Raw genomic sequence first — 72089 nt, 5'->3', positions numbered from 1 at the left:
TGATGTTCTGACCTTCAGAACATTCTTCATGGAGTCTAGGTTCTGCCCCATGCTTGGCCTGGCTTGACAGATATTGGGCAAGTTGTCCTCACTGGCACGCTGCCTCATGTGTTTAAGACCCAGCAGTGACATCTTTCAGCTTAGAAAACTCAGCATGAACAACTGTGCTCAAAATTCTACACAGTGACATTCAAGAAAAGTTTACTTTTTGGGAAAATAACCATTTACCCCAGCCAAGTCAATGAGGGTAGTTCCAAACCACATATATTTCTAAAAGAGAAAGCCCTATTTACTTAGCATTTTCAGGAAAAATAATATTCAAGATGAAAAATGTTTAGATCTCTAAACATAGTCAGGATTTTATTTATTTAAAGGCAAATTTCAAGCACTCAAATAAATGTCAATTCTGCATTCTTTCGTAATTTTCATTCAGGAACTCTAATGTAAGAAAACAGTTTTATGTTGAACTGTTTATGCATTTGTTTTTTAAAAGTCTAAAATAGAAATAAAATCTTTATAAGTCTATAGCTTAAAATATTCAAAAAATCATATTTATACATTCAACTAGAGAAAGTTCCTTATACCTACATAAAATGTTACTTAAAATTTGTTTCATTAAATTAAGTATTAAAAATAACTGAATATGTTTAAAAATAATCAAATACATTATCTACTAATGCCAAAAATGTTGGGAAAGTAAACATGAGTTTCACTAAAATACTGGAACTGTTCTCTTTATTGATATGGGAGAAGATGGTTCTTGCAATAATTCATGCCAGACCTAATTATACAGTCTATTCAGAAGACGAAATACATCTGGCTTCACTGTGTCCTGATTGTATGATGCTACCCTCTGAGGCCACAGGCTGTGATGTGTTTTAAAATGCCTGAATCAGAGTGTTGGAAATGCAAGAGGTAGCAAGCATCTGAGAGACAATAAGGTGTTCCTGGCTCCAACAATCTGTATTTAAGAGTAACAGATTCCATGTAACTATACCTTTTATTACTAAGCCTAGAAAGCAAAGTGTTCCTTCTAGGTCTGAGCAAAGAGCATATGTGCTCATTCACAGAGATCATGTTTAACTCTGCTGAAACTATCTGCATATGACAGTTATGTTAATAGGGTACAGCACAATGATTAAAATCTAGCAGCTCAATCCAAACCATGTACTTAAGATAAAATGTCACTGTTATTCAGCAATTAAAAAAAAAAACACGAAATCTTGCCATTTGCGACAACATGGATGTACCTAAAAGGTATTAAGCTAAGTGAAACAAATCAGTCCGAGAACAAACACCACATGATTTCACTTACACGTGGAATACATAAGAAACAAAGAAATGAATAAACAAAACAAAACAGAAACAGACCCACAGATACAGAAAACAAGGTGATGGTTGCCATATCGGAGGGGTGAGGGAGAAGCGAAAACGATTTATTCTGTTATAATTTTATATATTTTGAAGCTATCTTTATGGTATGTGAAATATGTATTCAGATTGTATCCTGTGTTTACCATTTTTTTTTAAACCTTCTTTGTTAATCACTTATATCATTGACATTTATTCTGATATTTTTCTACATGTTCATGTTCAATAGAAAATGCATGTTCTCTCACAGACATGTCACATCTGTCCTGCCTCTGCACTGTCACTGCATTTGAAGTTGAATGTGTCCGTGTGACTCATCTTGGACAATAAAATGTGAGCAAGAGAGGCCTGTGTCACTTCTAGGTTGACGTTTTGAAAAAACACCATATGCGTCCCACACTCTCTTTCTCAGACTGAGGATGGAAAAGAGCAGCGCCCCCTGCTGGCCCTCAATGACAGGCAACAGAGAACACAAGCCATTGGTTTTCACTACTGCATTAACTGGAGTCCTAACTGATGAACTTGGAAAGAAAAAGTCTTCAAATAACATGAATAAAGTTTCACCAGACACAATCTCACTGTTTTTTACTTCTCCCTCTCTTCCATAATACAAAATTCAAATTTTCAGAATGTTTTAAGATTTTCAATGTAAAAAGGATGTTACTTTCTTAATTTTTGTTACAACTTTTTTAAGAATATGATTTGCTTTTAATACAGACTGTTTTCACAAAAATGTTATTTGCATAAAAAGGATCCCACAACTACCTGGACCTCTTATTTATATTCTTGAATACCTTATTTACATGAAAATGTTGGGAATAACAGCATAGCAATTCTAAAGGATGTTCAAAAATCATGAAACTGGTAAAATCATAATCTAAAGCAATTTTTAATCTCTTTCTTCTTAAAATTAATCTTATTCAACTAATGAATATAATAAAAATATAAAGAACAATACAAACAAATGTCACCAAATAAAGGAATCATAAGGCCTTGTGTGGCACTTTATGTATTTTTTTTTATGGCAAATTGCTTTCAAGGATCCCCCCACCCCAATAGGAACACTTTAAGCTATATTCCTAAAAGAACACACACTGTTTGATAATCTTCAAACTGCTTGACTCTTTTGTAGCTAAATGGCTTTATTTCAGAAAAGCAGATAACATTTAAGCTGGTTAGAGTTATAAATAAGTCAAGAATTGTCTAAATCCATCATTAAATAACACACTACAATTTGAGATATTCTTAAAAACGTTGACAAAATATCAACTTTGAAGATTAAAAAAAAAAACACTTTAAACTAGCAACAGGCATCGAGAAATAAGAAATTAGCATTCAAATATATGCGTAACTATGCAATTGCTTGGTGTTTGGGATTATATCACATGAAGCATCAAGTTTTTCTTTATAAAAGTTCAATTTAAAGAATTCAAATGGCTTTCATTTATTAAAATGCTCTATAAATATAAATATATAATACCTTTGATTAAATTGGTATATGTTAAAAAAATTTTTAAATGTTAAAAAATATTCAAGGAGATACCTTTTTTAGCTCATAATCTAGTTTGACCTAGTTTATCAAGGTAAAGAATCATGTATGTTAGAAAATTTAAATTGTATTTATCTATTTATCACATTAAATCTAATTGTCACATTAAAATAATAGTTAATTCTCAAATAGAAAAAATAGGAATATATTACAGTGGAATGCATTTAAATGCACTCTGAGTTATCTAAAACATTACCTTCTTAGTGTTTTTATTTTCTATTTCTTCTTTGAAATTCACATTCCGGCACAAAGGGTAGCAGAATATGTCACTTCAAAATAAGCCACTTTGGGATTCTTTTGAGCTGCAGACTAGTGAGAAGAAGCAGATATAGGAGAAGTTCTTATCTTCCCACTATTTGCCTAAAAACAGGACATAAATATGCAAAAGTGTCCCTTCTCCCCTCCCTACCAGGAAAAACAACAATGAATCACTGGAGACAACTGGAGACTCTATCAGCCTGGAGAAGGCACCAGAAAAATCAACGTAACAGACCTTCCTAACTAGCTTTTATCTACCATTTGTTACCCACACATATTTACCCCCCTATAGTGTGCCACTCTCAGAAGCCTGGGAGATCTTCCTTTGTCATGTTATTTCTCAGCCAATGCACTGTGATACTGTGATTTGCTGCTGTGTTGAAGATGCTGTATAAGCCAGAGTTCTGAGCTGTTGCTTGGAGTTCCTCATTCTTCCCTGGCACCTCCCACTTATACCTGAGGAATACACACAACTAGTCTTTTGTTATAGAGGAGGACAGAGAGAAATCTGAAAGACAGAGTGCAATTATTACTCTTTGCCTGCAAATATTTAGTAAGAAGAATCAAGAATGTGCATTCTAAAAGTAATTAGGATGTAATTTTCAGTTGCATCAGATGGAACCTGTATCTTATATCATTTCAAGTAAAAAATGAAACAACAAACAGTTTCTTCTCAAGGTCTAATCTCCCACTCCAGTGGCCATGTAGGTGAGTCTATTTCAAACAATGGCCAAACCCGCCCTTTACAAGAACTTCAGTAAAAATTATTAATTTATTTTATTAAATGTTCATGCATTAATTGAGTCATTCAATAAACGTGGAACAATGCACACTATGGTGAATCCAGGAGTAGGTGTAGAGACCAACAAATCAAGATTCTCATACCAGGTTATGTATAATAGAATTGTATACTTCAAACCTATATAGTCTTATTTACCAATGTCAGCTCAATACATTCATTTAAAAAAAAAAAAAAAAAAGCCCTAGCCAGGTGGCTCAGGTGGGGTGTGTCATCTTGAGCACCAAAACGTTACAGTTTTAATTCCCAGTTGGGGAACATACCTAGATTACAAATTCAATCCCCAGCTGGGGCATTTACAGGAGGCAACAGATCGATGTTTCTCTCTCTCTCTCTCTCTCTTTCTCTCTCTTTTTTTAAAATATGTTTTTATTGATTTTTTTTTTTTTAGAGAGAAAGGAAGGGAGAGAGAGCTAGAAACACCAGTGTAAGAAAGAAACATCAATCAGCTGCCTCTTGCACACCCCCTACTAGGAGCTGAGCCCACAACCTGGGCATGTGCCCTGACTGGGAATCAAACCAGGACCTCTCAGTTCATGGGACATCACTAAATCCACTGAGCCACACCAGCTGGGCTCCCTTCCTCTTTCTCTAAAAAAAAATCAATAAATTAATTTTAAAAATGTATCCTTGGGTAAGGATTAAAAAAAAAAAAAAAAAGATTTCCACTCTCAAGCCCCTACAGCACTGTTATCAAATCACCTAGAGCAATATGATAAGACTTAACATGCAAATTAGATATATATCACCTTTTGAATATATTTCTGTTATCAGAGCAAGAAGTCTTAGATTTTATTCAATGGGAAATTGGAAGCCACTTATAAAACGGACTTTTCCAGTCAATGAATGAATCCTTATTTGAAATCTGTAATCCCTCCAAGAATCATTTCTTTCTAGTCTTCTTTTTTTTTTTGATCCTCACCCGAGGACATTTTTCCTTTTTTTTTTTTTTTTTTATCCTCACCCGAGGACATTTTTCCATTTTTTGTTCAGGTAGAGTCTGGGGGGATGGGGGAGAGAGGAACAGAGAGAGAGAGAGAGAGAGAGAGAGAGAGAGAGAGAGAAACATTGACGTGAAAGGGACCCATCGAGTGGCTGCTACCCGCACGACCAACCAGGGCCGGGGACAGACTGCAACCAAGTTACGTGCCCTTAGCGGGAACCGAACCCAGGTCTCTCTAGACGGCAGTCTGATGCTCTAACCGCTGAGCAAAACCGGCCAGGGCTCCAGTCTTCTTTAATGGAGATCTCTAACTCTCCCCCTCTCCCCACAAACTTCAAATAAGCAGAAAGGAGGATGGAGGTGCATGTGTAATACATTTCCCAGCTCCCAACCAGTATTTCCCACGGTCTGCTAAAACTAGCACATTGAACCACAAAACAGAAATTAGTTAACCAAGTTCCTCTTATTCAAACGGCAATCTCATAAGATTCACACATTATTTGGCAGCTCTCAGTACTGTCTTTTATCCACTGATATTTATTATCATTTCGCAGTGTTAATAATATTGTTACTTAGATCATAAGCTATTTATCCACTAAACTATTACCATTAAACAACAATAATTTTATTATGTAAACACTACTACGAACGCACTAATTTCATAGCCTTTTGTTCTCACATCGAGTCATCATCCCCTCTAGGGTCCTTCACCAACCACTCTTATACCCATGGCCTAAACCTTGTTGACTTGATGGCAGTACCAGATGCATGGTCTCCAACCTCTGATGGATCCTCAAAGTTGGTTGGGAACTGATCTTTGAGTTCACATCTTCATTCTCAAGCGCATGTTTAAGACCTTCCTCATTTCCCTCAAATAATGTACACCACTACCTCACTGCCTCTCCAGCCAAATACAGACAATCTTATATTCCACCTTGCACAGAACATAAAGAGGAAATCCTCTCCATTACTTGCCCCTCACCCAAGAGGCCAAAATGGTAGGCACTGAACTGTGATAGAGTGCATTAGTGATTCTACTCTTTCCTCTGGCCTTGTTGCAGTCAAGAAATCCACACCTTTTGATATGGGTACGGGTTTGCTGTGCCTCCCTGAGGAGTGTAAGGAATAACACCCCCTAAAACATGACTTTGGGCTCAGGTGTGTGACTTGTTCGGGTAACGTGATTTATAGAACCCGTGTAAGCAGTGGTCTCAAGCTTCTACAGTGTTTTACTTTGACTCTTGCACTTCAGATGTTCCATTCTGTGTGACATGCATTTTTCTAAATAGCTGGTAAGAAACAATTAGAGAAGACCTGAACCCAAAACACCTTAGCAGCAGTTTTCAACCTGTGGGTCGCGACCCCTTTGGGGGGGGAAAGACCCTTTCACAGGGGTCACCTAAGACCATCGGAAAGCACGTATTTCCGATGGCGATTTGTAACAGTAGCAAAATTACAGTTATGAAGCAGCAACAAAAATAATTTTATGTTTGGGGGTCACCACAAAGTGAGAACCCCTGCCTTAGAGTAAAGTGCAGCCAGTCCTGGGGGAGCCCAGCACAGACACAACTTCCCCACGGACCTGGGAGTCAGAAATAAATGTGGATACTACAGTAAGCTGCCATAGGGTAGTGTGCTACACATGATCATTAAATAATTGCATCATTCTAGAAATTCTGTAACACTGGGTACAAAGTGCAAAGTGTTGTCTGTTCTGTCCAAGGGCCATCCTCTCTATGTTCTGGATTTTACCTTCTTGGGAGTCTTGTTTCAACCCGCCCAAGCTGACTTCTGCTGGGCACGTCCCACTGTAAGTCACCTCCCCCCCGCTGCCGTACACTCTCTCATTACCACATGGACACCCTCCCTCCGCAGCCTGCTCGGGCTCCCACTGTCTCCCTGCACAACCAGGGCTCCTGCCCTCCCGGATTAGGCACAGAGTGGCTTTTGGACTGAATCGTTTACCAAATTTTGGAGAAGAGGAATAGGAAAAGTAGAATTTTCTTACAGATTCTGAGTACGAAACCTCTTCTCACTCTATGCATCATAGATATTTTATCCCAGATTAATCATTGCTTTTTACATTTATTTAATATATCCTTCTCCTTTCTCCCAGAAAATATGTATTCTAGTGAAGTCACATGTACCATTATTGATATGACTTGTACCTCTTTGGAACTTGTGTAAAAAAATGTTTTTCTTGCCCTGGCCAGTTTGGCTCAGCGGTTAGAGCATCGGCCTGCGGTCCGGAGAGACCCGGGTTCGGTTCCCGCTAAGGGCATGTGCTTTGGTTGCAGTTTGTCCCCGGCCCTGGTTGGTCGTGCGGGTGGTAGCCACTCGATGTGTCCCTTCACGTCGATGTTTCTCTCTCTCTTCCCTTCCTCTCTCTCCCTCCCACTCTATCTGTACAAAAAATGGAAGAATATCCTCGGGTAAGGATTAAAAAAAAAAAATGTTTTTCTTTAGCCCTGGTCATTGCTCAGTGGTTAGAGCATCAGCCCGCAGACCAGATAAACCCGGGTTCGGTTCCCGCCAAGGGCACGTACCTCGGTTGCAGTTTGTCCCTGGCCCCGGTTGGGGTTGTGTGGGTGGCGACCCCTCGATGTGTCTCTCTCACATTGATGTTTCTCTCTCTTTCCCTCCCGCTCTCCCTCCCACTCTATCTGAAGATAAATGCAAAAATGTCCTCGGGTGAGGATTAAAAAAAAAGTTTTTCTTTAACTATGCCGTAACTATATCTAGCATTTTCTTCTTATGACTTAACACTTTTCCATTTCAGGTTTAGGTGTTTTAATACAAAATATATTTGTACATGTGATAAACTAAGCTTCTATTTTACTTTTTCCATGTGGCTGACCAGTTTCCCCCTTGTAATTTATTAACTAGTTAACGTTTTCTCCATGACTTGGACTTCCTTCTTCCGTGTTATAAAAACATCCATAAATTCTTGGGTCTATCTATGGGTTAGCTGTTCTGTTCCACTGGTCAATGTCAAATTGTGGACAGTTCCAGACATAGGTTAAGGAGAGACTTTATTTGAAAGGATTATTCCAAGATGGGGAAAAGGAACTGCAATAGAGTAAAAATCTATTGTAATAGAGAAAATACTCAGAGTGTAAGATCTGCATCATTTCAGAGATTAGGCAGAAAGGGTAGGGAGGAGTACATAGGATTAGACAGACACAGGTGTGGCAAAGTGGAAGGAGTTTAAGTGGTGTAATCAGAGAGTAAATCAGAGATAGTTCACCCTGAGCTGGCCTAGTCTCACAAGGCTGTGTTAACGATAGGTTGTCTGCTGGCCTGAGAGTGGGTCACAGTTCAGGGCCTGGGGGACACAGACCTACTTAACCAAAGTTCAGTTAACAAATATTTTGTTCCAACTAACTGATGAGGGTGCAACAGCTCAGCTGATGTATACGGCCAAGGACGGAGATGTAGAGGTTCTGGTGTTTGACCTTTCATGGGTAAACAAGGGTACATTGGGAGGCTGGGGAAAGATGTTTCTTTGTAATTCAAAGTGGTGGGTGACTTATTTAGCCATGGCTGTTTAGCAGGATTACAGGACGACTGTAAATATCAACACGAAGATCGATTTGCACAGGTATCCCAGTGTCATGCTCTATAGCTCTGTAAATACTGGTACCTCCTACAGCAGATCTGGCTTCCATAATTTGTTTTCAAAATGGTCCTAGGTACTATTGATCTTTTTGCCAATTCAAGAATAACTGGACACTCAATATAAAAAATCCATTTTTAAAAACTGGAATTGCATTATGTTAGATTAATACGAAATGAAATGACATTTAATTTTCCACTCTTTATATATGGTATATATCTTCACATATGTAGATTTCTGTTCCCTTCAGTAAAAAGTTATGTGGTTCCCTATAGGTCTACTACCATTTTATCTTAACGATATTCTTAGGTACGTTATTGTTTTCTATTACTCCTAAAATGGAAATATTTTTTAAAAGACTGAAATATTTATATTATTTTATGTCTAATTTTAATAACTAATACAAAGGAAACATAAAATATATGTATATTGGTTTTAGGTACAACAAACTTGTTTAATTTATTTATTGTCTGTAGATTTTCTTAAATTTTCTATACATTTATAAACATCGTGGATCAAAAAGGGATGTGTACAAGTTCAGTGACTCAAAGTAACCTGACAGGGTGATCTGATTATAAACTCTTAACTGGGCAAGTCATAGTGGGTAGTCAAGCCCCAAACATTATAATTTATTCACTGAAGGTTTTGAAGCAAGCCCTGTCCATGGTTCTTGTGCATCTAGGTTAACACACCCTGGAAATGCCAAAAAGGAATCCTCTTTCCCAGAACTCTGTGAGGCATAACCACCCTCAGGGGAGCACCATCTTGTTCACTATCCCGTACCTGGCTTTCTCCTACTTTCATGTAATCTTCTTTATATTCCTTCCTTAATTCCAAATGTGTGTGTGTGTGTGTGTGTGTGTGTGTGTGTGTGTGTGTGTATACCAAAAACTATAAAACTGTCATCTCCAGAGCATTTGAGATCTTGCTTCCTAGCATGTCATCCATTTGGCTCAATACACTCATAAAAATTCTCCACAGGTCAGAAAGTTTTTATGTTGACAATGTCCTCTGCAAATAACAATGTTCTTTCTTTCCATTCTTCATAACTCTAAATTCTTCTTTTGGTGCTGATTTGTAACTCCAGCATACATTACTAAATATAATCAGTGACAGAAGACACCTTGTCTAGTTCATGAATTTGAGGGAATACTCACTTCTTTGAAAATCACAAATTTTAAATACTGGGCAGGTTTTTGTTTATTTTTTTAACCAGAGGGGGGGAAAAATACATGATCTGTACCCACTGAAGATATTAGCCATGTTTGTGTAGCGTCGATGATCACTTAAGGAACAAAAGGACTTATCAGATGCATTTTAAACCTGATCAGGTCTCAAGGCCAGTTGCTACCTGTGTTGAAACTTTAAAGGCATTAAATTCAGTTCGTAAGAATGAATGGAATATGTCATGCTTGAGTTCCTTTGATATGATGTGCTGTTCAGCCCAACACCTCTGCATTTATAACACAGACCTTCTTAACCAACCCAATACCAAGACAAAGAGGAAATTACCTAAAATCTAGGGAACAAAATACATACATAAATTTAAAAAAAAACAACTTGTGAGTGGAAACTCTGTAAAGTCCTAACAAGCTTCAAGAAGAGCCTAAACAGAAATATATATAAATATACACATACAAAATTAAGACAAAGCTTAATTTTGACAACCGTAAGCTTCTGAGAATATTGAAAATCCACAGCATGTGAATTCTTGAAGAGTGTAAATGCTCGACTTTAAAGGAAAAATCAAATGAACAGAAACATTCAATGAACAGGGCCAGAACACCGGGAGCGGGAAGGTAAGATTCGGACATGGGACAGCAGTAGAGCTCACAGCAAGATGGTCACACCAGCAAATACAGTGTGTGACATGGAGAGAGCCCGCTTTGAAGGCAGACCCTGTGAAGCCGGACAACTGGGGCCCGGGGCGGGGCTGGAGAATGCTCCTGAGTCCAGAGGGAGTGTCTACAGGCCAGGACATCCTACACCCTTAGGCAGGGGAGGGCTCCCTCAGAGCAGGAAGATGAGGAAATTACCTCTTATTCCTCTTAACTGCCTGGAGATCCGCACCTCATTTAAACATGGGAAACAAAAAAGGGTTTTTGTTTAATCCTCATCTATTTAAGAAATGTCCAAACCTCTAGAGAACTTTTTTTTAATCCTCACCCGAGGATATTTTTCCATTTTTTGTACAGATAGAGTGGGAGGGAGAGAGAGGAAGGGAGAGAGAGAGAGAAACATCGACGTGAAGGGACACATCGAGTGGCTGCCACCCGCTCGACCAACCAGGGCCGGGGACAAACTGCAACCAAAGTATGTGCCCTCAGCGGGAACCGAACCCGGGTCTCTCCGGACCGCAGGCCGACGCTCTAACCGCTGAGCCAAACTGGCCAGGGCTCTAGAGAACTTTTAAAGATGTTTTTATTGATTTGATAGAGAAAGAGAAAGGGAGAGAAAGATAGAAATATGGATAAGAAAGAGAAACATCGATTGGCTGCCTCCTGCACACCCCTCACTGGGGAGCAAGCCCACAACCCAGGCATGTGCCCTGACAGGGAATTGAACAGGGACCTCTCAGTCCAAGGGACGATGCTCAGTCCACTAAGTCACATGGGTCTGGCACAGAGAATTTTTATGAGTGTACTGGAGCCATATTGATGACATACCTGTCAACAAGATCTCAACTGCTCAGGTGAATGACAGTTTTGCAATTATGTTTATACATTTGGAATTAGAAGAAAGGTAAGAAGGATTACATATTACATGAAGATGGCAGAATGTAAGGCAGGGGAAATCTCTAAGTTTGGGTTACAGGATAATTAACAATATCATGTGCTCTCTTGAGTGTGGTTATGCTTCCCGGGGTCTGTGAAAGAGGGTTACTCCTGGCATTTCAAAGGTGCCTTAAGCTACATACACAAGAACAATGGACAGGGCTTGTTTGAGGCAAAGATAAATGCTTTAGGGTCTGGGGCATGACTACCCATGATGAACTGCCCAGCTAGGAATTTATGATCAGTTCACCTTGTGAGGTTACTTTGGTCATTTGTCGGATTTACAATAGACCCCCTTTGCATTCACATCCTATACAAATTATGAGATGAAAAGTTATGAAACTAAAATTATGGCTCAAGAGAAAAGGGGGACACCATTAAAATTTATCAACAGCCCAGCCGGTGTGGCTCAGCGGATGAGCGGTATCAGTGGACTGAGAGCCCAGCTCCATTCCTGGTCAGGGAACAAGCCCAGGTTACGGGCTCGATCTAAGCGGGGGGCGTGCAGGAGGCAGCCAATCGATGTTTCTCTCTCACATCGATGTGTCTACTTCTCTCTCCCTTCCTGTCTCTCTAAGAAAAATCAATAAAAACATATTAAAAATAATCAATAAAATTTAGCAACAAAACAGGAGAATGTGCAATAACCTAATTTTTCAAAGTAAACTAAAGGTTTATCTAAATGTTCAAAGCTTTGAAAGAACAGCAAAAATGAAAAATAAAATACAAACTAATAGAAGTAGAAAATAAACATAAATTATACCTGTTAGTGTAAATAAATTTGAATTTGATATTGTTAGGATGTGAAAAAATTTAGATAAATTTTATTTTCATGGAAGACCAGAAAAACAAGGTCATGATAATACAAAAATCATGCTTATCTATAGAAGTATCATAGTAGATACAAAAAAAAAAAAAAAAACCCTCACTTTCCTAAGAGTAGAACTCTTTGTGGTGAACAGTAAGACATACTGATTTCTGAGAGTAAACAGAAAGTGTGAACAGGACGGATGGACTAGAGAGTTGGCTAAAGGGACTTCACCAGATTAGAAAGGCAGTTGAGATATTAGTGACAGGGGGTGGACAAGTGTTACCCACTCAAGTCAAAATTTCAACTGCCAGATTAATTTACTTGGGAAATGTTCCTTCTCAACCTTACCTCTTAAAATACTTCACGTTGTGTTTTAGTTGTTTAATAAAACATGATGACTAATCCATCAACATTTTTTGAAAAAGAAATATATCACCAATTGCCTTCAACATGTATAAATATCTTCCTATCACCGGGTATTAAGAATAAGTATAATATTGCAGAAATTAATACATTCTTGTTGTATATATATGATTATATATGTGATATTAGATATATAGAGAGATATATAGAGATATATAGATGTATATGATATCAGTTATAAATATTACCAACTATTTGGCCTTATTGTTTTATCAGGAAACAGTACCCCAAATTACTCCATTGAAAATGACTTTGAAAAAGCAAAAATATGCTTGGTCAAATTTTATTTTTCTCTTCACACATCAGTTGGGAAAATGTGTCCCCACCATGTGCCAACACCAGTGCCAGGAAAGCAAGATGAACAGTCATGACCTTTCTCTTCGAAGGCCCGCAGTCAGAGGGCACCGGCTCGGGGACCGCGGTGCTACCGTCCGGCCGGCGCAGCGACGACAGCGCACTGAGTCTACAGACCGAGGAGCGGTTTTGTCTGTCATCTTCTCAGTGATAAATGTCCTAACACGGTTAAGGAAAGCTTTCCAGATTACAGAACACCCTCTGACTCTCACAGTACAGGGAGGATGAGTCACGCGAGAACTCCTGGCGGAGGGACAGCGAGGACAGGTCTGCGGGGGGTGGAAGCAGGACCGGCTCAGAGAAACTGGTCCGCGTCTCCCGCCCAGCGTGGCGGGGGGGGGGCGCTGTGCCAGGGGGTGCGCTGTGCCAGGGGGTGCGCTGGCCAGAGGGTGCGCTGTGCCAGGGGGTGCGTGGCCAGGGGGTGCGCTGTGCCAGGGGGTGCGCTGTGCCAGGGGGTGCGCTGTGCCAGGGGGTGCGCTGGCCAGAGGGTGCGCTGGCCAGAGGGTGCGCTGTGCCAGGGGGTGCGCTGTGCCAGGGGGTGCGCTGGCCAGAGGGTGCGCTGTGCCAGGGGGTGCGTGGCCAGGGGGTGCGTGGCCAGGGGGTGCGCTGTGCCAGGGGGTGCGCTGTGCCAGGGGGTACACGGGCCAGGGGGTGCGCTGGGCCAGGGGGTGCGTGCGCTGTGCCAGGGGGTGCGCTGTGCCAGGGGGTGCGCGGCCAGGGGGTGTGCTGTGCGCTGAACCGGAGGGTTCAAAGACCAAATCACAGAGGGAAATATGTGCACCAATTGGAAGCCATGGAATTGCGTACTGTACACAGCAGCCTGAACCAAATCCGATATGTTTATTGATTACCCATCTCCCCCTCTTCCTGATAAACGAATTCCATGTCCAGAAACTACACAACATAAAGGTCAGTAATAATGTCTTGAGTTACCAAATGACTACCCAAATGGCACATGAACAGACCGTTTATAAATCCACTGCCCTAGAACAGGTGTAATAGCGGGATTTGAGGAATACACAACTAAAAGCACAGAAAGGAGTGACAAGATTTTGACATTAATGCAAATTAGACTTGCTGAGAATTTATTCTCGAATTCTCTCCAGGGGTGCCCTGAAGGTGGAGAGGTAATGGCAAATGTAAGGCTAATAATCGGGAACTGGGGTTGAGAGAGAAGACTCCAGGACAAATCCCAGTTTGAAATTTAGGGGCTGACAGATTGGTTGCAGAAAGTAAATAAACTATTCAAATGTGAACATTAAACAATGCAACATTCTAGAAAGTGATGCTGGAATGGAGCTAATCGTGTTTGACAGTTTTCTGTAAACAGTGTTTAGGGGAAGTATTAAGCATTTTGTCAATGTTGTTTGCTTTGACAACACCAAGTGACACATTTCTAAAAGATTAACTTTATTATCAGTATTCTATTATTCTCAGGTAATGGTAGGTAGAAAAGACTAATTTTTAAGCAATCATTATCACCACAGATACATTCCCTGGGAAATTGACTCAACATTTCGAATGAAACGTTTAGTGTTCACTGTGTACAATACAGTTTAGATTGTGCAGCAGTGACAGAGAAGGATATCAGATACAAATGGAAACACAGTCAACTTAGAATCCCTGGCCCAAAGTCAAAATTACCTCCTCCATGTGTGTTTGCCACACACCTGGTTTTCTCCTTCCACGGTTTGCCAGGGCTCCGTGGCTGTGCAGTGTGGCATGAAGCTATGCTTTAAGGGATCCTTAGGCATGCCTGCAGCCTGATTACCTAGAGTTAACCACCTCAGTTTGCTGAAAAGGGGGCTCCAGTACCTAGGGTATCGTCATAGAGATTGGAGAAGGGCACAAGAGACACAGTCTTCAGGAGGCAGAGATGGAAATGTTGGCACTAGAGGGGCACTGAGCACAATACCAAACTTGCTGCCTTATTTCTCTCTAGCGGCCAATCAGGTTGCATCCAGTTGGATGTGTGAAGACACAGTCCTCAAATGCTTCCCCTGACAGAGGGCATCTGGGTAGCGAAATGAAGCTTACCGTTTTGAGGAATAATGTGGATGGGTTCAAACTTTTTCTTTAGCTCAGAAGTTAGACTTAGGCTTTTCCTGAAAAAGATGAACCAAAGAGACAATCATTACACTATCACTTTAAAATAAATGTGAAAATAGCAACCCACCAACCAACAAAAGCACATCAAATAAATACATCTGGGGGCTAGTTCTGGCTCTCACCAGTCACTCCCATCTTTACATGATAAGGAAATTAAATTGGCACCCTTTACACATGAAGGTATTAAAAAGTTTTTTCTTTATTGATTTTAGAGAGAGAGGAAGGAAGAGGGAGAGAGAGAGAGAAACATCAATGAGAGAGAACATTGACTGGCCGCCTCCTGCATGCCCCCCACTGGGGATCAGGCCCACAACCTGGGCTGTGCCCTGACCGGAATCAAACCAGTGACCTCTTGGTGCAGGGGTCGACGCTCAACCACTGAGCCACACTGGTCGAGCAAATATTTTTTTAATTTCTATTTTAAAGAGATGTAAATTCAATGACCCAGGTTTATCTTCAACTTACACTATTTAAAAATAGATTCTGAACATTAATTGCTATACTCTTGGTTTAATGCTCCTCCAGTAATTAAAACTAATTTATTTATTCTCAAGAATGTCAAGGTGCTTGACCAACAGAGCACAGTGCTTGTGTAAAGGCAACACAATAAAATTCTCCACGAACGCCCTGGCCGGTTTGGCTCAGTGGTTGGAGCGTCGGCCTGTGGTCCAGAGAGACCCGGGTTCGGTTCCCGCTAAGGGCACGTACCTCGGTTGCAGTTTGTCCCCGGCCCTGGTCGGTTGTGCGGGTGGCAGCCACTCGATGTGTCCCTTCACGTCGATGTTTCTCTCTCTCTCTCTTCCTCTCTCTCCCTCCCGCTCTATCTGAACAAAAAATGGAAAAATGTCCTCGGGTGAGGATAAAAAAAAAAAAAATTCTCCACGAAGGCATGGGGACAGGGAGAAAACAACAACTAGCAGGGAAAGAAAGGAAGACCAGTGATTGTTACACCTAAATGTGTACAGTATATTAAACGCTTTCCAATCACACATTCTGTGTTTATTTCAGAGGAATCTATGGTCAAGACCTTTTATTTATACAGAGGTCGGCAAAAGTAGATTTACAGTTATGAGTACACAAAAGAGTTTATTCTTGTGTTATTATTTACTAATTAGTGTATTACTTATTTGTATTACAACTGTAAACCTACCTCTGCCCATCCCTGTTTAATGGCCAGGAGTAAGCAACCCGTATGCTTCTGAACTAGCTCACAGCACAAAAGAGAGTTTCTAATTAATTTTAAATGCTATCACAGTGCACATAAAACTTGGCGAAACATCCCAAAATAAAAATCTATAAATCAATACTGTATAATAGTACTTACAATACTTAAATAAATAAAATTATGACAAATTAAAGATTCTTTCAGTTCGTATTTTCATTCTCAACAATTGATGCTATTTCAAAAATAATAGTCATTCTCCCTTTCAGCTCAAATATAAACACGTATTTACATAAAAATAATTGCTGTACTTAAAAGAATAAACATTGAGAGAATTTAGGACTCAAAGCAATATTATTATTACCTGCTATTAGTTGAGAAGAATATGTAGTCTAAGCTCCTAAAGAAACAAAATTTTTTCTTTTATTTCTTTTATTCTCTCTTTCTACTCTGGCTCTCTCTCCACCCCCACCCTCCCTTCCTTCGTTCTCTCTCTCTCTCTTTTTTTTTTATCAAGAGCTGTAATATTCTATTTAGAATATTTCAGACATTAAATGTACCTATTTTAACTATATCCTCAATCCAGGTTTATAGTTATATGTTAAGTACATAAAGAAAGCAAATATATCTTTCTTAATATCCATTTGATCATCTTTAGACAGCTAAAACTGTCTTACAAGAGATTCAACACAGCAAGAGACAAACACCTAATTCTTCACTCAAAGCCCACAGAAACTCAGCTCTGCTTCCCGTGACTTCCTGTTCCTTGCTTTGATTTTTTAACTCATTGTCTCTCCAACCTTTGTTACACTATCCAATTTCAAAGCTTGGCCCATGAATTGCAGCAAACCTGGGGGGTCTCCACAATGGGTGAGGGTATGGACTGCACCTTTTCCTGTAGAAGGCACAGCACGCCTTCCCCAGCGTCCAGCCGGCTGCACCTGCCACCCGGTCCCTTGCTGCCGCTGCTAATGTCTACACAGCTGTGCCCACTTCCCAAATCCCTTCTTCCTACGCTGAAAAGAGAAGCTTTCTTCCGATCAGTATACAATGGTTATTTCTGAAGAAAATATCTGTTTACTAAATAATTTGCACCTAACCAGAGCGAGGAACTTCATTACGTGTTGGTAGACATGTTGGTTAAATTAAATCACCTCTGCAGATATACTCACTGGATATTGACAAGCAAGGATCTCAGAATGTAAACTTCCTATTTTCTTTCCACGAATGTATTTAAGAATGCTAAATAATTAAAACACATTGTTCCTCAAAGGAAATAACCCCCATGTTATTTACACAAGGACAATATGCCCTTGCTCAGTGTCAAAATAAAGCTGCCTCTGATCAGGGGCGTGCTGTGATTAGAGGCACGCTGAAAAGCCTGTCAGTTGTCCAAACAGGCGCACTTCCGTGTGCAAAGATGGCTCCCCCATAGCTCGAAAATATGTTTGTTTCGCCCGCCGCTGTGGCTCAGTGGTTGAGCACTGACCCATGCACCAAGAGGTCACCAGTCGGATTCCCAGTCAGGACACATGCCCAGGTTGTGGGCCTGATCCCCAGTGAGGGGCATGCAGGAGGCGGCCAATCGATGTTCTCTCTCATAGATGTTTCTCTCTCTCTCTCTCCCTTCTTTTCTCTCTAAAAATCAATAAAGGAAAAATAAAAATAAATGTTTGTTTCCTTAAGGCTCTTATATAATGTTTATCCTACATTGATTAAATTATGATCTGAGAAGATATTCACATAGTACCAAGTGTTTTACTCCCTTTCAAGCTTGGTGCCTTGACCTTCATAATGACCTAAACTACAGCCCAACTACATCAGCTATTATTTCTCAAATAGCTATATCTGAAAATTCCTGCTTCTCTACCTATTTTTAACTGGCAAATTTTAACATTTATTTACCCATATTCAGTAAACATTCATTGAGTCACTATTATATGAAAACATTCCGTGGGTTGTCGAAAACATAGAGATAAATAAGACAGTGTCTGTCTCCATGGAGCTTAGCATCAGGTATCTAAGATTCTGCTTGTTTTTTCAACATTCACTCAAAAATCTCTGGCCCTCTCTCACAAACAGTTACCACTTTTGGATTCCAATATATTAATACTACATGTCATCATAAGGTATAAAACTCCTGGCACTTTGGATGTGATATGCTTCAGATATCACTCCATAGAGTCATTCATGTTTCTTTGGCTCTTTCTCCAGTGACTCATCTCTCCAGTGCCCGTGACTGACACCCTCACCCCAGTTCCCTTTCCCTTTATTGCACAGCTGCTGACGTTATTACTCCCCTCCTTCCAAAGAAAATGCAGAGCAGCCCTGGCCTGTTTGGCTCAGTGGTTAGAGCGTCGGCCTGCGGTCCGGACAGACCCAGGTTCGGTTCCCGCTAAGGGCACGTACTTCGGTTGCAGTTTGTCCCCGGCCCTGGTTGGTCGTGCGGGTGGCAGCCACTCGATGTGTCCCTTCACGTCGATGTTTCTCTCTCTCTCTCCCTTCCTCTCTCTCCCTCCCACTCTATCTGTACAAAAAATGGAAAAATATCCTCGGGTGAGGATAAAAAAAAAAAAAAAAAAGAAAAGAAAATGCAGAGCAAACGTGAGCTGTACAGAAGCTCTGAAGTTCGGCTTGGCTCCTGGAGGAGGGGAATGGATCTGGATGCGGGCAGACTCCTCTCAGCCAGTGGACCTAAAGGAAAGGCCTGCCGGCTGGGAGGAGGGGCTGCCAGGCACAGGGGCTGATCTGCGCTCAGCGGACCAACCCTGCAGGAAGGGACGAGACCAGAGCTGTCACCCAGCTGCGGGGGGCCAGGGTCAGGAACGAAATAAAGTGGAAAAGCAGCAGGCAGCTCCGAGCAAGCTAACCAGTTCGACCTTCCTAAGTGTGCTGCTCACTTTCTACCGGTTTCTTCACACCTGTTTCCGTCTGCACCGATAGCTGAGCGTCTCTCCCACCTCCCCTCACTGCGCATCCCACAGCCGACAGCAAGGGCGTTGGGTTGTGATTATGGAACCACACCAGGTTCAAGGCTTGGAAAGCAGACTAATGCAGAAAGGTCTACAGCCATGGAGCGCAGGGGTGCGAGCCTGCCCCGAGCGGAGGGGCTCTGGGTAGAGCTGGTCGGCTGCGTAGTTATGCAAAAGCCTGGTAGGGACTGGTTTTCATGAAATGTAAGACAAGAATTAGAGTTAGCAAGTACAGACTGCTCTTTCAAAGAGCTATTGTTATTAAGATCTAGAAATGTGAAGGTAGCTAGACAATCCCTTGGGGTCAAAGTTTTTCTTTTGTTTTGCTTTCTGCGTAATGGAGAAAATAGCATATTGGCAAGCTCATGTAAATAATATAACAGAGAAGGAAAAATTAATGATGCAAAAAGAAAATGGACAATTGAGTGATATCTTTATATGAGTCTGCGATATGCCATCCAGTGTACAATTAGATACTTAACCAAAGCCAGGACTGGAGACAGCTCTTTTGAGGTAACAGGAGAGAATGTGGAGGATTTGGACACAGATGCTTCTATACGTCGTACATCGTGGTGTGTGACTGGATTAATTGTTTTGTGATTGCAGTTATTTTAACTATCATACAAAAGCTGAATAAGAAAGAGAGCATTTGTCATGCTATTGAAATACATCATTTTCTTTTTCCCAAAAAAAATAAAATAAAATTATGAACTCCAAAACAACAACAAAAAAACTATACATTAAAGCCAAGACACTGTTTTAAAGCAAACTGAAGTAGAATGAAACAAAACAACTTTCAGACTATGAACGTCCTCCTTTGAGTGAGACTAGAGTCATGAGAATGGATGTGTAGAAACAATAACCATGATGATAATAGCAACCCTCTTCTACTGAGAAACTACTATTCACCAGGTACTGTTCTATGATCTCAAGTCGTAAATCACTTGAATACTGTCCCATGAAGCAGGTGCTATTTCGTATTCTATAGACAAGGAAACTAATGAACAGAAAGTTGATGTAATTTGTATATATCTTAGTGAGATATTTTAATGAGATATTTTAATATAGATAGGTTGGCTTTATAATTTGAGCCTTCAATTACTATGTTTTTATGTCTTCTGCAAAAAGTATAACTCCTCAGCCATTCTTATTTTTAACTGGCTAATGTTAACTTAGCTAATTTTAGTTAATGTTAACGACTGAGATAAACAATTAAAATGATGTTAATTTTAATACACAAAGCATGTTCCCGTGGTTATTTTGGAGTGGCTCCTTTTCCCCTCTCATACTAATGGCTCTCTTCTTCACCCCCGTATCCTTCTCACCCAAATCATCCATCCCTGCCTCTCTGTATTAGTCACTTACTACCCTGTTCACAGTGCAGTATATAAAGATACCTATTCCTCACGCTCTTACAATCAGATGCCAGTGTGCTAGGACATATGTTTTCATACACAAGTAAATGCCTGGAACCAGCCATAATTTTGTATGTTTGAAATTTTTCATAACGTCTGTACCTAGAAGCATGAATCAATGAAACAGGAATTTATTCTTCAGAATACTTTTTGATATAAAGGTGACTGAAATGATCATATATTCTCTGAAATTAAAGAGAAAGAGGTGGCACGAAGTAAATGCTAATGCAAAGAATTACTTAGCATTGTGGAAAAAAAAAACAAGAGAATCCAAAATATAGACATTTAAAGGTCACTGCTTCTAAGAAAGGGTAGTGAAATTGTTATTCAGAAAGGGAGGTATATATATAAAATGTTGCGAGTTTGTTTTTGTTTGTTTTTTTGCATGTTTTCTATACTATTTGACTTTCACTGACTGTAATTTTTAAATCAATAATAAAAACCATATGATAAAATTGAATAAATAAAAAAAAAACATCATTTACTATCATGAATTAAATACTATGCCTTTCTTTTCATTCTAGTATTTTCCATGAAATGTATATAGTGAATCTCTTGCTATGATTTGCTTGAAGTTTTATTGGTAGATGACAATATATTCTTCAAGGACATCAGTTCTCCAAACTCACATGAAGAAAAATAATTCACAAGTCGGTGCAACTTTCCACAGAGTATGGCCCATCATTATTGCCCACCACTGCCATTTCAATCCAGAATGTTCCCTATAGCACTATAAAGCAAATAATATAGTCTCAGGAAATCATCCCAAATATTAAAAAAAAAAACAACAACAACTTGTTTTGACTGTATATTTTTTCACATTGGATTTCAAATTCACCCAGGGATTTAAAGCACTCTGATTTATTTTATGTTTTGTCTATATAAAACACAACTTGTCTGGGTAACCTTGCTATTGCAAATCTTGTTGCAAGTATAAATAACGGGAACGGTGATCGACCCGAGGATGATTCCAGTCCCCGCCATTCCCATCGGTGCGCGGCTCCTCTGAGCACAGGGCACGGCAGCGGTGAATTGTGACTCCAACAGTGTGCTTTTCATGTTGCTCATATGGGATGCGATGCGGGAGTCACTGCGGGTGCAGGCGGCTCCCCGCCCTCACGTCTCAGCGGCTCCCCGGCTAGCTCCCTTGTTAATACGACCTCTAGCCGCGCTTTTGCTTTCGTCACTCATAGGAATGATAACGTTGTCTGGTAGGTGATAGAATTAACTTTAAAAAATATGTAAAGCACTGGTGTGAAAAATCACTTGTCCTTTAAAGCATCTGGTTTAGAAACAGTAAATCCCAATTTAAAGGGTTAAAAAAATAAATACATTATCTATAACAAATATATATGTAAATTAAATAAATTATATACATACATATATATGTATGTATGTATGTATGTATATCTGCACACAAGCAGCTATGGCAATTCAGAATGGCATTGGAGGGAACAGTTTAAATGATGTGCATGGACAAGAAAACTGGATGTTCTGTTTCAAAATGAATAACACATTTACAGAGTAAAATTTCGTATCAACGAGAACCATATCTCAATTTGAAGGAGAGGTGTCAAGCTTAGAGTACTATCTACAAATCATCAGGCTTATATTTTTCCAATAATATTATATTACTTACACTGGGTAGCTACAACAAGAAAATAGAAAGACACTGGACATAGAATCTGAATTTAGTCTGAATCTAAGTTATTAGCAGTGTGACCTTGGATGACTCATGTACTCTCTGAAATTCACTTTCCCCCTGTGTAAAATGGAGATGAGAATAGTAAACCTCATGGGGTTTCTGCAACTATCATAGGAGATAAAGTATATGAAAGTTCTTTTTAAGTTTGCTCAAAAGTGTTAGCTAATTTAATTTAATTAACTAGAATCTTATTCTAATGCACTTGACATCTACGATCTTTTTCATTCCCTTTTAGAGTTAGGAAAAGTCATTCACTAATCATAAGGTTATTATTAAAACTTGTTTATAATTCAAAGGAGGCAAATGTTAATCAGACAAATTAAGAATGCCCAAATTAGAGCAACACTTCCCTTCTGGGGTAAGTATTTATGGTATATGGGAATTTAGTGTAGATGATTATAGTAATAATGATAAACAATTAAATTCAGGTGATCAAGTGGCCCCATTATATCTGAGTGTGTGTGTTTGTATGCACATGAATACAAAACCAAAGCATTTTCAGATAAAAATACTGTTCCCTGCTTATAATTTATAAACACGAAACTATTATTAGCATAAATTACATTTGTCCAAATGCAATGTGAATATAATATCAATCCAAAATATTTCATTATGATTACATAAATTTGGAAATATAAAGAGAAATAATGTATGATCTTCTTCCCACTATAAAATAAAATTATATACATAAAGTTACCTGTGAAGTATCTTTGTAAGAAAATATGTTGCCTTAAGACACATTCCAAAATTAATTACTCCATATATTTTTTATTTAAAGAAATCACAACTATGTCATTATAAGTAGAAATTACTTAAAAATGCATTCTCCCACCGGTGCTAAAAAAAGTAAAAGAGCATTTTCCCAAAGCTTCTTTGCCACTGATCATTTGTTTAAAGTAACACATCAGACCACAAGGAGGGAAATTTATTCAACATTGTTTACAGTGCTCTTTAACTTTACCTAATTGTTAAGACTGCTCTATAAATACTTGTGTAACGGTTTTGTTTAACACTGTTTAATTTACTTCAAAGTATGTGGAAATACACTCCTTTCCTCCACAGAGAATTTAAAATTGTCTTTAGTACAAGTTAATTTAAAACTTTTACATTTGGGGGAAACAATTTCACATTTCGAATTTCTAGTTATCTCTGAAGACTTAATAAAAATAAATAAATAAAAAACTTTTCATGTGGTAACAAAACTTTTTATGCTGTGTCAATTTTGTGGATGTTAAATTGTAGCATAAAATGAGACACTGTCGACTATCTATTAAAAGACTACTTTGATTTAAAACAGAGAACTGGGGAAAAAGTAAGAAGCCATTAATTAGGATCACCTGAAAACGCCTTCGTGGAGCGCACCACCGGTTTAAGCACGTGTATTCTTAAATTGACTAAAAAGGATGTGTGAGTACCATCGAAGGGCCCTTTTACAAAGAACAGGAGATTTTAAGTGACAACTATTACAATAAAAGAGGACGAAGCTTGCGTTAATATTTTAATACCAACCCTTTTTATTTATGAGATAAATATATCGAGTAATTTTTCAATATCATTCATTAAGTTAAACAAAAGCATAGGTGGGAATGATTAAAATAATCATCTTCTGTAAGAGAGCCAGGCAGGCGCTCCAGCCACTTACTGACTCTGACCTGGTCAAGTCTTCTAACCTCCAACAAATGTATCTCACGTGTCAAATGGGAGTCATGGCAGAATCTACTTTCCACGAGAATTAAAGTTATAGGCTACACCACTGCACATAACAAGTGCTGTATACGTTTAGCTATTGTGATTGACAGTCACTTCATTGACATTAAATTATCTGCCATGCCCATCGTTGCTTTTCAGTTCCCACAGAGAAGAATCCAAAAGCAACAAGCAAGCAAGTTAATAACAAATGCACGGACTACAAATGTAGGGAGAACCATGTAGGAGACATAAATGAGAGATCCTGCATCTTTTCCCAACTCCGTTTCCCAGACCAAGTTATGGAAGTGACCTTTGTTTGGTGCCCACCATCACTGCCCAGCATACCCCCTGGTTCCCAGGGGCTGAGATCGGTGGTGCAGGGATGATGGTGGTGGTGGTGGTTATAGGCCTGGGCTGAAGGCCAGCAGGCTAGTGCGTTGAGTTCCTCTTTTGATGAGTTGAGCTAAAGTTTTTATATAAAAATACTGCCTAGATACTTAACATTTTTCATGAGAATATTTTATACCGCCCAAAGTATCTCATGTATTGTCTCTTGTTTGCTTCAGATGCAATCTTTCTCCTTGACAGCACCCTTGGTTGGGCACAGTGGTTCAGCTAACATTCTGTTTCCTCCTGCAGCTGCTCATTTGTTGGCAGAAGGTATTTCGAGAAGTCAGGTCTGGATGCCAGTCCGTTACCACTGCCTTGTCAAGAGACAGAGCTGGTCGCAGTGTATTTTAGAAACAAAACACATGAATGTCTTCATATTTCTCTCAAATTCACGACTGCAGACTTTTTATCTAACTTGTTTGACTTTAATTTGTTTTTCTTTATTGATTTTTAGAGAGAGAGGAAGGGAGAGGAAGAGAGAGAGATAGAAACATCGTTGAGAGAGAACATCGACTGGCTGCCTCTTGCATGCCCCCCACTGGGAATTGGGCCCACAACCTGGGCATGTGCCCTGACCGGGAATCGAACCAGAGACTTCTTGGTGCATGGGTCGATGCTCAACCACTGAGCCACACCGGTCGGGCTAACCTGTTTTATTTTAAACCTATGTTTATTTTCTCTTACACTGAAAATTTGGGTTCCAGATTAAAGTCAATTTTGTTACTTCTCTACTTTATCTGATCACAAATAAATTAGTTTCAGTGTAATAACACCATTATTGGTAATAAACCAGGAAAGCTTCCAGAGTGCTTTGCAGCTCAATTTTCCCTTCAAACATATTTCTTTGAGTTTCAATAGAAATATACATCATGTTTTAAATTAACCTGGACAGGAAAGACATAATATATTTTTAATAAACCGTAATACAGTTTTATTATTTTTGATTTGTAGGTACTTTTTATTTTCTGATTTATTTATTTATTTTTATTATGTAAGACTTAAAAGGTTGCAATTAGAAATTTATGTAACAAGATATTTAGGTAGAAGCTTGACTCCACTCCCTTCTCCTCTATTTTGACTCTTCCTCTCCATGCAGATAATTGGAAAAATTACATACACCATTCTATACTGTGTTTTTTCCTCATGTAAGTATATCTAGAATTCAAGTTACATCACTATATAAAGATCATATTCATTCTTTCTTATGGCTACAGTGCATTCCCTCTGTATCACATACAGGATTTAATCATTCCTTATTGAAGGGACAGTAAGTTGTTTTCAATCATTTTCTATTAAAAAGAATACCACAATGACTACGTATATTTTTGCCAATGTATGTTGGCGATAGATTAAAAGTGAAATTGGAGGGTTAATTCACTGTGTAATTTTGCTGATATTGCCAACTATCCCTTAATACCCTAATGTTTTCTCCCCCAAACCTATGAGTAATTAATGAGACTGCCCATTTCTCCATAGCTTCATTCATAAAATATTATGCCATACTTTTGGAATTTTGCCAATCTGATGCCATAAAATGCCCATTCATCTTTCTTTTATCATAAGCAATGGTGAGCATCTTTTTGTATGTTTCCTGTGGCTGCTTAGTTTATATCATTTGCTCATTATGCTACAGGTTGTTGATCTTCAGAGCTCTTGGTAGACAGGGATATAAACTCTTTGTCATATAAATTGAAAATATTATTTCCCAGTTTGCTATTCGTTTTTGACTCAGCTTATAGTGTTTTCTCCCAAATTTTCACCCATTGAAAACTTCACAGCAATTGTCTTCTAGTTCATATATCGTTCTATTTTTTATATTTTATCCTCTGGTCAATTTGGAATTTATTCTGACTGTGAAGGAGAAAGAATCCAACCTATCTAGTATCAAATAGCTATCCAGTTGTCATAACACAATTTAAGGTCTTTTATTTAAATAAATATTTAAAGCATAAAATTTGTTTTAATGCTGGCATATATCATAGAATATATATTTTCCAGTTACAGTTTCTGTAAAGTGAGAACTTAAATATAGACAGTAAAGAAACTATAATTTTTCAGAATTATTTTAGATATTAGAATTTTTTTAAAAAAATTTGAGTCTTTAAAAACAAAGACTAAAAACATAGAGAACAATTTTTAGTGACTTACTTTTATCAAATCTTTATAGATACCTTATTTTTCATAAAAATAATATTAGTGTGTTCTTTTCTTATATTGTTAACATTTTACATAGTATCTAATAATTTTTATTATAGTAATAAGTATACTGGCATTAATCATTTTAGAAACAAACAACTGATTCATGGCATCAGAAATTGGCCAATTTGTCACAAGTGGTGAGCATTCTATGAGCATGAGTTAGCCTTTTTTTCTTTTTCAGTTAAATTTATTAAGGTGACATTGGTTAATAAGATCATATCAGTTTTAAGTGTCGGGCATTTCTATGACACATGATCTGTATATTGCATTGTGTGCCCACCACCCAAAGTCAAATCTCCTCCCTGAACATAAAATTGACCCACTGTACCCTGTACTTCCTCCCCACATTCTCCTTTCCCTCTGGTAACTACCATGCTGTTATCTGTCAATGAGTTTTCTTTGTTTGCTTCGTTTGTTCATTTTGTAGCTTTCAATTTTATGTCTCACATATAAGTGAAACCATATGGATCCTGACTTTTTCTGTCTGATTTATATTGCTTAGCATGATATCCGCAAGATCCATCTATGCCGTTGCAAATGGCAATATTTTATCTTTTCTGATTGTTGAGTGATATCTCATTGCACATACATGTATCATATCTTTATCCAACTATCTATCAAAAACACCGAATTCATTAACCTAGTAGAAGTGGATAAGTTCCTAGAAATATATAACCTTCCTAGACTGAATCATGCAGAACTGAAAAATTGAAATAGATCAACAGTGAGGAAATTGAAAGAGCCATCAGAAACCAACCAGAAAGTACAAGTCCAGGACCAGTGCTATGCTTCTCAAACTCTTCCAAAAACAAACAAACAAACAAAAAACCTGAAGAAGAGGCAATACTTTCTAACATATTTTTTGAAGCCAACATAAGCCTGACACCAAAACCTATCAAGAATAACACACACACACACACACACACACACACACACACACACAAGAAAACTACAGACCAATATCTCTGATGAATACAGATGCAAAAATCCTAAACAAAATATTAGCAAATAGAATACAATAATACATTAAAAAGACAGTTCATCGCAATCGAGTGGGGTTCATTTCAGGGGCACACAGATGGCTCAACATGTGCAAATTGGTCAATGTGATACACCACACCGTCAAAATGAAGGGTAGAAATCATATGATCACGTCAATAGAGATAGGAAAGGCAGTTGACAATATATAACATCCATTTATGATTAAAACAATAAAATGGGTATAGAAGGAAAGTACCTGAACATAACACAGGCCATATATGATAAACCTTCAGCCAATATCATACTCAGTGGTGAAAACTGAAGACTTTGCCTCTACAATCAGGAACCAGACGAGGATGTCCACACTTCCTACTGTTTCTCAACATAGTACTGGAAGTTCGTGCCCAAGCAAGCAAGCAAGTTACCATTTTTAACAGAGTCAGCAGAAACTATCAGGTAAGCCAGATAGTTGTTTAAGAACTTATTTAAAATAGCTTTTATTGTACACAGATTCCGGGGATCTCAAAAGTTGTTAATTTCCTTTAGAAATAAATGAATTGCTATTATTTCCATAAATAGAAGATAACATTTGCTCTACAACTATTCAAAACATTTTTCTTTGAGTTACAAATAAATTAATTAAAACATCAGGTATGAGAAGTCTATTTTTCCAGAACTATATTTTAGAAACAGTTTTAGAATGGTTATAAAATAATATTTATAATAAAAATGGGAAAAAATTAAAGGTTATAAGCATTGAGAAAATTTTTCTATAGGTTTTGACCTCATTCCTAATGTAAGTTGAGCTTCTTAGAAAACTCAGATCTGAGTTAATGTTCATATCTAATCCTTCTTCAATCTCCCTGCTCATGGTGATGTATTTAATATGTAAATGTATTACTATTCCAATCTATTATTTCAGGCCAAACTTAATGTGATTACGTGTCCCTGAATCTACGTCATCTCAGTTTTCTGCCCAGTAATGACACCCTTTTCTGCCCTGGTTGGTCTTACCTAAGGCACATGACCACATCAATTACTGCTGATGGATGGCACACTTGACCTCAATCTGTACCATATTTACAGATTATTTTATGACTTAAAATCTCAGTTTCCCAGCAAATAATAGTCTTTTAGAGGAGGAATTATGACAAAACATCCTATTGTAACCACATACTAGTATAAATTTAAAGTGCATGATATGGAAAGGTATAAATAGTTATGAATTTCTTCCTAGTTTCTTTAGTTTCACTTTTATAAGAACCGAGATTGCAAAACCAAATACAACATCTATGGGACTATAATGAGTATTAGTGTTCTTATTAGTGTACTGAGAAAAATAACTAAAATGAAGATCAATCTTAAGCATCTTGGATGCAAAGTATAACACTTTTATTCTTTTTTTAAAACAGATATAAAATTTATGCTTTATATACAGTTTGAATAAAATGGGTAATATATATTTTGCTTGATGTATTATTGAATTTTAATAACTTAGCTTGAATCACATTCTAATATATTCATTGTAGGACTGACTTCTCTTTATTAATTTTGATGTGTTTAATACCATCTAAAATTTTATGAGACAACATGCAAACTATCATAAAATAAAGGTGGATATTTTTTAAAAATTCTTCCTATAGTTATAAATATGAGCAGAGGAATGAAAAGCTTTTATATATTGCTATTTATGAACCGTTTGTAATAGTTTTGATACTACTGAAAGAATCTTCTCCACTCTCCACACAAATCTATGCTTAAAGTCAAAGGAGCACGTGGTGTGTGATCTACACAGCAGTGTGCCTACCTACACGATCAGACTGTGAAGATCAGCGATAATGTCTGGGTTTTCCTTTTTTTACACATTGTCTATATATAAAAGACATGGGTAAAGATATATTGAAATATTCAGTATTCAAAACAAAGTATGTTATATATCACAAAGCAAAAGAAATATATTGATACTCTATAATTTAGTTTATGCAGATTACCCTTCTCACATTCAGAATTTTTTTTAAATTGTTTTTCCTTATTGATTTTAGAGAAAGAAGGGAGAGAGAGATAGAAACAATGATGAGAGAGAACATTGACTGGCCGCCTCCTGCATGCCCCTCACTGGGGATCGGGCCCACAACCTGGGCATGTGCTCTGACTGGGAATCGAACTGGCAACCTCTTGGTGCATGGGTCGATGCTCAACCACTGAGCAATACCAGCTGGGTTCACACTTAGGATTTTTAGTTATTACAAATATAATAACTAAGAATTTCCTTTAATTTGGGGCTGGACAGTACATATTTGCCACAGTACCTCAATCATGTCCCTGGTAAATTTTATAGTCATTGACATTTTACAAAATATTTAAAATTTCTTCAATAACCTGAAAACTATTTTAAGTAGAACAGACATATGATATGGAAAAGTATTTACATATTCATAAGGTGCAGGAAATAATATAGCAAGTGTGTGTGGGCAACAGTGGGTGTTTTTATGATGGTTTTGCATGTTCACACTGTTTAAAATAGCCCTTGGTAATTTTATACACCCGTGGAAACAATACCAATCCTTCTAGGACACTGAGATGTTAAAATTAATTGAGATAATGTCTTCTTTATTTACATCTGATTAACTCTGGTGAACTTCATGTCGTTTCCAAAGATGCCATTTGCAAGTGTGGAACACTAGGAAAAACAAAAGGTCACACTTAGGGACTGAAGATCACAGAGGACGAGTTCACTAGGAGCCCTACAGTCTTCCTATCATTTTCCAGAGGCAATAGCAAAGACAAACCAGTTTCAAGGTGAGCCTTAATTGGGCAAAGATAGCAAAGTTATAGCATAAAGCTGAGTCTGTGTGTTTCCGAAGAGCTTCGGTCGCCCCTCCGGAGATGTGTTTGGTTTTATTGAAGAAGAATTAGGAAATGAATATGACCAAAAACATCCTGTTGTATGTTTATTTCTCCTTTGCCTCCCCTGCTTTCTCCCTAAATAACAATATCAGACAGTTTGATTCCCAGTGAGGGCACAAGCCCAGGTTGTGGGCCGGATCCCCAGTGGGGGGCATGCAGGAGGTGGCCAATGGATGTTCTCTCTCATCGATGCTTCTCTCTCTCCCTCTCCTTTCCTCTCTCTCTAAAAAAAATCAATAAAGGAAAAATGAAATGCCCATAATATGTTTAATTTTTAAAGAAAATAAATACATGTATTTTCATATGAGTCAAATATGACTTACTACTGCTCCACAGATGACTATATGAAAAATACTAAGAACTCTTTTAGATTTATTTGATTACCATAATGACCTTGTTAATCTCATTATATACAGATGAGAAATATTAAGCAGTGGAGCTAGAATTCTAAACTTCATTGCATTTCACTATACCATTCTCCATCTCTATTCTTCCTATGTAATAGCCAAAAGCTAGAATCAAAAGCATTAAAAAAAAAAAGATAAGCTATGGTAATAGGCGTGGCCTTATTTTTGTTACAGTTCTTTGCTGAATTCCAATCAATAGCCATGATATTGAAACAATTCTTCTATGAAAATCAACCCCTTTTTAAAAATTCCACTTGACACTGGGCAATTAGATGAAAGTGTACAAAAATACCATGCCCTTTATGCAAAGTTAAAACAATAAGGTCCTCTTTCAAATGCAATTGACATATTGAGGCATCTTCTATACTATTGTGGAATATAAGTTGCCAATATACAAATACACCCATGTATAAATATGGGAAGCCCATCCATGACTGCATATTATTTTAGATGAAATGATGCCTTAAGCACGTGGGATTTAGGTTTTGCAGGTGAAGAATCTGATCACCCATGGCAGCTGTCATATTTAGAGCAGCATATGAGAGGTAGGAGAGAAGCACAGTGTCAGGGAAAGGAAAGTCCTTTTAAGTTGCAAGATTTCTCCAACAGATGGCTTGGTAATTTATTTTTTATATTCTATGCATTCTAATTTTCACCACAGCAAATATATTTTGCTAATGCCTCGTGTGTTGAATTAATTTGCTGGAGAAATCAAATGATGCAAAGTAGGTTTACAAAATTTTAAATATGGAAGTATTCTTTTGGGTTGTGTCATAATGAAAGCCAATGGTCTGGATGTATTGAATTTCTATCCTATGAGATACTGTCAACACGAGATTTGGGGAAAAGGCAGGGTGGAGATCAAGAGGAATAGAAAGAATGACTATCAAAGAAACTGAACTGATGGGGGAGCTCCCAATAGCCAAAACTAGAATAAATCTAGCTACACAATGAATAAAGTTGGGTTTTGTACTATAACCCAACTATAAAATAAATAAACACAATTCCATAGTGATATACATAAATGATTGAATAAATAAATCGCTGGACAAATATGTGCAGATGAACTGCAAATAATATATGTAGATATTCTACCACACAGGACATAGAGCTTCATTCCCACCATGAATCCACCCCCCTCCTTTTCCCAGAGGGTTCTAGACTTAGTGACTTGCTTCAGAACATAGGTTAGGAAGGAAAGAACAGACACATTACAATAAAAGAAACTGGCAAACACTACCTTAACCAGATGCTAAAAGTATTAATCTTACCAGTGGAATCACATGGATATTAATGCTGTGACGATGCCAATTTCACCTCTGTGACATTATGTCCGAAAACCCATTACCCTAGACTAATTAAAGACATAGGAAGGGCAACCCATATTGAATCACTTTAATTTTTTCATATGACAAACAATGCTGCAATGAACATTGGTGTTCATCTTATACACAGTATAAAATTTCTCGGAGATAAATCCCAAAACCACAATTCCCGTGCTCTCAAGAAGGGATGTCTCAGCAAATGTCCCTTCCTCTTCCCTGGGCTAAGGGGTTCCAAGTTTTGTTTTATTTTTTCAATTTTCTCTGTTTTAGTTACAGAGCATACTTTTGACTAACAACTTCCTGTAGATAGGTACATTGCTAAGTACAATTGAAACTACAAAGACACAAGGGACACAAGGCACAAAGTTTCATGTTACAGGACAGACTGTGACAGGTGCGCCAATAGAATTACCACCTGACCTAACAGATGGAGAGATTTTAAATTCCAACCAGAGAAATAGGGTCACTTCGTGAGTATTGTGGTTTTTGAACTTAACCTTAGAAAAGCATAATAATTTCAATAGAAAAATAGTTTTGAGCTATAATGTTTCAAGGAAAATGGGAGAAAGATTCTAAAGCGTGTTTGAGAAAAGTGAACTAACAGATTATTTTGAATGCATCATGAGAGTTGTGAAGAGTAGTTTTGGAAGATAAAATTGGAAAGGTGTGCTGAGGCCAGTTCATACAGATCCTTAAGTGCAATGCTAAGTGTGTTATCAGAGAACAATTAGAGCAATAAAGCAACTTGAGGTGCAACAGATATGCTTTTGGCTCTAAATAACAGCCCCACATAAACGAATGTATAAAGGCTTTAAAGGTACGTGGTTTGTTATATAAGAGTTACTAGTGGCAGTGTGGCTACAGGGTTAGCAAATTCAATTGCGCACTGAATTCATTCAAGACCACAGGCTCTCGGTCCATCTGCCTGTCACCCCCACAGGCTGATGATGTCTCCTTCATGACCGAGAGGTAGCTGCAGCAGTTCTGAGCTGCACATGCAGAAAGCTGATGTCCTGTTTAAAACAATGGAATTTTCAACCTGGAATCTCTTTTAATCTATAAGAAAAAGCTTTCCCAGAAGACTACAGATTTCCCATCAGGCACGATTTGCTAGAAATGAGGCAAAGGTCATGACAGAAAAAAAAAAAAAATCATGTCAAGGGAAAGAAAACAAATCTGACTAACTTGGATCGATTGGTATGAACTTGAAGGAACTATAGAGAGTTATTGTTACCGGGGACAAAGGATTGTAAATGCAAAAGCAGGGCTTTCCCAGTAGAGAAGAGGTTCATGGTTGTGGGTACACAAACAAGCATATGTGGTTCGTTTTTATATATGTATATGAATCATGGGAGGAAAGAATAGTGGCAATAAACTGGTTGTAAAGGGTCTATGTTAAGAAGTGTGATGAAGGCCTAAATTAGGACATTAACAGTGAGGAATGAAAAGATGAGATTGCTTCAAAGGACATTGGGAAAGTAAAATAAAGAGAACTTGTCAAATGGATGTGGGCATAGTTGGTGTCTGAAGTAGAAACTGTTTGAATGATGGTTCTAGAAGGTTTGGAATTAAAGACATATTTAATATAGGGATAAGGAGCATATAAGAGGTATATGGCATTAAAGATGCTGAGCAATGTTTGGGTATAGTAATTTTAAAGGGCTATTAAGGTCCCCAATAAAAATTTCCTTTAAATTCCTAGAAATGTAGCTCAGGAGAATCTATGGGCTGTAAATACAATTTTGATAATCAAGCACATAAATGCAATGATTAAAGCTGAGAAACTAGATATCTTTAAGGAAGAAATAAGATTTAAAAAAATAGATTCAAGGGGTGGGAACTGGGTGAGGGAGGGCAAGGGGGAAAGGGGGAGGCTATCTATAATACTCTCAATAATAAAGATAATAGATTCAAGTAAAGAAATCGACAAAGGTCTGTATTTAGGAAAAATCAGACAGCTAAATAGGATATTTAGAATCTGTAGACATAAAGTTAGAGGAAAGGCTAGAATAATTCTGTGTCGTAGTTTTTATACACATGCAAGTTCATATCAAGAAGGCTGAGTCCTGGTCTGTAACAAAACATGTGTTTGAAGACAGCAAAAAAAAAAAAAAAATACACAGAGGAAAACACATGAAAATAAGTAAAAATCAGTATAAATGAAGTTATGGGGTGGTCCTATAAACTGTACAGAATAGTAGGCTGCAATTAACTGTAATCTCTGCATCAGTCGAGCAGTCAATCAACCCCTAAGCCTCAGCTCTAGGTCGGCCTGCAGCACGGACAGACGTTCATCTGAAATAGAGACAAGGAGCCCCGTGGAGAGGCAGGTTTCCTCCGTTCACAGGGTGTCAGCTGCTCACACTGCGATTTTCACAGCACACCCCCGGGAGCCAGATGACAGACCACGAGAGTGTGTGGGAGGCTGTCTGTAGGGAGCCAAGTCTAACCCATATTCAAGCATTTTAATAGTTCTGAGTGGTACCCGACTGAGGGCCAGATAGAAAGGCTCAGGCCTGATGGAACTAAGGAGACAGAGGAGAGTCGGCCTCCTACCAGCCTCCTTGGAGATAGGAGGTGAGAAGAGAGGGCCTTGGGGCAGCGCCTCCTGAGACCGCGGCCTCAGGCACAGTCCCCCAGCTTTGGTGCAGAACATGCTTGTGTCTTCCCCACGGGGCACTCATCACTTCCTTTAAAACTGTTTCCCCAAAGGTCTCTTATACCATCATCTCCAAGAAGACCTATTTCTTCACAAAGGTACAAATTTCATGACTTGTTGTTTTTACTTAACAAAGACACTGACATGCCTTCATTTTCTCAGTACGATTACTTATTAAATCCCAATGGTATGACATTTCTTGTTAAAGGAATAAATGAATGTATTTTCATACCTTTGTCAACGTAAAACGATCAAACCTCTATATTAATGGCTCACATCAAAGACATTAGTCTAACCCACAAGCATAAAATGAAGAGCCACATTAAAATAAAAAGGGAAACTGTAGCAGCTGAAAATACGAACAGAAAGATGTGCGTGCAGAAAGAACCACTAATCAGAATTACCCACTCGGAATTTCTTGCAGAGGGAAATGCAGAACAGTTTAAAATGAATGAACAGCTCAATGAGCAGGCAAATGAGAATGATTAGAAAAACACATTCTCTTACATAAAAATAGAAATATGGAAAACAAAGGATATGTGCATTTTATACACATTTGGTTGGTTTTCTTTCATGGATTCTGGCCTTTCAGCTATTTTTTAGAGTTAGCCTTTTAAAATTAAGATTCTTAGGTTGACTTATTGATCCTTCAATTGCATTTACTCATTTCCATTCCCTAAACCAAAAGAAAACAAAACTACAAACCTTCCTGCGTGACTCTAGATGTATCTCTAAGGGAAAGTACAAGGGAAACGAAGAATTGTGAGTACCTGACATGCAGATGTATCAGTCAGGGTTCCCCAAAGAAACAGGACCATTAGGGTACATACAGATACATCAGAGGGGATTTATTATAGGGGATGCTCCCATGGTACGGAGGCCAAGAATTCCCACAGTGTGTCTTCTGCAAGCTGGAGACCCAGAAAAGCTGGTGGCGTGATCCATTCTGCATCCAAAGGCCCAAGAACCAACAGCTCTGCTGTCCAAGGACAAGAAAAGATGGGGTGACTTTCAGCTTCAGCAGCTGGCGACCACTGAGTACCAGTTAGTGAGCAGGGCGTCAGATATAACGGAAAGAAGCAAGGCAAGATAACATCGTGAAAACCTCCCTGAGCTGGAGAACGTCTTATAGAAGACAGCAGAACACGGTCTCCGGATTTCACACATTTTATCTCTGTGCTTGTTCGAAGTCACACACACACGGAAGCAAGTACTGGTTCCAGTGGGCTGAACCAGGGTGCATGAAGGACATTTCTGGCTACTTCCTGATGACACCATGGCCACTTTAAATAAAGAAACATCTGTGTAAATAACTACCATTGCTATTGTTTTATTATCAACGGTTAGCTTTGTTATTAGCTAGCTTGCAATGCCAGATGGGCTATTCTTCCCGGAGCGGCTCTGAAGCCCTGAATCTTAGGAGAGATCCCAGGTAGACGCAGGGGTGGCTTTAGCTCACGGGAATTCTCTCTCTACCTTTCAGTCTCTAAGGCTGGAATAATTAGTATAAAGAGATAGCTTGCATTCTGAGCTTTGGAACCAATTTTTGCAGTTTTTTTTTTATTACTGGCGATAAGAGAAAAGAGTGCATTTCTCCTGCTGCTTTTTAATGAGGTATTTACAAAAATTCTCTTTGAAAAGGAGAGTACCATAATGCATGCTTACAGGCAAAGGTATATTGTTTTTAGGAACAACATGGAGGAATAAAAGGTTACTTATTGCATTTTTATTCATTTTAGTGCCAAAAATTGATAAACGTTTATAAAAATGAAAGATTTGAAAATGGAAGCTATGGAATTTATGATGTTGACTAGCTTCCCAATTAAGTAGTTCATTGTTTTCCAAGTCTTACGTAGATTACAAAACGGCACCGGGAAATGTCCTGAAATAGTCTAGTCTTGTTTATTTCCTCCTCTCATCTTTCTTCATTTTTGTACTTTCTCCCGTCCCATTATGTGGTTTTCGCCTCATCTTTCCATTTGTAATTACATTTTAAGCCCCCGTGAAAGAGGCATTTTAAGTAATAGTACTCACTGGAGGCTAGACCTACTTCTCAGCATGGAGGGGAAAACATACAGAACAATGAGTCCACATGTTTAACCATCAAGAGATCAGCCAATGTTAGGGATGCATCTCCACCTGGCTCATCCTAAGAGCAGGTAGTGGGTAAGGTGTTCATCTCAACAGAGAAGAACCTCGGCCTCCTCCATGCACTCTGGTGACCATCATCACAGATGCAGTTCTTGTATCGTACTATCCCGCCTCTCTCTGTGCCTGGCGGGGACACTAGACAAAACCCCCATGGCCCCCTTTCTGCCTCCTCTGCATTCTCTCATTTACTTCCACAGATGTCCTCTCTTTCACCCCCCATCTCGTTTCTCTGGAGCTGGCATTAGATGGATACCATTGTCGAAAAGCAATGAATTCTGCCTGGTCACAAAGTCGAAGCTCTCTCGTGAGGAGAGTGTAAAGCCAAATTGCTACAGTTCATTGTTAATGACTGCTTTTCTGTCTGTATTAAACTCCTTTAAAAGAAAATCTGACAATGACTAGAGGTGTCTTAAATAGGGTTAAGTATTTTAAAGTGGATCAAATTATAGGGGACAACAGAATTCAGAAAATAAATATATATCATTATAATTTGGTATTTCAAGAGGCTCCTGGAATCTTATTGAAAGTCTATTCATTTTAAAGTGCCAGAGGAAATAAAAGCATAAAGGAAAAATTTCATTTTTATCCTTCATTCTATAACTAGCAGAGATGGAAAGAAAAAAGATATGAACAAAAGAAAATAATGTAGGCACAGCACAGAGCAATGACAAATCCCTCCTAAATCACAGAAGATAAGAAAATTGAAAAGATTGATAACTCTCAATGTAGTATAAATCATATTTTCCATCTATCAACCTGGACCTATCCATCTATATTGTAACTAAGGAAAGTATCATTTTTTTTGACAAGCTGTTGCTCTTAGCAACAAGTCATCGTGATATTTTCTTTGATTATAACTAAAGAGCAATATCCATTCTTGTTACATGGGTGTAAAGTATAATTTAAAGCTCATTAAAAGTGTAGCAGGTGTTCACGTATAGAGTGCAAAAAAAAAAAAAAAAAATAGAGGAAAGAATTTCTCTACGCCTGAGCTGTCAGCGCACTAAAAGCCTAATTTATTTTGCATAACCTTTTAGCAAATAGACATGATAATAATAGAGAAAAGAGAAATGGGAACCAGGAAAGTAAAGGGACTTAGCCTTTTGATTTGACCTCGATTCCCACCCTTTGAAAATATTACAGTCTTTTAACAATTGCAGCGTTGACATAGAACACACTTTTCTTCCCAGGAGATAGAAGTTCCTCAGACATTTCCCTCGCATAAAAGCTGCTCTGAAGCAGAAATGAGTAGGTGTAGAAACTGAAGCCGAGTCGGTTCATATTCACCGCAAAGCGGGGAAGGCAATGAATGTGCAGTCGCTGGTCTTTTCACGGATCCGTTTTTCATGTGGGAGAGCTTGCATTCAAAAGTGGGTAAAAGTCTAGCAATTGAAACTGTTTTCAATACCTTCTATTGTGGGCACAAATTAGGCAAATGGTGAGAGACAGACTGAAGGACATCAGATCTAAACACCGATCAGAAACCGACAGTCGCGATTGTTAACAGCCACACTGTTGGAGCTGCGGATCCGCACTGTCCTTTCAACCCGTAATGAAAGCCAGATCGCGGCGGCTCCCTGCAGTTTCAATAATTCAAGTTATTAATATGTTTTTCCCCTTTGAGGGAAAGGAAAGAACTATACTTTAAAAAAAAAAGGAAAAAAAAAAGGCAGCGACCTATAAAAGCTGCGGTATTCAGGGAAAAAAAATCTTGAGAAATTAAGCAAAATTGTAGCTGAGTTTTGATAGTGCTTTCGAGATGTAATGCTGTTTTTAACATTAATCTTTGACATAGAAAAGGCAAATATTCATAGCAGCAAGAATTAAAAATCTGAGCTAAAATTCTGTAGAATCCGAACACAACCTAAAGTGGACTGAGGACAAGTTTACCTTCCAAGGCAGTTTGAACCGAGTAGGGATTAATAACAAGCACACGCTCCCTTCTCCACCAGTGTGTCGGGAGGAGCTGGCGAACTGAAGACGTGACGTGGCTAAATCACATTTCTCTGTAAGGGCTCGGTGCGGAGGTTCTGGAGAACAATTTTGTTTGTCTAGAACAATAAGCCAACAGTTGATCTAAAAATAGGTATCCAAATAGCACTGAAGGAGAAGACCGTGTAAGGCTGGGGTTGCCGGCCAAAGCTGGTGGAGAAGCACTGTCCTGCCTCCAGCCCACCAGGGACCCTCAGAGCTTTCCTGGACTGCCACCAGGCCCCTCTTAGCCGATGCCACCGTTTCTTTTAAGAAAGCTCCGTGCTTTCTTCTACTCGTCCTTAGTGGATGCTTGAATCTGTCACTCATAACAGAGCACAGAATGCTTTGATTTATTATTAATAAAATTCCAATCTGTGACATGCATGCCCTTCCATAGTTGTGCATGTAGGAGTTAATGAGTAAACATTTGCAGAACCGGACTGACCTTTTTAGTCATGCTGATGTGAGAGCGATATTTTAAATAGTGTGCCATCCAGGGGCCTCTGGCTTGGAAATGTTTCAAGATGATACAGTTCCGTATTCTATCTGGGGAATACCTGGGGTCACTTGATCTCAGGCAGTGTGTAACGCTTCGACAGTTCTTGTAGCATTCTAAGTGAACTTCAACCTTTCTCCCTGTTGTGACACAAACACGCCATGCACTTAAAACTGCAAAGCACAACACTCCCTGCGGCAGATACTTGCTAGTCTGTGTTTATCAGAAGATTATCTAACACGGAGATGTCCTCTTTTTTGAAAACCTGATGTCGATTTAGCATTTGTATCAGAAACCGCGTCTGGACTTTCTGTAGCACACGAGGATACGGTCACACTATCACCCCTCCGTGGGTGCTCGGCAGATACTGGATGCGGTGCCCTAGCAGTGCTGGGGGAGGTATGCATCGTGACTATTCCACTAGGTAAAATGTTCCCTCTAAAAATAATCTGCAAAACGGCGCTATGGGTTTGGAGGCTGAATCTATACACTGCGAGAGACCAAGTTCCCACAGAGGACTAATCATTCCAATTGCTCTGTAATGATGTTAATGAGAAATCAGGCCTTCAAAAATGTCAAAAGTTTATTGGAAACCTTTATCATAATTGAAACAGAGATAGTTATATTTCATGATGGCATGTTTTGGGCCACCAGAATTATGGTGTACTTCTCTTGAGGACTATCTCTTTTATTTGCTTTAAGATAAAATAAAATAAAAATCTTTCATCCTAAGAGCACAAGGAAGTAGGCTACTTATATAAAATACATCAATGTGTCCCCAAACTATCATTATAAGTAAAGGGTCTCCTTAGATTTTCTGGCGGAGGCATATTTAATTATTTACCGGTGGTGGTTTGTACCAGCTCGACTCCCCATCTGCTACCGAGTTTCTAAAATTATTTCCCCCCCCCTTACTCTATAAGTAGTACATGCTCATTAAATAAATTTTCTAAATACAGGATGATCATGTCTATATCCCTGAAGATAATGTTTAGATGACCAGGAAATCACAGCTATATACAAATTCAAGGTTTTGTCGTCGTCGAAATGGTCCCTGAATAATAAACTGCCAGTAACCTATATCGGCTGCGGCACTTGTATATAGTATCACAGGGAAATCAACAATAAAAAGTGGTGAGTAAAAGACCCCAAACCTCCCACTATAAAGGGAATGCAGGCTTTTGTTACTGATATGAAAACTCATAACACAATGCATTACTGGATCTAGGTAAAGACTTTCAACAGCTAGTCAAATCAACAGGCAAAATGCCAGTGATGAACTTTATCATAATGATGCAGACTGACATCACCTGAAACCATGGTCGATCCCACTATGCAATGAAATCAAATGTGATCAGCTGGAGGCAGGAGAGAGAACAGCATGCTATAATGAGAACTTGGATGCTATTGTTGGGCATGGGGACGGGATGCTTACCTGTCCCCCTAAAGTCAATATAAGAATAAGCATTTGGAGGGTGGGGTTGGAGGATGGGTGGTAAAAGCATAAGGAGAGTTGCCTTCATCACAGGTCACGGAGCAGGGTTCTGTAAGCCTCATTGGGAAGCCCTGAATCTAACCTAGACCACGAAGCACAGATTAACGATGGCTGGAGGACATTTATAACAGGATGGGACACCAATCAGCCTCATGAAACTCATGAATGCACTAAAACACTGTAAGGAAAAAGCCAAGAATTCCTGAGCTGGGAGCCTGTTGGGTCAAAGGGAGAGGGAAGACGGTTACCCACAAGTGTTTAGAGCGACCAGGAATCAGCTGAAACCACTGGCCCACCCTCCCCCCAAGTTTTGTATAATGAAAGTTCAATTTCCACTTAAACAATCTATTTTTAAACGAGTCATTGATTTCTCATACAAGACACTACCAATGACTTGTGGCTAATGTTTGCTTAACTCTGATGGGGGGAAAAAAAAGTCTGTATACAGGAAGAAACCTTTTGCTTATTATAGGAAAAAATGTCCACAAAAATATGAGCAGAAACGAAACAGTACATCGCAGCAGAAGCCAAGGTGTAGGCGTCTGGTATGTGCTATTAGGGCTGTTTCTTTGCAGCTCCTTTTGCTTCTTAATGTCTTTACGTCCCAGCCTGCCACGCTGTCTTCCCCTTTCATTCCCAACGTGTTCTCTACCATGTTCCACACACAAAGCTGCAAAGTGCTGCTTCCCCTTTACCTCCACACCGGCACTTTCTAGCCCACAATTCCCTTCTGAGTGGAGTCCTTCCTCGACAGTAGTTCCCCTGGGTTTGCCTCCGCCGCAGGCAGCCCTGCACATCATTTGCCCTCAGAAGACAGAATCTTCATTGCAAGCTGGAATTTTCCTTTTTTTCCCTACGAACAACCTATCACCCTACAAGACACAGGTGCGATGCGGCCCTTCTTCCACTGACTCCTCCCAGAGCGGTCCTTCTGCCCTCAGCTGCATTCTTTCCGACAGGTCCCCTCCGGCCTCCCCGACCTTGCTCTGCATCTGGGGCGCCAGTGGGGCGGGTGCTGAGCGCTCACGGATGGCCCTGCGGAGGATGGGCCTGCGGAGGATGGCCCTGCGGAGGATGGCCCTGCGGAGGATGGCCCTGCGGAGGGTGGCCCTGCGGAGGATGGCCCTGCGGAGGATGGCCCTGCGGAGGATGGCCCTGCGGAGTCTGGGATGCAGCCAGGCTGCTGCTGATGGCAGTCGAGGTAACGCCCGCCCGGAGGCAGCCAAGCCCACCCTGGCCGCCCGTCCAGCAGTGTCATGAGCCGGGGGTACGGTGAACTCAGTGTTGGGGGTGAGGAACAGAAGCCGTGGGTTTAGTGAACTGCTCAAGGATGTGGTCCTAGGTCCCCGTGGCCCGAATCTCCCAGGCCTGCACACTCCCCCACCCCGTCCACGATGCCCCTCCGTCCTTCCACAGGCTTCCAGAATGAATTGCTTACTTGAAACAGAACAACACCTAGAGTCCAGGTCCCATGTATCCCTCAGAAGGCCACCTGGGCCGGCGTGGCTCGCACGCTCTCACACATCACCAGTGTGCAGCCTGGCACGAAAACCTCCGTGGGAAGCTATGTACCAATACCCGGCAGGTCAGGGGCCCAGCGGCTCCGTGGGAGGGCCCAGATTAATCCAATTAAAGCGATCAGAGTAAGGTGGCTGTACTTTCTCTACAACCAGCTGAGAAAAGTGAGCTTCAGCACTGATATCTGTAGATAAATATTCTATTCATCTGTTTTCAGTCAGTCCCTTTTGTAACATCACTGCCTCTGCTAATCCCCTCCGCCACCTTTCCTAAGTGACCTTTAATGGCATATCAGGGGATATTGAGTCTTTAAACACCACATAAGCCAGTCAAAGCACAGTTTTTAATTGCAGATCATTTCTTAAGCACGGTGAAATGCATCACTGCATTCTAACTTACACTACGGCCATACCATCTCATGTCCGCTTCTGCCTACTTCCCACAAAAATACTTGAAAAGAAAAAAAATTAAAATCACAAGGGCAAAAAAAGAGTAAGACAGCAAGAAACATCACGAACCATAATTTTAACATTACCATATGAACAAGTTTATATCCAAAATTTTATTTTGAATGCATTTCCATAAGTGTCAGAGCCTACTCTTGGGAAATGTTCTAAGGAGTGCATGATTTTCCACCAAGAATAAATACCACAGTTTATTCAACTCTTTCCTTATTCCTTAGTATTTAGGTTGTTATTAATTTGTGTTTGTATAGCTATATATTTATACAAAATGAATAGCTTTTGTTTATAAAACAATCTCTATGTTTAGAATAATATTTCCAATTTAAAAATAAATAGGTCCGCCCAGCCAGTGTGGCTGGTCACTGGACTGATTCCCAGTCAGGACACAAGCTCAGGTTGTGGGCCTGATCCCCAGTGAGGGGCATGCAGGAGGCAGCCAATCAATGTTCACTCTCATCAATGTTTCTATCTCTTTCATCCTCTCCTTTCCTCTCCCTCTAAAATCAATAAAGAAAAAAAAAATTTTAATAAAAAAAAATAGGTCAATTGATGCAAACATTTTAAACACTCACCACATATTTAAAGATTCTTGATGCTAAAGATGTTATTTTTCCCACTGAATACATATATTCAATGATTCAGGCCATTCAACATGAGCTAGAAATACAGAGATGATGACTCAAAGTCCTTGGCAAAAGAAAGTGATTAGTGTAATATGCACATTGGAAAACGTGTCGACACTTCTTGGGACAACAAGAAGACATGCTGAAAACTTCAGCATCTGAGAAAGAACCGAGGTCACAGTCCTCATCCACCTGTTTTCATATTTACTTAGACAGGTTACTGACCATCTTTAAATGTTTCTAATATCTGAAATGTGAATAAGAATGACTCTATCCCATAGTTGTGTTTGAAACAGCAAATGAGGTACTGATCTCAAGATCACAGCAAAATGCCAGGTATATAATGAGCCCTCATTAAACGTCCGTGATGTCTAACTCTGCAAAGCCCTGTGACGTCGTGCTCAGGAATGTGCTCTCTGCAGACAAGTTGCCCAAGTTTAAATTCCAGATCTACCTGTACCAGCTGTGTGACCTTCAGCCAGTTACTTGACCTTTCTGTGCCTCTGTTTGTACCGGTGTAAAGACAGCAAAAATCATGGCGATTACAGCTAAGGATCACTGTCTATTTTACAATGTAAGTGTCTAGGACACCATCTGGCTTATAGTACACATTAAATAAATATTATTTTAAACTAGAATGGACCAGTGGTGGTAATTTTCAACTCTGTTTTTAATTAGTGGTTCTCTTTATTGACAGAAAATAGATTGGTTGGCAGTAGTCACAAAGAAAACGATTACTTAATTTTTAAAGGACTGTTTCATATATACTACAAACTACGAGGCTAGCTGCTACCAGGAGCCGATCACTGCTGTTATGGATAAAACAAAGCCAGTATCATGCAACACACTGGCCTGTACACAGCCTACACTCAAGAAGAATCGCTGAGTATGATTTTAAGAATCCAATATTAAAATACAATTTTAAATAAAAACATTAATTTCAGAGCCATGAGGAAGACAGTTTGGTGTAAGAGAATGTCTCTAAAATAAACTAATAAATACTTACATATTTTTCATGTTAAATTAATCTTTTCACCCAAACATTTTTCCCCATTTAAATGCATTCTTAAAGTAAAAATAAATAGCTCTGTGATTTTCAGAAACACAGACACATGAGGTATATACAATTTGAAATTTATTTTTAAATGTAAAATAAAATGACATGTATCTTTCATTAAAAGCTTTACAGGTATTTGAAAAAAGTTAAGATACTTAAGTTTATTTATGTATTATTTATTTTGGAGACCTGAACCTTCTCCAGGCAAACGAAGAACATCTCGTAGTTTGTTACTATGAATGTTTTTATTGCAGAACTCCAAAATACTATCAATTTTTATGTAGGAAGAGTTCTTGTTATTATTGAACTCTAAAGAAAACCTCAATTGGACATCTTTAAAAATAATTTTTTTTGTAACAAATGAATTTTCAGAACATGAAAGGTACATTAAGAGTAGGAAACCATGCTGAAATCAATTACACATTTTCAATTAAATAAATAATTTAGATAGGCCATTCTTTTTCAGAACCCTAAGTTTTGGGTTAAAACACATCAATTCTAAAATGCCTATGTTTTTCATAATTTGAACTTTTCCCACACATATTATATTCTGTAACAATAAACTTTATAGTCTCTTTGCTAATTCAAGTTCCCAATTTGGCCCAACTCACAACTTGCTAGTGGTGATGGTTCAGTTTCCTTCCTGTGGTAGGGTCTCCTCCGCTCTTAGGACTGCATGGGAATTGGAGGGTTGATGTATTACCAGGATACAGGGAGACTCACACCTGTTCCATTGTGGTGTCGCCCAAGTTGCACCTTCTCCCACGCAGTGCTGCCACCTAGTGGAGCCCTTTTCCTTCGAGGGCCCACGGATGCTCTGCATGGGTTCAGAGATGCCTACACAGCAGGACTCCCCAGGAGGGGAGACTTCCCATAGATTCTCTCTCATTCATTCTTCTGGATCTCAGGTGTACAGACATTCAACAGGCACACAACCACATCGGGATAAGACATCAGTTTGCCATTCTTAAACAAATAAGGACACAGACAAGGAAAACAACCCTAAAACCCTTTCACTTCTCAGTCTCAGTAGAAGGATTAGCCTTCCACTACTTCTCCTTCTTTAGGACACGACCCTGTCTGCCCTTTTCCCCTAAAGCCTATCTTTTGAACACAGCAGCTGTCTTGGTGGGACAGGCTGTCTGTGAAGTGCTTCTTGGCATCTCATGTTTTGCCCTGAAACATGACAGGTGTTAGTCTGCCTGAAGCAAGTGAGCCCCAAATCTGGGTGTCGGGCGGCAGCCAATCGGTGTTTTGCTCTCACATCGATGTTTCTCTCCCCTCTCCCTTCCTTTCTCTCTAAAAATCAATTTTAAAATAGAAAGTGAGCCCAAATCAGAACAGAAGAGACTGTGGAAGTGAAAATAATTCTCCATTTTGTAAGACTCCTACAACAGAAAGGACACCATGAACATAGTTAATAACTGAATAAATTATCTTGCCTTTTATTTGTCTTAAATCATGTTGTACTTTAAAAAGAATAAGATGGCTAACAGTACAGATAGTGCAGTAGAACATACTGGGGAGACATAAAAAATATAAATTGTCTCTGGACTGACTCGTAAGGACAATTTTCTTAGTCAATGTTGCTTTCAACAGAAAGATAAAGATAATTTAGAGATGAAAGAAAGAGCTTTCGGCTCAAACATATTTTCTTATCTAGTTTGTGCTGCATGAAATTGTGTCAGTTCTTGAAATTGTTTAAACCCAGGATATAACCATTAGCATCCATAGCAGCATGGCTACGGGTGAAATAACTGGAGTTCTTGGTTGGTTTGCTTGGCCCGTAATTAAAAGATGCAAACATTTCTCATCTACCTGTTTTAGAACATGGGCTCTAATATTCTAACAGTGGCTTAGAGAGAGCCACTAGAGAAAAAAATAATTAAAATATAGAGACGGTTGCCTGAAAGAGGAAAAGGAAAGAGAAAAATGAAGTCAAACCAAAATAAAACAAACACCAAACATGGCACAGTGAGGCAAGTTTGTCCTCCTTCTGGGACCAAATAGAACAATTCTTCATGTAGAAACAGTCTCCTTGGGAGAATTGTTCGTTAAGGTCCTCAGCCCATTTTTAAATTGGATTATTTCTTTGGTGTTGAGTTGTATGAGTTCTTTATATATTTTGGAGATGAACCTCTTGTTGAAGCTGTTTGCAAATATCTTCTCCCATTCGACTGGGTGCCTTTTTGTTTTGTTGGCAATTTCTTTTGCTGTATAGGAGTTTTTAGTTTCATGGAGTCCAGTTAATCTATTTTTGCTTTTACTTCCATTGCCTTTGGGATTAAATTCATAAAATATTCTCTAATACCACGGTCCAAGTTTAGTATCTATGTTTTCTTCTATGTAACATTGTTCCGGGTCTTATATTTAGGTCTTTGATCCATTTCTAGTTAATTTTTGTACATGGGGACAAACAGTAATCTAGTTTCATTCTTCTGCATGTGGCTTTTCGATTTCCCCAGCACTATTTATTAAAGAAGCTTTCTTTTCTCCATTGTATGTTTTTGGCTCCTTTGTAAAAAATTATTTGTCCACATACGTGGATTTATTTCTGGGCTCAATTCTCTTCCATTGCTCTGTGTGTGTGTTTTTCTGTCCATACTATGCATACAAATGGCCAACAGATATATAAAAAGATGCTCAACGTCACTAGCTATTAGGGAAATGAAAAATCAAAACTACGCCCTGGCCGGTTTGGCTCAGCGGTTAGAGCGTCGGCCTGCGGTCCTGAGAGACCCGGGTTCGGTTCCCGCTAAGGGCATGTACCTCGGTTGCAGTTTGTCCCCGGCCCTGGTCGGTTGTGCGGGTGGCAGCCACTCGATGTGTTCCTTTCACATCGATGCTTCTCTCTCTCTCTCTGTTCCTCTCTCTCCCTCCCACTCTACCTGATGGAAAAATGTCCTCGGGTGAGGATAAAAATGTCCTCAGGTGAGGATAAAAAAAAAAAAAAGAAAAGAAAAATCGAAACTACAAAGAGATACCACCTCACACCTGTTAGAATGGCTGTTATCAACAAGACAAGTAATAAGAAGTGTTGGAGAGGTTGGTGAGCAAAAAGACCCCTCATTCATTGCTGGTGGGAATATAAACTGGTACAGCCACTGTGGAAAAGAGTGTGGAGGCTTCTCAAAAAAATTAAGAATGAAATTTCCATATGACCCAGCAACCCCTCTTCTGGGCATCTACCCGAAAAAATTGAAAACATTTATTCTCAAATACATATGCACCCCTATGTTCATTGCAGCATTATTCATGGTAGCCAAGACTTGGAGAGAACCAAAGTATCCTCTGGTGGATGATTGGATAAAGAAGATGGGGTTCACATATGCAGTGGAATGCTACTCAGTCCTACGTAAAGAAGAAATACTGCCATTTGTGACAACACGGACGGACCTTGAGAATAGTAAGCTAAGCAAAATAAATGAGGCAGAAAGAGCTAAGAACCATATCATTTCACTCATATGTCAAATATAAAACTGAAACACCACACACAGACAACAGTATGGTGGCTGCCAGACGGAAGAGGGGATGTGGAGAAGCAAAGGTTAAAAGGGTCAAATATATGGTGATGGTGACAGAAGATGTGATCTGGGTGTTGGGCACACAACGCAATATACGGATGTATTCTAGAATTATGAACTTGAAACCTATATAGTTTTACTCACAAATGTCACCGCAATAAATATAATTCAGAAAAAAACAATTTCTTTACTAGACAATTTTCATTCCAACCATTCCGATTCCAGTAGAGCATTAGCTATGTGCTCGGAACGCTCTGGGGTGACTACACTGTTGTCACCTCACAATTCTCTTTTGTCTTTTATAAAATGGACACTGTAATGCTCAGGGGAAGCATTAAGTAGCTATTAATTATTAACAATATCTGTTAGCATAGGACCATTTACAGAGCTTCTGTAAACAGTCTGGAATTTAAAAATGTCTCTGCTACTTAAAATAAAAATAACAAGAGCGAATAAAAAGGAGCTTGGTACAAAAATCAGTTAGCACAATTTTGTATTTGAGCGCTGGACAGGCTATCAAAAAATAATCTGCCAAGAAGGTTTCCCCGCCAAGGTTATAAAGGACCATGAACTCCCTCAGAGTTATGACAACTGTTTCCTACTTTCTAGAGATATTATGCACTCTATGTGATTGTTTTTCTATCAAAAGGTCACCATCCAAATTATATTAAAAATTCCTTTGACTTCAATCAATCCTTACTTCATCAAGACTATAGATTCAGTTCTGTTTTTATTCTGAAAATTGTATACTTATTGCAGAATGACAGCAGCAATTTTAACTGCCGACATTATCTCTCTATCCCGAGAAGACCACCCTGTAAGTGTCTGGTGAACATACTGATGGAAGTAAATGCAGATTATTTTATGTCTTAGACATCACATGTCTAGGTGTATGATTACTTGATATTACCACTGGAGTTTTGCTTCGGTTTTACGTGAGAAACCTGCCATTGTTCAGCAAAATCAGCACTGAGAAGCCCCTGAGGATCCCAGGCTCTGAAATCAAGGGAAGATGTGAGAAAATAAGAGATTCTAATATGTGCTAATAACTTGCAGCCAATTGCACGCAGAGCCCTTAGACAATGAGTGTACGGTCAGCACCAAGAGTGAGGATAAGACTAAGACGATCATACGTGAAATTGCAAAACACAAAATGGAGATATTTTGCACTCATCAAAAATGCATCAAGATGTCTTCAGAATAAAATACTAACAATCAGTAACTGCTCTGTATTTCAAACAAAGATCTATATTCAATTTGCTTTTCTCAGTACAATCTTGCCTTTGAGATTAAGCATGAGCAGTTATATTTCTTAGTGATGAATTCAAGGCAGAAATCCGTTTCCTTCCCCCTAAATATCATCTCCGAAACTAGCAAGACTGAAAAATAGGTAAAAGCCTCGATGGCCACAGGGCTCTGAAACTCAGACCCAACATATTATTCTTGCCATCCAGACTCCTCTGTAGCCATCTATGATCAATGGGCGGCCACCACAGAGTCATCATGCTTGTCTTAGGAACAGCTTCTCCACAGGCATACTCCTTTAAATTCATGAAGCCTTCTGGCTCTGTGCGTAAACACTGCATGTGGAAGAATAAACAAAGACCTGAACTGGCCAAGATGAGCTCACCCACAATGAGCTCTACTGCACTGACAGCAGCCTGCCTGGTCCTCCGTTCCTTAGGTATAGAATGAGCAGGTCATAGAAAGATCACTGGTTCCCCAAATCAGCTACGCTTCAGTATTCCTTGAAAAGCTTCACAAAAATATAGATTCCTGGCCTTATCCAATATTATCATATAAATCACCTGACCACAGGGCACAGAAATGTGTATTTTCTACGAGCTCCAAGCATAAGCTTTGGATCTTCATTTGGAAACCAGGAGACAGGATGATGCCTAAAGTCTCCTTCATTTCAAATGACTGAATTCAAATATACCCAAGAAATAAGCTATGCTCTCCTAAATGTGTGCATCTTTACACATCTTCTCACTGGCTTTTTGCCAGATGCCATTCTATGTACAGTGCTGGTTGGTTTATGTACAGTATTTTATTTAATTAATTCTATCACCCTAACATGTTATTTCATTTGGCAGATCACAAAACTGTGCCTACTTACCCAGAGTCATATGACTAAGGGTGCTACGGCCAGTATCTAATCTCAAGGCTGTAAGACTCTGTGGTTGTTTATTATTATTATTATTATTATTATTATTATTACCATTAGACTGCACTGTCTATTTAGTTTGCTGTAACTGATGATAAATGGAATTATTGTGAATTCATAAAATGTTTAAGAATATTAAGGTACCCCTGGCCGGTTTGGCTCAGCGGTAGAGCATCAGCCTGCAGAATAAGGAGTCGCATGTTCGATTCAGGCCAAAAGCAGGTACCTTGGTTGCGGTTTGTCCCTGGACCTGGTCAGGGCTGTGCGGGAGGCAACCAATTATGTGTCTGCCTCGCATAGATGTCTGTCTGTCTGTCTGTCTGTCTGTCTGTCTCTCTCTCTCTCTCTCTCTCTTTCTCTCTCTCCCTCTCTCCCTCCCTCCCTCTCACTCTGTCTGAAAATATTTGAAAAAATATCCTTAGGTGAGGATTAAAAAAAAAAGAATATTAAGGTAAAATTGATGAAGGACAATTGAATTAAAGAGTACAATAAAATTCTTATTTATTAACTAATATTATTTTAGCAAAAGGTACCTCAGCCCATTGCAAATAGTAGTAAAAGTATACTTAATGTCTCAGTTTTTTCCAGTAAGGCCCATTGTGAAGGACTGTGACAGGCCTAGGTTTACAATGATCAACAAGGCAGACCCTGTCTATCAGGATACTCAGAGTACGGAGAAAGTTAGGGGCAACGAGGCAGATAGGAACAGTACTGCGTGCAGATGCACTGCCAAAGCATAAACAGAAACAGTCTCAAGAAGGGCGTAATAAAGTGTCTGACTTAATATTTCAATACTTGCTGACAGCTTTTAAGGGACACGCTCCATCTCTGCCTCCTGCCTCAGGTCTAGACAAACGCAAAGAGAACCCAGGTGTTTCCTACTTCGGTGCCGGTGGAAGGGTCAAAGCAGCCAGTCCCTGCCTGGATATTGGCATGAAATAGACGTCCTCCTCCAGTGAACTGATAGCATGTCCACTGATGGGCATAGACAACAGTGCTAGGCAGGGAGCGGGGAGGGGGGGAGAGTGTTTACGGTGTGTGTGTGGGGGGGTCTGTAACAAAAATAAATTAATAAAAACAAGGTGTCTTCCTAAAAACTGTGTGAGTGAACAAAATAACTAAGGGACAACAGCCATTATCCTTGGGACACTAACAATGGAGGAAATCCTGAAAATGTTTTCAACTACCCTATACAATAACCGATACACAGAATTCATGGTAAATACCCATGAAACTTTTGGGAAGGAGGTTGACGATATTATTAGTTTCTATAACAATCCTAACTTTTTAATAGCTAGAATGGTTTTAGAAAATATTGGGGTGAATTAGAGCCCTAGAAAATGAGGTGCCAGGTGTGTGTGTGTGTGTGTGTGTGTGTGTGTGTGGCCTTGTTTCTGTTTTATCAGGTGGTTGTTTTTTTAAGAACGGGAAATAATATGCTAATGTTAGTCAATCCAGTATATCTGTCCCCAGTTCCACACCTACCATCTGGCCCCTAAGTGAGCTCCCTAGAGCCTGTGCTCGCCAAGGTCACTAAAATAACAACCGTTGTAAAATTCCTCTCCAAGACAGTGCAGGCACCATTACAGAAAAGGGAAACAAACATGGGAACTCCAGACATTTTCAGGAGGACACGAACAATGTTGCACGTCGGAAAAACTACAAGAGTAACTGGATACTTCGTGCTGAATGGTGGGTACGGGACTACCAGCACCAACAGTGACCCTCTCCCCAGCCCCTCCGGCCTCAGCCTCCGCCTGCAAAACTTCCTAAAAGGCCGAGGCTATGCAGTGCTGTCTCCCGGAGCCGCCTAGGGGTTCTTTGTATTTGGATATCACTGTTATCATGTCAATATAATACTGGAAAGAGGAGAGGTATACAGACAAAACTCACTTTGTCACTTTGAACAGAAAGCCAGAAAAGCAACTTTATGGTGTGTCTATAATTTAAATATAAAACTATTTAAATCGCCAAATCCCTTTTGTTCTGAATTGAATTGTTAGTATTTGCTGAAATGGGATTTATCATGTTTATCCATTCAGATTTGCTGAGTAACTTGAAGCAAATAATTTCACTTTTGTATAACTTGCGTTGCACTGGCCAACAGAGGGGCGGAAAGATCAATGATCAAAAATGAAAACATTTCTAGCCCAAACTGAGTCACCTCTCACATTAAATTTATGGTTCATTAAAGTTATTTTGACACTTTTATGAGGACAGCATTGTAATGTTAGCTAAACATACACAAAAATCTCCCTCTACCAATATTTCCTGGTACTAATAAGTTTTTATTAATACTAAATACAAGGAAGATTAAGTCTTTAACTATATAGCAAGGAGAACCTTGGTTCTTGGTTCATCTGCAAAACACAGTGAAATATATTTTCCCAAAATATTGCAGTTTACTTTTCTTATTTCATTCTAATTTTTTCCCTTATATTCACTTTTAATACCTTTAAATTTAACTTGAACTTTTAACTTATAAATGCAAGGTGATTATTCTTACATACATTTTCAAATTGTCATATTGTTAAATCTCTACAATATTCATTAGTTTTACATAGAAAGATAACAAAGGAAACAGCGTAAAGAAAGAGTAGAAGCAAAGAGGACTTACCCTAAGTTAGGACATTTTATATTTTCATTTTAATATAAATTTCCAATTAAGGAATTGTATTCATGCTCAAAAGGGTCTATAAATCATTTGTTTCTCAGAATGGAAATGTTAGGGGTCAGAAATCAAGTAAGGTAGATGTTTTGGAAATATGCTCTGGAGAAATTAAAGTTTCTTAAGTCAGTGATTTTAAAGTAGTTGTTTAGCCCTGGCCGGTTTGGCTCAGCGGTTAGAGCGTCCACCTGCGGTCCGGAGAGGCCCGGGTTCGGTTCCCGCTAAGGGCATGTACCTCGGTTGCAGTTTGTCCCCGGCCCTGGTTGGTCGTGCGGGTGGCAGCCACTCGATGTGTTCCTTTCGCATCGATGTTTCCCTCTCTCTCTCTTCCTCTCTCTCCCTCCCACTCTGTCTGTACAAAAAAATGGAAAAATGTCCTCGGATGAGGATTAAAAAAATAATAATAAAGTAGTTGTTTAATAACATTATTCTACAATTTGGCCATATGATTTACTAGTTCTTCATTAAAAATCTACATTAATTTGTATTTGATAGTTTATGTTTGTCCTTTTTCTGATTTACAAACTCATAATAGGGTAATACTTAACCAGTATCTTCCCTCAACTCCGCCTATAAGATTCTTTTCAGTTTATATATTTGATGTTGGAAAAAGTACATAATTAAGAAGTAATAGTTCAAAGACAGGGTTTCAGTATTCTTTGTCTTACATCAGATGTTAGTGCCCTAAGGGAGCCTGTCCAAATCTATTTGAGTGTTTTTAATTACTGTGTTTTAGGTAAAGGAGTACATTGATCATCTCAGATGTGTAACACCATAATTATAATCATTTCCCATTACTATTTAAAATATTAAATAACGGTAACTAAAAATACATTTGAACTTCTCGCTTTACAGTCCACGATCTGACAACATTTTATTTTAAATGTTATCGTGCACCTCTTGTCTAACAAACCCCTTATTCCCATAAAGGTGGGGTATCCACCTTTCACACAGAAGAAAAAACTTACCTCAAGTGTCTAGATACATCTGAGGTGGTGAGGTGTGTGATGCACAGGAGACGCAGGGCACAAATGAGGTCTTTCATAATAGCGGACTATTTTGACTCTTTATATTTACTTGTCAGCATCACAAGTTCACCTATTTCTCTTAACCTCTACGCTCATTCACAAACGTATGTGCTTTATAGGTCACTGATACTTAAAAGTCCACAATTAATGCACTTATTACATCAAACCTACTTACATCGCATTGTATTTCTCATCTCTTCTTCTCTCCAGCATCCAAGTGAGAAACTTCTGACTCAGGTCGCACGTCTCTTCCCTTTCAGTCCCACGCCCGATCTGTTATCAAATCCTTTCTAATCCAACCTAGATACATAGATCTTTACTGGTTCCAGATTTTTCTTTCCTCATTATCATTGGCAAAAGTCTTAATAACTGAATTATTAGAACAGCGTCTCAGTGATCCTGCGTCTCCTTCTGATGGTCCACCAACCTGCGTCTTTATTACTCGTCAGGTCAAAACCAATGGAAGTCAGTTGGAAAATCCATCAGTAATCCATCAGGACATCCAAATTTACATGAAGACAATAGTCCAAATTAGTAATTCAGAAGTGAAGGTCACACAGCATGCCTCCGTAAAGGCTACTTTCTGTGTTTAGATGATTCTGTCTGTTGCCTCATGGCATGGCAGGAGTGGACGGCTCAAGCTCCTATTGCCTCAGAATTCAGGTCAGTAGGACACCGGCAAGAAGAACGGATGACTGGTCCTCTATCAACAAGCTGGGACAAGGGAAAGTATTATGCCTTGCGGTGAAGAGTTGGAATGAGCTCTGGCCAGTGTGCCAGAGAGCTTAGAGCCTCAGCCTGAGAATCAAAGGGTCACGGGTTCAATTCTTGGTCAAGGGCATGTACCTCGGTTGGAAGTTCAATCTCCCACCCTGGTGGGGTTGTGTGGGAGGCAACCAATCAGTGTACCTCTTTCACATTGATATTTCTCTCTTTCTCTCTTCCTCCCTCCCTCCTTTCCAGTCTATCTAAAAAAAATAAAAATAAATAAATAAATAAATTGAAAAATATCCTCAGGTGAAGATTAACCAAAAAAAAAAAAAAAATAGAGTTGGAATGAGGCTTGGGCTCTGAGGGAGACGGAGCCAGGATATCAGCCCTGGTCTCTTTATCTCCAGACTTTTATGTATGTGAGAAAGAATCAAAACCTTTCTCACGTAAAACCCTGATAATCTGGGACATCTGTTACCTGCAACTGAATTTAATATTAGGATTTATTCCCTAATTCCAAATTACTGCATTGATTTCCTCCTATTACCATTTTCTCATTCATGTACCACAATGCATCCCCTTGTATTGCTATTGTTTGCTTACATGCCTTCTTTCTAGTCTGTGTGCTCAAAATACTATGAACAGTTTAAGTATATTTTAATAATTAATATTTTATTTACGTATTGTTTCAGTTATTTAAATGTATTTCTTCATTCATTTAAGCATCAACTGAATGCTAAACACTACAATAAATACGAAGGATGAAGAGATAAATATTACAGAGTGTCCCGGTTTTATTATTGCCTAGCATAATCCCTTATAAATAAAAGGTGCAAAGAATGCTTTATTGTGTAAATAAATCACACTATGCACTAGAGAGTATTCAGCTTCGCTCTTGGAGCACCAAAGGCATCCCTTACCTGCAACTGAACTTAATGTTGGGCGCCACCCCTCGAATCCACATTACTGCACTGATTTACTCCTATATTCTTTCCTCAGTCACTTACTGCAATGTACGTCCTTGTACTCAGTTCCCACAGTAATGAACTCAAAGTCAGAAATGAAAATAAGTCAGCTATTTGCAGTACTGTCCACGTCTAGTTAAAAACATATGCAAATATCTGGCAAATTTAATGATAACTGCTATAATATGTTTCCAAAACACAACTGTACAAAATAAACAATGAATGTTTACGTGAAGTTTAAATGAATATATTATCATTCTGACGTCAATTTCAAGGAAAGAAAAAGTCTGATATGATACTCTGATAAAAATGTTAGAAGTGGTTACCAAACGTTGCGGAAATGCCAGTTAATACAGTTAACATGCATTTGTTTTACTCTTTTCTATGGAGGAGAAGTTTTACAAAATTCTCACCTTAGAATATCTCCATTATTAACAACACTTTGTTAAATTTTTCAAAATAGGTATATCCCCGTTCACAAACTTTCACTGGTTCCCTAACATAAGTTGGAAACCTCGAGAAGGCGAGTTTCAGTAGAAAAGTCCCCTACGGGTGTGTTTTGAGGGGTCTGGGCAAGGCTGCCTCTGAATGTATCCGACTTAAAGATCAGCTAGCAAAATTCCTTCATGATTAAAATGTAAAATTAAAGGTATCACCATATATATAATCATGATTAAGTTGTTAATCAGTGGGATGCAAATGATGCAAGTTTACACACTTACCGTTAGGAATGATTACTTTTTATTTACGTATATATTGACGTCTAAGTGAACTGCAGACAAGAAGATGGAGCTAGTGTTCTGAAGTGGGGATGTTTCCAGCAGCTATGGCTCTTTTGAGAGAGAGCACATTGGGAAACTGAGCAGGAGATTCATGAGCGGAAAAGTAAGTCCTCAGAGGAGAAAAAAAGCAAGTAGAAGGAAGGGAAGAAAAGAAAAGAAAAAAGAAAAGGGAAGGGGAGCGGAGGAGAGGGGAGGAAAAAGAAGAGAAGAAAAGGAAGGGGAGGAAGGGGAGAGGAGGGGAGGGAAGGAGCTAAGAAAGAAAAAAAAGAAAGAAAGCCAGGCCAGCCAGAAAGAACAAAAATGCAAATTCCCAGCTCTGGTGGGCCTGGCATTAGCTCTCTCCTTTGCATCCTTTGCTATTTAGAGGGTGATTTTTCATTTAGATGAAATATTTTAGACTATTATTAATACTATACATGGAATTATACACTTTACAAATAACATTCATCTACATTACCTCATCTTATTCTCTCCATCAACTAAGCAGGTCCATTTACAATCTTGAAGCAAAGACCAAGGTTAATGATTTAACCTCCATGCTACCTAAACAAATTACAAAGATTTTAATAAACACCGATCACATACCGTATAATTATTGACTCACTAAACATTGTTATTAAGACCATATTATCATATCCATTTTACAGATGAAGTTTAATATTAAGTGCGGTTTAGGGTCACTCTGAAACATCATTTCCTAATGTCTGGGATGAGTGTGTCACAACGTTTCAGATGTTTGAGGAGACATTGATGAGGAAACGCAGTGAGCAGGTGGCTCCGTGAACGGAGCATCCGCATGGGTGACAGCGAGCTAGGGGCTGCGACGGCCCCCGTTTGCTGGTGGAAAGCCACAATGAAGGACACACCTTTCACCAGCCCGGGCGAGACAGGAGCAGGCTGCCTGCAACAGGAACTGTAGGCAGGAAAAGGAGAGGATATTCTAAAAATAAAGGTTGTTTGAACTTGCTGAACAGGCTGGAGGAGTGTAATAGGAGATGTGAAATTTTAGACACTGCAAACAGCTTCTTTATCAGCCAGGTACCATTCTGCTAGCAGGAGAGCTGGGGTGCTCAGCGTTCTCTTAACAAATCCAAGCGTGTATGTTCATGTCGTGTGGACTACGGCTGAGTGAGAACCTTCACTTCGCGTGTTGGAAGCCCCAGAACCCGGCAGTAGAGGCTGCGGCCGTTTTCTCCCTGAGGGGCAGGCGCCTTCAGCACTGGTTTCCTCCTAAGGCCTGTCAACCTCGCCCCACCCCACATCAGCTCTTTGTTTCCCCAGCTTTATTAAAATGTAATTGGCAAGTAACATTGTGTAAGTTTAAGATGTACAATCTATTGCCTGGCAAGTGTGGCTCAGTGGTTGAGCGTCGACCCATGCACCAAGAGGTCGCCAGTTCGATTCCCAGTCAGGGCACATGACCAGGGTGTGGGCACGATCTCCAGTGGGGGGCGTGCAGGAGGCAGCCAATCGATATTCTCTCTCATCAATGTTTCTCTCTCTCCCTCTCCCTTCCTCTCTCTCTAAGGATATACAACCTGTTGATGTGTGTGTGTGTGTGTGTGTGTACATATATATAGTATGTAATATATACATATATATGATGACCACCACAGTGCTAGCTGACACCTCCAACACCTACATGATGTCACATAATTAGCATTCCTGTTTTGTGGTGAGAACATTCAAAATGTACTTTCGGATGTTTCCATCCATCAGAAACGCAAGTTTGCTCTCCTCACAAATAAAGAAAAGGGTTTGAACAGAACTTTTCCTAGTCCATATCAAAATGCAGTGGCTCTAAAATCTCACCCTGAAATTTGAATATGAGTGGACTACCAGATAATGCAGAGAATTATTACTTTTTTTTGCTACTGTATAAATCGTATTCTTGTTATATAGGAAAAATATTCGTAATTCAAGTGCTTATACTGAAATATTTAGAGATAAATTATCGTGTTGTCTATAATTAAGTTAAAGTACTTCAGCCCCAAAAGACTTTATTTGGCAAATATAAATGGTTGTTTACCTAGGTGAAAGGTATATGCCTATTCACTGTATGATTTTCACTATTCTGTATATTCAACATATTTCATAATATAAATTTAAAATAATCCCCATGCCTGTGAAATCATTGTACATCTTCATAAAACTCGATCAACAGAGAGTGAAAAGTCTGTGGTGGCAAAATAGCCCTCATCCCAGGAGTCTTTGAACATCTTGGTAGGTCTGTTCCTAATCAGTACTTCTTTTCATCTTTAATTATAGTAAGATCAGTGTACTAGTCCAGGTATTTAACTATCTCCTGTGAATTATCATTTTACTATTTCTTCTGTATGTCTGTCATCCACTCCCTTTATATATTTGTGATAATAATTGTCATTAAAGTGCTACTGCACTTTTGGGGAGAGGTTATTTAATTATTTCTACCCACTTATGTAATAATGGCAACTTAATACAAAATATCTTTGAATTTTTATTGCCTTAAGCATTGTGGAAGAAATAAAGAGTTAAACTCTTAAATCTTAAGAACCTTATACTATATTTGGAAAAACAAAGAAAATGCACATACACACAGTGAAACTTAGCTAATGAATCAGCATAATGTGTAAGTACATCAAACTGATAAAATGTTTAAGCAACCTTTAAGAGATTTTTTGTAAATTTTTTTTCTTTATTGATTTTAGAGAGAGAGGAAGGGAGAGGGAGAGAGAGATAGAAACATCAATGAGAGAGAACATCGACTGGCTGCCTCCTGCATGCCCCCCACTGGGGATTTGGCCTACAACCTGGGCATGTGCCCTGACTGGGAATCAAACTGGTGACCTCTTGGTGCGTGGGTCGACACTCAGCCACTGAGCCACACCGGCCGGATATGTTTAAGCAACCTTTAAATTATCATAAAATAGGTAGCATAATTATTACAGAGAGATTTGGTATTGGGCATATAGTCTTTGAATCATTTGTATCAGTACTTTCCACGATACAAAAAGGAAGAAACATTTGGAGAATTTTTCAAAGAATTCCCATTCAACTTAAGTCTATCATAAAAATTTTAAAAATGCCACCGATATAAGAAAATACATGTACAAAAACTCACAGATTCCAGTAACTCTTCCTTTGAAAACAAATAACAATGTGTTTTGAATGGCAAAAATTATTTTCCTTTTTTTAAAAAAAAAACTTTTCCTTTTTTTATAAGCCAATAATGAAAGGAAAAATAACAAAGTAATTCATACTCAGCAGCCAGAATCCAGTGGGAGGAAAACACTCTCATTAAAAAAAAAAAAATCAATTAGTACCTTGAATTCCTCCAAACAAATTCAATAAAACACAAATTAATCCACTGTAAAACAGAAACTCCACTTGGTCAACATTCTCTAATAATGACTCTTAGCATTATTATCACACAGAACTTGTTTGAATTCTTACAGAAGAATGTCTTCACATCAATTTTTCTCTTTTTCAGCTCTTTTTGTTCTCAATACAAAGTGACTTATTTTTCTCTGTAAGATTTAGCATGTCAACCACAGCCTGCTCCATTATACAAAGATGCCTGGGTACTTGAAAGACTTGGATACATCTGTGCTATTCCCTGTGCGCTGATATATGTCTACTTGCAACAGAAAAGAAACTTCAAGGATGAGCTCGACTCATTTTCGTAATTGGTATTCCAGCCTGCTAGTTCAGATGGATTATTGTTAGTGAGATAGGCAGCTAACATTAATGTCAAATTAACATAAACTATAAGGATGATAGTATGCTGAAATTTGCATAATTTTCATCAGAATCTAAAGGCTTTTGAAATTGATTCTCAAGGACTAATAAAGATGTATTAGTTTACTTACTATAACATTTTTGGGATGTTATTTAAAATGTCACATTCTAATTTTAAATCAGTGATCTGCAACTTAGGATAAAGGATAATGGACATTATATGAATTTTGGACACAAATTAAATAAATTATGTGAAAATATGAACTCCCGAAGTTATTAATCAACCTGTGGACAATGGAGCACCATTTCTTTGATTTTTTCTTATATAATGCTACTCAAATCCAACCCTTGTTAATGTCATTCCAGGAATTCATTGTGTGTATTCTCAGGTACCTTAATGCAGTCTATTCAGTGATTCAAAGTCAAATGTTAATGGCTGTGTTCCAGAGTCTTCAAAAAAATCTGTCGTACATGTAATTTCATTCCAAGAAAAGACTTTTGAGAAAGTTACAACTGTTTATCTTCTGAAATAGTTTTCTGTTATGTCAAAATATAGAAACACATGGCACCTAAGCACAGAATGTGCCCATCCCTGGCCCAAAAGGAATGGGCACTGTCCAGCCCATGGGCCGGGCCCATGAAAACAATACCAGCTAACATCACATGCCTCACCAAATTAACCTGACCAAATATAGCGGGCTAATTTTTAAGCTGATCATTTTGTATGGCTCTTGAATGATGTTATACATATCCAAATGGTCCTGGGCAGAAAAAAGGTTCCTCTCCCCTGCCTGAATATGACTTATCAGCTGCGAATTTGAAATATGAGCTTCTCAAAGCACAGAAACTTGTCTCTTTCTAGGTATCTTGTGTGCTTGAGTTCTGCTTTCCCTAGGGGTCTTCCATTTGAGATCTACTTTGCCAACTCCATCGGAAAGTTATCAGTATAAGTACCACTATTCAAAGCACCAATATATGAGTCCGGCAGGTGTGGCTCAGTGGTTGAGCGTTGACCCATGTACCAAGAGGTCGCTGGTTCTATTCCCCATCAGGGCACATGCCCAGGTTGTGGGGGGCACGCAGGAGGCCAATAGATGTTCTCTCTCATCGATGTTTCTATCTCTCTCTCTAAAAATCAATAAAGGAAGGAAATTTTTTAAATCAACAACAACAACAAAATGAAAGCACCATTATATGAAAGCGCAGAGCGGCACCATGTTTATGACCAAGACCTTTTCCTTTACTGTCCCATCTCTTTCAGCAAACCCCTGGACGATAATCACATTTGCTCAAAACAGGGCAGAGGACAGCATATTCCATGTGCTCACACTGTAGTTAACATTATACAGATATGTATTTGAGAAGTTATCGATTGAATATACGTGCAACGTGACTAAGCAGAGCTTTGGCTTCCCATGAACTAGTGAACAAAGGGACAAACTAGATATGTACACAGGTTTTAGACAAGTTAACTCAATCAAGAAACACTTAGTGTTGGAGAGTTAGATCACAGACATGGCTAGACATCATAGTGCAGGTAATTATTTGTTACTAAAAATACTTATTTTGTTATTAATAATAAAGGCACATAAGCTTGTCAAAGCCTAGCAGAGAAGCGATCTTATTTAATGGGAGCATCTTCAAGACAACTCCTTTCGATATAGAGCAGAACCAATTCCAGTCCTAGCTCTTCACTGTGAAGGCTGAGCAACCCAGGCCAACTGGGTATCGTTTCCTGACTCTTCATTGTAAAAATGAAATAAAAGAAGTCACTCCGCCTCCTTTCAAGAATTATTGGGGACCCCTGGCAAGAATCATTTTCCATTCTTCTTCTGATATCACACACATCCATATTCCATTTTGAATGAGAGAAGAAAACAGATGTGATTCAATAAAGGCAGAGAAGCCAACAGTAGAGAACTTGAGATTCCAGAAAGACCCACAGAGGTACCCCTTCTGAGGAGGGGAAGCAGACATTATCCAGGCAGCCAGGGGCATAAGGAAGCTTGTGGGAACCACGCAGACCAGGCAGCTGACCACAGACTGAGCACAACAACACAGACTGATTACTGTTTGCCACTGAAGTTTCGTGGCTGTGAGCCAGCTTTATTGTGCAACAAATCATGAATACAAGAAGCTGCCACTGAAGGTGTTCAGTGGTGAGAAGAGCTATTCAGGCTATGTGGTCACACAGAACCTGTTTGAATCCTTGTTCTCCCAAATAGTCCTTTAAAATGTTAGGAAGTTACCAAACTTCTTTAAGTCCAAGGTTTTGTTTTTTGTTTTTGTTTTTGTCATGTAAATGAGGATAAGCAGAATTGTTTCCAGACTTCAATGTGACAATATATCAAACTCCATAGCACAGTAGGTGGCACATGGTAAGTGCTAAATACATTTTAGTTATTACTCTTATTTTCCTATTCTTTTGAAATAATTTATAAACTGTTCCCATATAATTATAAAATAATAAACTAAAGTTAAGTGTAACGTTAAAAATTATGTGACATGAACACCATGGTAGAGTTATCTTTATAATTGGTTAGTTTTAAAAATACTTAAATGGGGGAAAAAAAAACAGGCTCCATAAAACACTGCAATTTCTGCAAGGGCAAAGATAAAGTACATTCAATGATTTTACTTCTATTACTCAGCATATCTGCCGCCAGATTGTGGGCGCTCACTAAATATTTGCTGGATTGAAATCGTGCATAACAGCATGGACTTCTTGTTTGCTGTCATCGCACCGAAGGTTGCAGATATAATTAACGTTAGCTAAAAATTAATTTTAATTAAATAACCACATTACCTTACACATAGTGGCCACTCACTAAGCATTTGTTGAATTGGCTATGAAAGCAAACAGAAGAACATGCAAAGGTCATGAAAATTAGATAATTAGCTTTTGAGAGGTGAAGAGGGCAATATGAATTATTCAGCACAGTTTCTGTGCTTCTAAGTAATTGCTAATAAATGATTTATCAAATGTAAACAAGAAAAAACCATAAATATACAAGCAAACATTACTAATAATCTCAATTCGCCAATAATTTGAAACTGATGTAATAAACAAAAATATATGCTTAATTTTGTTAATATTTGATTTGTTGTTGCTTTGTTTTGTTTTGTTTTTGTTTGTTTTTTTCAGAAAAAAATAAAAAATGTAAGTACCTGTTTTTATTGCCAGGTATTAGGGTTTTACAGTATATGATAAAGGAAGAAAATGAGTGAGAAACAGTCATGTGATTTAAAGAAGTTACAACATAGTTAGAGAGACAAATACATAATCAAATAAATTTAATTCCAAAAAAATAGATGCTGCGTTATATGATCAGGTTACATGGGAGTGCATGATACGGAATGACTGTCAAAGAGTGGAAGGGCTAACACAGTTACTTTACTTAATAAGCAATGTTGTGTTCATTCTACAAAGAAAATTGAGGTTCCCACATAGAAGAACACAGATCACAAACTACTGTTGTGAGACAGTGAATAGTAAATACACTTGGTGCTATTTCATCGCAATGTCATATATTATATGATAAGGATGGAAAATGGATGTTATTCCCTTTATGTTTTACATACTAAATACTTAAGAGAAACTAAAGTTTATGTATGTTAAAGAATTAAATATTAACTCCAGACACTTCAGTGTTCAAGGACATTTCACTAACCTAGGCACAAGCATATACACATCGGCATACAAAGTGTCGAACATCTTGTGGAAGGTGCTGGAACAGAGACCAGACACTGCAAGTTGGAACGTGCAAGGGCAGCACCTGCTGAGGCTGTAAGAGGGTACGCGTGCATTTGGCCGTGAGGAACATCCACCCCATCCTAGACGGGTTCAGCTCTTCTGGCTGGGAGTGACAAAGCAATGGAAGAAATGCAGAGAGGGATTTATACATGCAACTTGTGTATAGAAAGAGCTTCCTGTGAGAGATGGACAAAGCATTTGAGGAAGGAAATTCAGGAGACATGATTGGGAATATCAGTTAGGTAACTAATAAATAGTTAAGGGGAAAGAAAGGGAAGTCTTCACTCAGAGAAGGGGCAGTGGGTATGCAGGGAAAGGGATAGAATTTGGTGATATTTTACAGAATGAGCCAATAGGATTTGTTGCCAACCCACAGACATAGGATGTAATCGTAGTTCCCAAGCTGGGCGGAACAGGTGTCCTGTGCTTTATTAATAGAGACAGTGAATAAAAGGGAGAAGCAGATTTTTGCTAAGACCTGACTTCAGTGAAGGGTCTGTTGCAGTTCAGGTGACTGCAGACCACTCACAGTAAGGTGCTTAGTAGAAAAGTCTGATTTGCTTCAGCACGTGTGCTAAACCTTTACTTTAGCTCACTATTCGCACATTACGTGTCAAAACCAGATGTAAACTCGAAAGCTGAAAAACTATGAGAAAAGGCCGAGTGAGCACCAAAACTAGTAAAATGAGTGTTTCATCTAAACAAAAAGTTAGATTTTGGATTCCAAAACGGTGGCAGAGTGAATGGAATCTGCACAGACTGTCTCCCAGGACCAAACTGAATTACAACTATAACACGGACAAACCGACGGGAAAAAGCAACAGAAAGCATCTTGCGAGGACCATGTAACCAGGGGACACTGACTGGATCCTGGTAGGACTGCGAAGGCGTGAGACGGGGGCTGGGAGCCCACCCTCGGCAGCTCGGCAGCGGCCTCAGCTGGGAGCGGCGCCCTCGGGTCACACTCCCAGGCGGCTCCACAGCGCAGCCGGGACAGAGGCTGAAACAGCCACAGCCACTCACCTTGGGCTCCGGCAGAGGGAGGGCAGACTGGACTGGGACTGTGTGGGAACACTCGGGATTTGGAGGGCGCTCAGAGCTTTTGCTGAGTTGCTGCTACACAGGACGGTGGCCATATTGCTCCTTCCCAGGGCCCTGGGGAGAGGCGGCAGCCCCTCCCTCGGAGATCCAACCCCACCCTGTGGGCCATTGAAAAGCAAATTGAGGCTCATTAACAACCAGCATCAGCCCCACCCTTAGGACATCCCCTTATGCTGAGCACCTGAGGGAGTTTTTCAATCAACTGACAACCCAAAACTCATCAAGTAACCTCCACAGCTAGCCTCCAGGCAAAAAACTAGATGATAACAGTACCTTTCCTGGGCTGGCAACTTTAACCAGGAAAGTAAGACTTGACAATAGTGTTGAATGTGGGTCCTCCGTCGCTCATCTAAACCCAGGAGAGGGAGCCACAAACAGCAGAACACCAACACCCACAGGGAGAACTTGGCAGGCTCCAAAGCCCACTGTGATAGCCAAAATGGTGAAACACAGAAACAGAAGCCAAATGAAAGAACAAGAGACCTCTACTGAAGATGAGATCAATGTGGAGCAGTTAGGCACAGCATGAGTAAGGACATAGAAATGCTGAAAACAAACCAATTGGAAATTAAAAACCAACAAGAAGAGATAAAAAATGACATATCAGAAATGAAAAACACATTGGAAGGTCTAAAATGCAGAGTAGAGGAAGCTGAGGACCGGGACTGGATCAGTGAACTAGAAGACAGGGTAGAAAAAATCAACAAATCAGAAAACCAAAAGGAAAAAATGATTAAAAAACAGGAAGACAGCTTAAGAGAACTGTGGGACAACTGGAAACGTAATAATATTCACATCATAGGAGTCCCTGAAGAAGAAAATGAGCAAGGGTTAGACATATATTCAAAGAAATAGTGACAGAAAACTTCCCTAATTTGGTGAAGGAAGAAGACATTCAAGTTCAAAAAGCACAGAGAGCCCCAAGTAAGAAGAACCCAAACAGACCCACACCAAGACACATAGTAATCAAACTGCCAAAAATTTAAGACAAAGAGAGAATCCTAAAAGCAGCAAAAGATAAGCAACAGGTTACCTACAAAGCAAACCCCACAAGGCTCTCAGCTGACTTCTCAGAAGAAACACTACAGGCCAGAAGGGAATGACATGAAGTAATCAAGGTCATGAAAAACAAGGATCTGAATCCAAGACTACTCTACCCAGCAAGGCTATCATTTAAAATAGAAGGTCAAATAAAGAGCTTCCCAGAAAAAAAAAAAAAAAAAAAAAAGGCTAAAGGAACACATTAGCACCAAACCAGCACTGCAAGGAATGTTAAAATGACTACTGTAATTAGTGGAAGAAATAGGAAGAAAAATATAACCACACTAAACAAAAATGGCAATAAACAAGTACATATCAATAATCACCTTAAATGTAAATGGACTGAATGCTCCCATAAAAAGACACAGAGTAGCTGATTGGATAAGAAAGCATGACTCATCTATATGTTGTTTACAAGAGACCTACCTCACAACAGAAGACTCACATAGGTTGAAAGTGAAGGGATGGAAAAAACTCTTCCAAGCAAATGAAAAGCAAAAAAAAGCTGGGGTAGCAATACTCATATCTGATAAAATAGATTTCAAAATGAAGGCCATAGCTAGAGACAAAGAAGGCCACTACATAATATTGAAAGGATCTATCCAACAGGAAGATATAACCTTGATAAACATATATGCACCCAATACAGGAGCACCAAAATATATTTACAATCTTCTGGAGGACTTCCAAGGAGAAATCGATAGCAATACAATCATAGCAGGGGACTGCAACACCCCGTTGACATCACTGGATAGATCATCTAGACAAAAAAATTAGCAAGGAAACAGAGACTCTAAATGAAGCACTAGACCAAATGGATTTACCAGATATCTACAGAAAATTACACCCCAAAACTACAGAATTCTCAAGTGCACATGGGACATTCTCAAAGATAGACCACATGATAGGACACAAACTAAATCTCTACAAGTTCAAGAAGATTGAAATCATATCAAGCATCTTCTCAGATCACAATGGCATGAAACTAGAAATCAATTGCAACAAGAACATGCAAAGACATTTGAACACATGGAGGCTAAATAGCATGTTATTAAACAATGAATGGGTTACAGAGGAAATCAAGGAAGAAATTAAAAACTTCCTGGAATCCAATGAAAATGAACACACAACAACACAAAATCTATAGGATGCAGCAAAAGCACTTCTGAGAGGGAAGTTCATAGCACTACAGGCCTATCTCAAGAAACAAGAAAAATTTCTAATCGACTATCTAATCTCACAACTTAAAGAATTAGAAAGCAAACAAAAAGAAAACCCCATAGCAAGTAGAAGGAAGGAAATAGTAAAGATCAGAGCAGAAATAAATGACACAGAGGCCAAAAAAAGCAATTCAAAGAATCAATGAAACAAAGAGCTAGTTTTTCGAAAAAATAAACAATATTGATGGACCCTTAGCTAGACTCATCAAGAAACAAAGAGAGAGAACCCAAATACACAAAATCAGAAATGAAGGAGGAGAAGTAACAACCGACACCACAGAAATAAAAAAGATCGTTAACAGCTACTATGAACAACTATATGGCAACAAATTCGACAATCTAAGCAAAATGGACAAATTTCTAGAAACACACAGTCTCCCAAAAGCGGACCAGGAAGAGATAGAAAACTTGAACAGATCAATAACAACTAAGGAAATTGAAGAGGTAATTAAGACTCTCCCAGCAAACAAAAGCCCAGGCCCAGATGGCTTCACGGGAGATTTTTACCAAACATTCAAAAAAGAACTAACACCCATTCTCCTCAAACTATTTCAAAAAATTCAAGAAGAAAGACTTCCAAACTCGTTCTATGAGGCCAGCATAATTCTAATTCCAAAACCAGAAAAAGACACTACAAAGAAAGAAAACTACAGGCCAATATCCCTGATGAACATAGACACCAAAATCCTGAACAAAATACCAGCAAATCGGATCCAGCAATACATCAAAATAATTATTCACCATGACCAAGTGGGATTCATTCCAGGGATGCAAGGCTGGTACAATATTCACAAATCAATAAATGTGATACACCACATAAACAAAATAAAGAATAAAAACCACATGATCATATCAATAGACACTGGAAAATCATTCGACAAAATCCAGCATCCATTTCTGATAAAAACGCTCAGGAATGTGGGAATAGAGAGATCATATCTTGACATAATAAAGGCCATATATGAAAGACCTACAGCCAATATCATACTCAATGGGCAGAAACTAAAAACATTTCCATTACGAACAGGAACAAGACAGAGATGTCCACTTTCACCACTCTTATTTAACATAATACTGAAAGTCTTAGCCACAGCGATCAGACATGAGGAAAAAATAAAAGGGATCCAGATTGGAAAGGAGGAAGTGAAATTGTCATTATTTGCAGATGACATGATATTATACATAGAAAACCCTGAAAACTCCATCAGAAATCTACTAGACTTAATAAATGAATTTGGCATAGTAGCAGGATACAAAATTAACGTCAAGAAATCGATGGCATTCGTATACACCAATGATGAACTCACAGAAAGAGAAACTGAAAAAAAAATCCCATTTACCATCACGACAAAAAAAATTAAGATACCTAGGAATAAAATGAACCAAAGAAGTAAAGGACCTATTCGCAGAAAACTACAGGTCATTAAAAAAAGAAATAGAGGAAGATATAAAAAAGTGGAAGCACATACCTTGTTCATAGATTGGAAGAATTAACATAATTAAAATGTCCATAATACCCAAAGCAATCGATAGATTCAATGCAATCCCCATCAAAATACCAACGACATGTTTCACAGAACTAGAACAAATACTTCAAAAGTTCATATGGGACCAAAAAAGTCCCCAAATAGCCACAGCAATTTTTAACAAGAAGGACAAAGTAGGTGGGATCACAATACCAGATATCAGGTTATACTACAAAGCGACTATAATCCAAACAGCCTGGTACTGGCACAAGAACAGGCATATAGACCAGTGGAACAGAACTGAGAACCCAGAAATAGACCCAAGGCAATATGCTCAATTAATATTTGACAAAGTAGCAAGAGCATATAGTGGAGTAAAGAGAGCATCTTTAATAAGTGGTGTTGGGAAAATTAGACAGCTACATGCAAAAAAATGAAACTAGACCATCAACTTACACCATACACAAAAATAAACTCAAAATGGATAAAAGCTTAAATGTGAACTGTGAATCCATATAAATTCTAGAAGAAAATGTAGGCAACAAAATTTCAGACATCATACGGAGCAGAATTTTCACTGATACATCACCTAAGGCAACAGAAACAAAAGAAAAAATGAACACATGGGACTACATGTTTTGCTTCTGTACAGCGAAAGATACAATCATCAAAATGGAAAGGCAACCCACTGAATGGGAGAACATCATTGCCAATGATATATCAGATAAGGGGTTAATTTCTAATATATATAGAGTGCTCATATAACTCAACAAAAGGAACACAAAGAACCCAATTAAAAAATGGGCAGAGGAACTGAATAGACACCTCTCCAAACAGGACATACAAATGGCCAAGAGACATATAAGGAAATGCTCAACATCACTAATCATCAGAGAGATGCAAATTAAAACAACAATGAAGTATCACCTCACACCTATCAGAATGGCCGCCATCAACAAATCATCAAACAACAAGTGTTGGCGAGGGTGTGGAGAAAAGGGGACTCTAGTACACTGCTGGTGGGAATGCAGACTGGTGCAGCCACTATGAAAAACAATATGGTGTTACCTCAAAAAATTAAAAATTGAACTTCCATTTGACCCAGTGATCCCGCTTCTGGGAATATACCCTACGAAGTCTGAAACACCAATCAGGAAAAATATATGTACCCCCATGTTCATAGCAGAACTATTTACAATAGCTAAAATCTGGAAACAACCCAAGTGTCCATCAGTAGAAGAATGGATAAAAAAGCAGTGGTACATATACACAATGGAGTACTGTGCAGCTGTAAGAAAGAAAGATCTCTTATCCTTTGAGACGACATGGAGGGACCTGGAAAGTATTATCCTAAGTGAAATAAGCCAAACAGAAAAAGACAAATACCACATGATCTCACTTATATATGGAATATAATGAACATAACAGTCTGAGGAATAGGGTAGACCCAGAAACATGGAAGTAGGCCACAGACTGACAACCCTCAGAAGAGGGGGTGGGAAGAGATAAACCACAGAACTTATATGCATGTATGCATGACCAATGGACATGGACAACTAAGCCGGAGATGGGGTGGGGGGTTGGGGAGGGGAGTGCCAAGAGGGTAAAAAAGGAGAAACATCTATAACAAAAAAAAATTTTAAAAATAAATAAATAAGGCATAATTATAAATAAATAAATAAATAAATAAATAAATAAATAAATAAGCAAACAAAAAGATAAAGATGTAATATAATCAATAAAATGGCATGTAAATTAATTTACTACTAATAATCCATACTAAGAAAAAAACTCAAGAATTTTAAGAACTATAACAAGAAACGTTGTGGTAATAATTATTAATTATATGTCTTATCATATTTTCATTTAGAGAAAGACCAAATTGTCTTGATATTTTAGAGAAAGATAGATCTTAACTAGAGGTCATTCACATGCCTTTTGTTAGTGTAAACAAAGTACTATCAGTTTTATATTAGAGTGTATTAAGTCCAAGTCAACGTAAATTTTAAAATCTAGAATGCTTGCCCAACCGGTGTAGCTCAAAAGTTGAGGGTCGACCCATGCACCAACAGGTCACCGGTTCAATTCCCAGTCAGGGCACATGCCCAGGTTGTGGGCCCATTCCCCAGTGGGGGGCGTGCAGGAGGCAGCCAGTTGACCATGTTTCTATCTCTTTCTCCCTCTCCCTTCCTCTCTCTCTAGAAATCAATAAAGAAAAAAATTTTAAAAATAAAAACCAGAATGCTTAATATTAAAATGACAAGTACAAAAACATTACATAAGTGTTTTTCTTATGAGAACGTAACAAGAAAAAATTTTCAAAAGAGAATAGAGAGTATAAAATGAATAAAACCTGCATATCGCTGTAAATGTAAAGGTTAAACTTCCCTATCAGAAGAATGCTCTCGAACTGGGTCACCATACAAGAACTGAAGAATATAACTAACAGGACTGTCAATCTACAAAAGAAATGACTGAAAATGATTAAAGGAATCAGGAAACGTGACACCTGTGATCTGTCACCTTGTCTTCCACCTCGAACTTCTTTTAGAAGCAATGTCATGGGTGTTTTACTCGGTCAAATGGAAATATGCATTGATAAATTTTGCTTTTTAAACCAAAGAGGAGTTGTCACAATCCTCAAAAATATCTCTACATACAATTCAATGATTTTCCAAGCTGGCTCGCAACTCATAATTGCCTTCTTTCTCTCATAGAGAGACCCCGGTTTACTTACACGATGATGTCTGCCCGCATTTATGTTCTAGTAGTTCATGGAATCTGGCTTGTTTCTCTCGGAAACCATGCTCATTCAATGTGTACTTCCATCCCATCATACCTGGGCTTTTCTCTTTGGCTTGGCCCATTTAGATTGATACATTTTTTGAAACTGCCTTTTGGTTCTTGGTGGACTTTCAGCCCCTGATGTGTCCTTCCTCATTGTCTTTGGCTCAACATGACAAAACTGGGAACGAACTCCTTCTTCAATACTGATCTCACTCAAGGCTCTTGGAATCCTAAAAAAATCTCAGTTCTGGAACTTTTATTGTTTCTAAGGGGGTAGCAACAGAAAGTGATTACGTAAGACAATTTCTTAGAGCAACTGTGAGTCTCTACTTTCTGAACAACCATGTATAGCTTTTGTTTTCATGGTTGTTCTTAGAAATAGTAGTTACATTCATCTTAAGGCTATGAAAATTTCTTCTATTGGCACAGAGGAAATGAACAGTCACAAAGTTGGAAAATTCGAATTCCTGTGTCAAAGTGTTAAAAAAAGATCACTGTGTTACAACACTAATTTTAATCAGATTTTAAAATTGTTTAATTTGGCTTTGGAGCATAACTGTCA

Source organism: Molossus molossus, unplaced genomic scaffold (genome assembly GCF_014108415.1).
Source record: "Molossus molossus isolate mMolMol1 unplaced genomic scaffold, mMolMol1.p scaffold_m16_p_4, whole genome shotgun sequence".
NCBI classification, from domain to species: Eukaryota; Metazoa; Chordata; class Mammalia; order Chiroptera; family Molossidae; genus Molossus; species Molossus molossus.
Note: the sequence above shows the minus strand (reverse complement) of the source record.